The following is a 60961-nucleotide window of genomic DNA, read 5'->3' on the forward strand; positions in this document are numbered from 1 at the left end:
GAAAAGGAAAAGGAAAAGGAAAAGGAAAAGGAAAAGGAAAAGGAAAAGGAAAAGGAAAAGGAAAAAGAGGTGTAAGTGCAGCTTACAAAGGAGAAGAAATGTCTCTACTTCAAATTCTCTCATGTTAAATAACCTTGAATTCCCTGAACAGAAAAAAAATAATTGCCCCCAGTGCTATGGAAATAGCTGATCCCAGCTTTGGGCTCCAAAGTGGCTGTACCATCAAGCAATGAGTTGCAGAGGCCACACTCCAGTGAGTTGCAGAGGCCACACTCCAGTGAGTTGCAGAGGCCACACTCTTTGCCCCAGTACTGCCACAAATGTTGGGAGTGTCTGCACAAGTTGTGAAATGGGGGTTTGCAGCATTGGTGCTCCTAACCTAGGCTGCACAGGATCACATAATGTTAGGGGGTGGAAGGGACCTCTGGAGATCACAGTATCACAGTATAACTTAGGTTGGAAAGGACCTCGAGGATCATCAAGTCCAACCTGTCACCACAGACCCCATGACTAGACCATGGCACCAAGGGCCATGTCCAATCCCCTCTTGAACACCTCCAGGGATGGTGACTCCACCACCTCCCTGGGCAGCACATTCCAATGGCTAATGACTCTCTCGGTGAAGAACTTTCTCCTCACCTCCAGCCTAAACTTCCCCTGGTGCAGCTTGAGATTGTGTCCTCTTGTTCTGGTGCTGGTTGCCTGAGAGAAGAGACCAACCCCTTCCTGGCCACAACCACCCCTCAGGTAGTTGTAGACAGCAATGAGGTCTCCCCTGAGCCTCCTCTTCTCCAGGCTAAACAATCCCAGCTCCCTCAGCCTCTCCTCATAGGGCTTGTGTTCAAGGCCTCTCACCAGCCTTGTTGCCCTTCTCTGGACATGTTCAAGTGTCTCAATGTCCTTCTTAAACTGAGGGGCCCAGAACTGGACACAGGACTCAAGGTGTGGCCTAACCAAAGCAGAGTACAGGGGCACAATGACTTCCCTGCTCCTGCTGGCCACACCATTCCTAATGCAGGCCAGGATGCCATTGGCCCTCTTGGCCACCTGGGCACACTGCAAGTCCAACTCCCCTGCCAGAGCAGGAGCATAAAATCCAGCACAGGTCACACAGGAGCACATCCAGATGGGGCTTGAAAGTCTCCAGAGAAGGAGACTCCACAACCTCTCTGGGCAGCCTGTTCCAGTGCTCTGTGACCCTCACAGTAAGGTTCTTCCTCATGCTGAGGTGGAACCTCCTGCGCTGTAGTTTACATCAGTTACCCCTTGTCCTATCCCAGGTTGCAACTGAGCAGAGCCTGTCCCCTTCCTCTTGACCCCCAGCCCTCAGATATTAATAAACATTGATTAAACCCCAACTCAGTCTTCTCCAAACTAACCACCCCCAGGTCTCTCAGCCTCTCCTCACCAGGCAGTGCTCCAATCCCTTCAGCATCCTGGTAGTGCTCTGTTGGACTCTCTCCAGCAGATCCCTGTCCCTCCTGAACTGGGAAGCCCAAAACGCGATGCAATACTCCAGGTCTCACTAGGGCAGAGTAGAGGGGGAGGAGCACCTAACCTACGGTGAGCCATCTTCTCACTGGATAAGGAATTCGCTGGATGGTCACATCCAGAGGGTGCTGCTCAATGGCTGTTGTACAGCTACATCACGTCCAAAGGAAGAATCTATGAGCAATCTACGGTGCATGAACCCTGAGAACCCTGAGAGCCCTGAGTCGACTAAGAATCCCTGTTTCCCTTTTTCTTCGCTTCGTCTGCGAAGAGACAAACTGTTTTCCATTTTTCTTGTTTCCTGATTTTCTTGGACTTCTGAACCATCTACATCTGAGTATAGCTGGAATGGACTATGAACTTTACTCATGAACTGTAAATATTGTTTTGGATTGGATGGACAGTGTGAACAGCCAATGAAAATGTTTAGAAGGGGTGGACTGTGGCAGTTCGAGGCTGTGCCTTTGAGAAAGGGACAGTGCTGGGACACTCTGGCTGAATGCTTTGTAAACAAAGACAGGTCTAAACAAATTTCATTGGTAGATTGGTAAAACACAGCTTTAAGTTTTAGTGCAGCTGGAATTTTTCTCAGTTCCTTACCTTCTCCCTTTCCAGCCTGTCTGCTTCTGGGCAACTGGACAGAGTTCTGACCTTGGATAACAGATAAGCATTAATTTGCATGAGGCCTGCTAAGACCTTTCTCCCTTAACAACTGCCTTTTCTCTCTCTAACCCTTTTTGGGGAAAAAGGGAGGGGGGGGGGGAGAAAGGGGTACAGGGGGAGGGGGAACCCTCCTCTGTCCGGAGGAGGGAATTTCATTCCTGTATTTTTCTTTGCTGTATATTTCTGTATATATATTGTAAATACTGTATATATTGTGTATATAAATAACCTGCATTTTCACATTGCTTGTAAATATAACATCCCTTTTGCTTTTCTGACTGAGTTAGCTGTGGTTTTTTTCCTCTTTGTGGGGGAGGGAGAGCTAGGCCTGCTTTCTCAACCCGCTGCAAGTCCAGATGGAGAGCAGTGCCAAGTGGCGTCCCTCAGGGGTCTGTGCTGGGACCTGTGCTGGTTAATATTTGTATCAATGATATAGACAGCAGGATCCAGGCACCATCAGCCCCACCAACGTGAGTGGGGCTGTGGATACTAGAGGGACAGGATGGCATCCAGAGGGACCTGGACAGGCTGGAGAGGTGAAGCCCAGGTGAACCTCAGGAGGATCCACAAGAGCAAGTGCAGGGCTCTGCCTCTGGGCTGGAACAATCCTCACTATCAATACAGACTGGGGGAGGAGGGGATGGAAAGAAGCCCTGAGGAAGAAGACTTGGGGGTGCTGGTGGGGGAGAAGCTGGACAGGAGCAGGCAGTGTGAGCTTGCAGCACAGAAGGCCAAGGGCAGCCTGGGCTGCATCCAAAGCAGCACTGGCAGTAGAGCCAGAGAGGTGATTCTGCCACTTTGCTCTGCTCTGGGGAGACCTCACCTGGAGTGCTGTGTGCAGCTCTGGAGCCCTCAGCACAGGAAGGACCTGGGGCTGCTGGAGCAGGTCCAGAGGAGGGCCAGGAAAATGCTCAGGGGGTTGGAGCAGCTCTGAGGTCAGGCTGAGGGAGCTGGGGGTGTTCAGCCTGGAGAAGAGAAGGTTCCAGGGATACCTAATAGCATCCTGCCAGTACCTGAAGGGGGTTACAAGAAGGCTTCAGAGAGACTCTTTGCAAAGGCCTGCAGGGACAGGACAAGAGGCAATGGCTTCAAACTAGAGCAGAGCAGATTTGGATTGGATATGAGGAACAAGTTCTTTACCATGAGGGTGTTGGAACACTGGAACAGGTTGCCCAGGGAGGTGGTTGGGGCTCCATCCCTGGAGATATTCAAGGTGAGGTTGGACAGGGCTCTGGGCAACCTAATCTAGATGAGGATGTCCCTGCAGACTGCAGGGGGTAGGACTGAATGACCTATGTATGTTCCTTCCAAATCAGACCCATCTATGATTTTATGACTCTCTAGGATCAGGAAGGAGATTGGATTTTAAGGGAGATCTCATTGCTCTCCACAACAACCTGAAAGGAACTTATAGTAAGGCGGGTGTTGCCCTGTTCTTCCAAGTGACAGGATGAGAGGAAACAGCCTCAAGTTGTGCCAGGGGAGGTTTAGGTTTGATATTAGGAAAATTTTCTGTCCTGGAAGAGTGGTCAGACATTGTAACAGGCTGCCCAGGGAGGCCATTGAATCACCATCCCTGGTGGTATCCAAAAAACATGGCATTGCAGAACATGTTTTAATGGCCATGATGGTGTTGGGTTGATGGTTTGACCTAATGTTCCTAGAGGCCTTTTCCAACCTTAGTGATTCTATGCTTCTAGGGGTTTATGGTGATTGTCCTACAGGTGAATAGAAAATCTATGGGATGCTCATTGGGATTGGGCCCTCTGCTCTTCCCTTCCCTGCTCTTCAGTCAAATTTGATTGTAACACTGTGTAAAAACTTTGCCACATTGGCTGAATGTTTTGTTCTTTCCTGAGGATGTCCAGACGAAAAAGTCCCAGGGGCATGTTGATGCATGCCTGAGGTGCAGAAATTCTTTTGGAGGAAAGGCTTTGAAAGGCTTTGTCTTACAAACATCCCCTTCCTAAGCAAACTCTTTGAAGGGCAAACTGGTAAATGCCTGTGAGATAGCAAGGCAGTGTGACAGTGAGGTCTGGGGAGGGGTAGAGTGTAAAGCATGACTTGGCTGAAAACCAAGCTGTGGGATAGGGTCTTGGGCCACATAAGGTGGATCCAGCTCCAGGTATAGGGGTCAGTCAGTGCAATGTCCATGCTGGTGCTCAGATGTTTGCAGGTATCTCAGGGTGGGCTCTGCTGATCTCTTCAGGGGAGGGAAGCCTTGCTCCTTACTCACTCAGCCCTTGCTGGCTCTGGACATGGTGATGGATGTCTTTGCACTCTGGCAAAATATGAGCTAGCACCCCTGGACTGTGCAGATGGCCTTGCCCAGAGTGGCTTTATAAATCTGTAAGACAGAGTCCTGTTAATCATCCTGTTACGAAGCTTACAATCCATGGTTGTCATCTGTGCTATGAGAGGTAGAGTCATAGAATGGTCAGGATTGGAAGGGACCGCAAGGATCATCCAGTTCCAAGCCCCCTGCCAGGGGCAGGGATACCTCACACTACATCAGGTTGCCCAGATCCACATCCAGCCTGGCCTTAAAAGCCTCCAGGCATGAGGCTTCCACCACCTCCCTGGGCAACCTGTGCCAGTCTCTCACCACCCTCATAGGGAAGAACTTCTTCCTAACAGCCAGTCTCAATCTCCCCACTTCTAGTGTTGCTCCATTCCCCCCCAGTCCAATCACTCCCTGACACCCTAAAAAGTCCCTCCTCAGCTTTCCTGCAGCCCCCCTTCAGACACTGGAAGGCCACAATATTATCAATCCATCATATTAGTGGGCTCAGGAGGAGAAACTGGGGAGAAAAGCAGTTTTTTAGATGCTGTGGCTACACAACATGCAGACAGAGGTGAACAACTCTGGCAATTGTAAATTATCAGTGTTAAGGACTTGTGTCAGCCCTGGGAACAAAAATCCTCTGACAACTTAGAATCATAGAATGGTCTGAGTTGGAAGGGACCTCCAAATGTCCCTTCCTCCCCTCTGCACTCAGCAGGGACATCCTCAACTAGATCAGGTTGCTCAGAGCCCTGTCCAGCCTCACCTTGAATATCTCCAGGGATGGGGCCCCAACCACCTCCCTGGGCAACCTGTTCCAGTGTTCCAAAACCCTCATGGTAAAGAACCTAGCATCCAGTCTAAGTCTGCACTTTAGTTTGAAGCCATTGCCCCTTGTCCTATCATTGCAAGCCTTTGTCTCTCTCCACCTTTCCTGTAGCCCCCTTCAGGTACTGGCAGGCTGCTATTAGATCTCCCTGAAGCCTTCTCCTCTCCAGTCTGAACACCCCCAGCTCCCTCAGCCTGGCCTCAGAGCAGAGGGGATCCAACCCCCTGAGCATCTTTCATGTCCTTCCTGTATTGAGGGATCCAGACTGGTACAGTACACCAGAGCAAGGCAAAGTGGTAGAATCACCTCTCTGGTGATTCTCTATTCTGCTCTCAACACATCTTTTGATGCAGCCCAGGCTGCCATTTGCCTTCTGGGCTTCAAGCTCACACTGTCTCCTCTTGTCCACCAGCACCCCTAGGTCCTTTTCCTCAGGGCTGCTTACCATTCCCTCCTCCCCAGTCTGTATTGATAGTGAGGATTGTTCCAGCCCAGGGGCAGAACCCTGCACTTGCTCTTGTTGAACCTCCAGAGGTTCACCTGGGCCCCACCTCTCCAGCCTGTCCAGGTCCCTGTGGACTTAGAAATCCATAAAGAGGTGGTTAACCACAGGCAGGCCAATGACTCTACATGTTTAAGACAGAGAAGGACAATTACAAAGAGAGATAATCCCAACTGGATTATGAGTCCAGCACACCTGACACAGGTGGTTCCATGCACCTGGCCCTGGCTGAAGACACTGAACAGTGAAGGAATTTGCTGCTGCTAAATAACCTTAAGGAGACAAAGCCACAGAGCTGGGCACAAACAGCTGCATTAAAGTGATGCAGAAACATCTTATGAGGAGCAGCTGGAGGAGAAGAGGTTGAAGGGAGACCTCCTGGCTCTCTACAGCTCTGTGAAACAAGGTTGAAGTGAGGTGGATGTTTTTCTCTTCTCCCAAACCAGGTGGTAGGATGAGAAGAAATAGCCTCAAGCTGCATCAGGGGAGGTTTAGATTAAACATTAGGAACAATTTGTTTCCTAAAAGAGGGGTCAGGGATTGGATTAGGAGGCCCAGGGAGGTGGTGGAGTCTCCATCCCTGGAGGTGTTCAAGAAATGTGTAGACATGACACTTTGGGACATGGTTTAGTGGCCATGGTGGTGTTGGGTTGCCAGCTGAACTTGATGATCTAAGAAGTCTTTTTCTACCTTAAAGTTTCTATGATTGTGTACCCTGCCCCACACCTTGCAAACTTTCCTCATGTCCCTTAATAGCAGCAGAAAGAGAAAAATCATAGAATGCATTGGCTTGGAAGGGACCTTTAGAGGTCTTCTGGTTCAACCCTACTGAAGAGGGGGTGCAAAATGAATGTGTCTTCAAAAGCTTTATTCATAGAATCATGGAATGATAATAATCAGAGAATCATAAAATGAAGTAATCATGAAAGTTTGAATAGCTCTCTAAGATCAGCAGCAGCAGCACTCTGAAAATCATAGTACCAGGTGACAAAAGGAGAGGAAATGGCCTCAAATTGTGCTAGGGGAGGTTTAGGTTGGACAAGCAGAAAAATGTCTTTGCTGTCAGAGTGGTCAGAGGTTGGAACAGGCTGCCTAGGGAGCTGGTGGGGTCACCAGCCCTGGAGGTGTTACAAAAATGTGTGGCTGTGACATTTTGGGACATGGTTTAGTGGCCTTTAGTGGTCTTAGGTTGATGGTTGGACTTCATGACCTTGGAGGTCTTTTCCAACCAGAGTAACCCTATGATTCTATGACTCATAGAATGATTTGGGGTGGAAGGGACCTTTTCATTGAAACCCCAAATTGCAGTTGATTAAAAATAATAAATAAAATAGTAGTGACAGCTTAAGGGTTTGTTGCTGCTTTACTATGAGCTCTGCTGCTTTACTGTGAGCTCTGTTGCTTTACTGTGAGCTCTGCTGCTAGCAACTCCCAAGGGAACTGGGGCTGTTCAGTCTAGAGAAGAAAAGGCTCCAAGGAGACCTTCTTGTGGCCTTCCAGTATCTGAAGGGGACCTACAGGAAAGCTGGGGAGGGACTTTTTACGGTGTCAGGGAGTGATAGGACTGGGGGGAATGGAGCAACCCTAGAAGTGGGGAGATTGAGACTGGCTGTTAGGAAGTTCTTGCCCATGAGGGTGGTGAGAGACTGGCACAGGTTGCCCAGGGAGGTGGTGGAAGCCTCACGCCTGGAGGTTTTTAAGGCCAGGCTGGATGTGGCTGTGAGCAACCTGCTCTGGTGTGAGGTGTCCCTGCCCATGGCAGGGGGCTTGGAACTGGATGATCCTTGAGGTCCCTTCCATCCCTAACAATTCTATGATTCTAAACTCACAGGTAAAAGAGCTTCAAACCATTGTGAACTACTCTTGGCTGCAGATAGCTGGAAGTCTGCCTCCTATCCATGTCACCTGTACACAAGCTTTGCTTTTTCTAGCTCAGGTGAAGTAGGGTATTTGAAAAAGATGTTCTTGTTCCAGACTAATCATGCCAGACACATGGGTATTGGAAATCTTCTCTGAGCACACCTTTCCTTCTAACTGCATCCAGTTCTGGAGCCCCTATTACAGGAAGGATCTGGAGGTGCTGGAACAGGTCCAGAGAAGGGCCATGAGGATGAGCAGAGGGCTAGAGCTCCTCTCCTGTAAGCACAGACTGAGAGAGTTGGGGTTGTTCAGTCTGGAGAAGAGAAAGCTCCAAGGAAACCTTATTGTGGCCTTCCAGTATCTGAAGGGGATCTAAAAGAAAACTGGAGAGGCACTTTTGAGGGTGTCAGGGAGTGATAGAACTGGGGGGATTGGATCCCAGCTGGAGGAGGGGAGATTGAGATTGGATGTCAGAAAGACGTTCTTGCCCATGAGAGTGGTAAGACACTGGAACAGGCTGCCCAGGGAGGTGGTGGAAGCCTCATCCCTGGAGGTTTTTAGGGTCAGGCTGGACGTGGCTGTGAGGAACCTGATGTAGTGTGAGGTGTCCCTGCTCATGGCAGGGGGGTTGGAACTGGATGATCCTTGAGGTCCCTTCCAAATTTGACAATTCTGTGATTTCCACTGAGCACTGTGGGGCACATCTTCCTGCTGGGAAAATAGATCCTCAGAAAGATTCCTGATCTTGGGAGCTGCTAATATTTGGAGCTGCTTTCTGATATTCAGTGAGCTGGACAGGGGGTAAAAAGAAGTTTTAGGACAAGTAATGATGAAACAAGTGAGATGGTGTTGGGTGGCAGCCAGTTCCCTGCTGCTGCTCAAATCACGTGAAGGTAGAGGCTGTCCCAGGGCTCGGACATGGCCTCATGGAGCTATGCTTGGTTTTTCCTTCCTCCCAAGAAAGGTAGTGTCACAATTTGTACCTCCAAGACATGTGTCTAGGCTGGAGAGATGAATGAGTGCAAGCTGGTGTACAGGAGGTTCCACAGGAACATAAGGAAAAACTTTTTCACTGTGAGGGTGCCAGAGCCCTGGAACAGGCTGCCCAGAGAGCTTGCGGAGTCTCTCTCTCTCTGGAGACATTTAAAACCCTCCTGGATGTGTTCCTGTGTGACCTGCCTTATGTGGTCCTGCTCTGGCATGGGGTTTGAACTGGATGACCCCTAACAGTCTGTGATTCTGTGACTGTGATTCTGTGCTTCTGTAACTCCATGACTGTGACTCTGCCCTGCAAGTTGTAATACTCTAGTAAGCACTGAGAGGTTTTCATATTTAGCTTATTATAATTAATTTTCTTAATGCATCCCTCCAAGCTGGGAGCCCACTGAAGCAGACAGAGCAAAAGGCTGATTAGGATTCAAGAAATTTGCACCCAAATGTGTGGTGAAGTATAAATATAGCTGAAGGGGATCTACAAGAAGGCTTCAGAGGGACTGTTTAGAAAGGTCTGGAATGATAGGACAAAGGACAGTGGTATTGCTGGAGGTGTTCAGGAGGAGACTCGACAGGGTGCTTGGTTGCATGGTTTAGTTGGTTGGGTGGTGTTGGATGATAGGTTGGACATGATGATCTTGAAAGTCTCTTCCAACCTGCTCTATTCTATTCTATTCTATTCTATTCTATTCTATTCTATTCTATTCTATTCTATTCTATTCTGAGCAGAGTAAAGCAGAGCAGATTTAGATTGGATGTAAGGAACAAGTTCTTTACTATGAGGGTGGTGGAACACTGGAACAGGGTGCCCAGGGAGGTGGTTGAGGCCCCATCCCTGGAGATATTCAAGGTGAGGCTGGACAGGGCTCTGGGCAACCTGACCTAGTGGAGGAAGTCCCTGCTGAGTGCAGCAGGGTTGGACTGGGTGACCTTTGGATGTCCCTTCCAACCCAGACCATTCTATGATTTTATATATAAGTATGTCTGTATACACGTATCTATAATCAGGTGTATTGACCTGGTTATGGGTCAAAGAAAGATGATGGATCTGAAAAGATGATGGTCCATCACATCAACATTTTTCTATCAATCTATCTCACAATTTAATAGAGAATGGTTGGAGTTGGAAGGTACCTCCAAACATCATCCAGTCCAACCCCCTTGCTAAAGCAGAGGCACCCACAGAAGCCTGCCCAGGATCACAATGGCCAGGTGGGTTTGGAAAGTCTCCACGGAATGAGACTCCACAACCTCTCTGGGCAGCCTGCTCCAGGGCTCTGGCACCTTTACAGCAAGGAAGTTTCTCCTCAGGTTCAGATAGAATCCCCTGGGTTTCAGTTTGTGTCCACTGCCCCTTGCCCTGCTGCTGAGCACCACTGAACAGAGACTGGTCCCATCCTCTTGACAATCACTCTTGAGCTCTTGCTGAGCACTGCTCAGATCCCCTCTAGGCTGCGGTTCTCCAGGCACAACAGCCCCAGAGCTCTCAACCTTTGCTCCTCACAGAGACTCTCCACTGCTCTCACCATCTTCACAGCCTTCGCTGGACTCTCTCCAGTAGTTCCTTGTCTCTCTTGGACTGGGAAGCTCAGAACTCAGTTCTCATCATGTCACAACCTGGCAGGATAATTTTCTGCAGGTTCCTATCCCAGTCATGATGAATGGGAAGGGCTACCCTAGTCCTTACTTCACTCGCAGAGATATCAGCGGGGAACAGGAATAGGCAGGAGACCATTCCCATTTCACTCATCTCTATTGTTGCTATGATTTATTTCTGTTCTGGGCTCCCTTTTGGAGGTCTTATCCAAGAGCTGTTGGGTAAGACCCTTTCTTCAGACAGCCTCTTGCAATTTTCCATTTTAATCTATATTTAAACAAGCAAGAGTTGGAAGAAGGCCCTTTGACCAGCTGGGACATGGTGCCAGCTTGACTCAAAAAGATGGGGATGGGAATGCCTCAGGGGAGTGAGAAGAAAAATAAATCACTCTTTCACCTCTGAATCTCAGATTTAAAGCTTACCACAGCAGAAAACATGAGGGGTTTTGCAAAACATGCCGGTAGGCGCAGCTCTCTGGGCCAAGAAGTGGATGTTGCAGCAGCATCTCCAGGAGCAACAGGGAAAATCTGGTGGCTCAGCAATCACAGAATCATAGAATTGTCAGGGTTGGAAGGGACCTTAAGGATCATCCAGTTCCACCTCCCCTGCCATGGGCAGGGAATCCTCGCACTAGAGCAGGTTGCTCACAGCCACATCCAGCCTGGCCTTAAAAACCTCCAGGCATGAGGCTTCCACCACCTCCCTGGGCAACCTGTGTCAGTGTCTCACCACCCTCCTGGGGAAGAACTTCTTCCTAACATCCAACCTCAATCTCCCCATTTCTAGTTTTGCTCCATCCCCCCCAGTCCTATCACTCCCTGGCACCCTCAAAAGTCCCTCCCCAGCTTTCTTGTAGCCCCCTTCAGATACTGGAAGGCCACAGTTAGGTCTCCTTGGAGCCTTCTCTTCTTCAGACTGAATAGCCACTAACTGAAGAGCCAATGCTCCCACCCTAAAAAACAGGTGAAGGTTAAAGGGCTTTTGAGCTGTTTTGGAAGTGTCCTCTGCATGTGGAGAGCTCGAGATGCTCACTGTTTTGAATGAGATTTTCCTCAAGAGATCTCTTTTTCTTTTCTCCAAATGGCAGAAGATGAAATTGAGATTAGGAAAGGGGTCGAGGTCTGATTTTGTGACTCTGGGACAGACATACCCCTATGGATAAATGTTCTGGTTTAATGTCATGGGAACAAGGACAGACCCATTCATGAGAGCTGGGACAGACTCATCTGTTCCCATCTATAGAAATCTCTTGCCAGCTGCAGCTACATTAAAGTCTTGATGCCAACCTAAATACCACCTGCTTTCTTGTGGATGTCTCAATCAGATCCTTAAGCTTCACACTGAGAGAAGAAAGTGAGGCTTGCTTAGTGAGTTGGGCATACCTGAAGGATGTCTTAATGAAAATGAAACCTAATGTTATCTTATCTACAATTTATATTCATTTTTTGATGCTCTTAGGAACCTAAAGCTAAAAGAGGAAGCTAAAATCAGCCAAGAATGGGGTGGGAGAGCAAGAAGGGGGCAATTACAGGAGGTGAAAAGGGACCATTTCTCAGGGGATATAGTGATAGGATGAGGGATAAAATTTTTAAGCTGACAGTGCATTTAGCTAAGATATTAGGAAGAAATTCTTCACTGTGAGGGTGGTGAAATGCTGGAATAGATTGACAGAAAAGTTGTGGATGTCCCATCCCTGGAAGTGTTCAAATTCAGGTTGGATGAGGCTTTGAGCAACCTGATCTAGAGGAAAGTGTTCCTGCCCACGGCAGAGGGGTCAGAACTAAATGATCTCTAAGGTCCCTTCCAATCCAACCCATTCTACAAGGTTATGATGCCTTAAAATGCACACTGCTAGCAGTGGCTTGGCAGCATTTCCACCCTCCACCCCCTGCGATAAGGAAAGGGAAAACAGGGACGGAAACACCTTGCAGAGAGTTGGGGGTTAACCCTCCCCCCTCTTGCTCCCCGCTCCCAAATCCCCATCCCAGGCAGCAACCTGCAGCACTGAGACCAAGACCCTTCCTCTCTGGGCTGAGGAACCAGAGTCTTGCCGGGACCCGCCCCTCCCCGCCCTCCTCTTCCTCCTCCTCCTCCACGGAGCTATATAGGGATGCACTGCTAGTACTTCTCCCGCTTGCCGGCTGCCCCGGAGCTACGGAGCTGGGTGCCCTTCTCCATCTCATGGCCCTGAGCGGGACCTGACCATCTCCCCCCCCACACACACAATGAAGACCATCATCGCTGCCTACTCCGGGGTGCTGCGAGGTACCAGGGGGGTTATGGAGGATGGGACGCGGGGGGGAGGGGGATGCAGAGATGGGCACTGGGAGGATACCACGACCGGGGGAGCATCATCCAGTTTGTTCAAGGCGCACGGTGGAATGGAAGCAGCAACCAAATGTGATGTTCCCCTTGTTCTTCCTGCCTGCAGGAATGCTTGGTTGGGAAGAGCAGAAGCGGTGTGCAATGGCGGGGAGGCTGGCTGCAGCTTTTCTTAGTGGTGGGGGAGGAGGGCAGGATTACAGCTCCCTGCTCAGGTTTTGCTTGTTTAGGTGAGCTTGAGGAGATCAAGCAGCTTTCCGGGAGCTGTTGCAGAAGGCTCTGGTTTACCGAAGTGAGTTTGCACTTGCTTAAAACCACATTTTATCTTGGGTTTTTTATATGTCTTCCTGCTCGTGGTAGGAGGGAGGAAATTGTAGTAGTTCAGCAACGCTGCGCGGCTGGTAGCCTTATCTGGTGATGCTGAGATCTCCACACCTCCATCAAAATATGGCAGGGGAGGAAAAAAAAACCACCCCAGCATTGGTGTTTCTTGTTGCTTTATAACGGCGGGCTGAGGATTTGGTGTGAAAGCAAGCTTTGGGGTTGGGAAGCACAGCTGAGTTTGCTTCCCCAACCCTCCACGGTGGTTAAAGTCACTTCCTCGCTGAGAGGAGCAGGTTGGGTGGCGGTGGCTGACACCCACAGTGGGCAGAGCTGCTGCAGGCTGCAACTTACAGGCTGAAAACTCTGTGGGGAAACGAGATGGGGAAAGCCGAAAGTGCAGGCTCCCTTGGGTGCTTGTAAAAGCAGCTCTAGGGAGCTCACAGGGATAAATTCAACAGGTCTAAATATTTTGCTTGGTAGATCCTCCTGGAAGGATGCTTGTCGAGGTTTGCAAACAGTGAGGGCTTGGCAGGAAAATGCCCTTGAGCAACAATTTGCCCTATACCTCCTGAAGGGTCCTCGAGAGGTTGCTCCTTGTTACAAAAGGGGTTTTTGTTGCCCTGCAAAAGCAAACTGCTGATTGCTCCTGGGCTGAAGAGCCCTGTGAAATATTTGTTGATTAAGCAAATCACTATCAGGGTTAAGAGGACCTGAACCTGGCGAATTAACCCCTAAACTCTTGCTTCTTTCTACCCAGTCCTGCATGCAGAGCTGCTGGTGCTCATCTGACACCTGCTGAGAGCAGAGATGGATCTGTAGGATCACTTGTGACCAAGTGAGATCATCTGCATGGTGCTTCCCATGCCCAGACCTGGTTCTTAAAGCAACTTAGCTTTGCTTACACAACAAGCAGAGGACACGTTTGAGCTGAGGGAGGTCACTTGAGTTAATAGCATGTGAGCTGCTGAACTGAGAGTTAACTGCAAGCCAATAAATCATTCAGGAGACCTACAAAATATGTAGGGCTGGCCCAAGGCCTCAGTGGCCACCTTGTTGGCACTGCCATGTCAGTGATGGATCTAGGACATGTGCATAATGCAGACTGGAGTGTGGTTTGGGGACAGTGATTGGCTTCATCTCCAGCTAATCCTGCTTAGGGATGGAAAGCTGTCTTAACTCTCCTTGGGCCAGTCTTCCTCTGAGGCACCTCGTGGGGGTCCTGCAGTGATATTTGTGCTTCCTTACTCATTTCTTCATCTGCTTCTGCCTGGGGAGATGTTGCCTTGGTGACTGCAGCATACACCAACGCAACCCCTTGCCAGATCTGTTGCCTGCCATGGGCAAACATGACACAGGACCAGCTTCAAAGCCTTCTGGTTGAAAGCAAAAATGTCCAGATGCCTGCCAGAGGAGCTCAGGCTGAGCTTTGGGAATGATGACGTGGGACCCTGCAGATCAAAGATGGGCAGAGATGATGTGGGGCAGTGGTTCACACGTGGGGCTTCATCTGCTGCTTGATTGTGTCAGGGTTGCTCTCACATGAAGCATCTTTTCTACTCTTGGAATCATAGAATTGTTGGGGTTGGAAGTGTGAGAAGCTGCAATATTTGGCTTATCAAGGGGGAATTGCTGGGGACTGTGAGGCTTGATCCTTGGGCTGATTGGCTGGTCATAGTTTGTGTTGTGTGGGGTTCAATCCTTGTGTATTGGGAGGGAAGGGTGAGGCGCCGACATGTCTGAAGACTGGCCAGGTCAAAAGTGCAGGCTTTGTCCCAGCCCTGATGGAGAATGGTGGGAACCTACTGGGGAAAGGTATGAATAGGTCTGTTTGACGTCTGTAAAATTTCCACTCCTGTTGTTATCATAGTATCAGTCAGGGTTGGAAGGGACCACAAGGATCATCTAGTTCCACACCCCTGCCATGGGCAGGGACACCCCACACTAGATCAGCCTGGCCAGAGCCTCATCCAGCCTGAGCTTAAACACCTTCAGGGATGGGGCCCCGACCACCTCCCTGGACAACCCATTCCAGGGCTTCACCACTCTCATGGTGAAGAACTTCCTCCTCACATCCAGCCTGAATCTCCCCACCTCCAGCTTCATTCCATTCCCCCTAGTCCTATCACTACCTGAGATCCTGAGAAGTCCTTCCCCAGCCTTCCTGTAGGCCCCCTTCAGATACTGGAAGGCCACAATTAGGTCACCTCGGAGCCTTCTCTTCTGCAGACTGAACAGCCCCAACTCCTTCAGTCTGTCCTCATAGGAGAGGTGCTCCAGCCCTCCGATCATCCTTGTGGCCCTTCTCTGGACACCTTCCAGCACCTCCACATCCCTCTTGTAATAGGGGCTCCAGAACTGGAGGCAGTACTCCAGGTGGGGTCTCACCAGGGCTGATTAGAGGGGGAGGATCACCTCCCTCGACCTGCTGGCCACACTTCTCCTGATGCAGCCCAGGATCTGATTGGCTTTGCGGGCTGCAAGTGCACACTGAGAGCTCATGTTGAGCCTCTCCTCCACCAGCACCCCCAAGTCTCTCTCCTCAGGGCTGCTTTGCAGCCAGTTACTGCCCAGCCTGTATTTGTGCCTGGGATTGCCTCGACCCAGATGCAGGACCCTGAACTTGCTCTTGTTGAACCTCATGAGGTTGGCTTGTGCCCACCTCTCCAGCCTGCCAAGGTTATGGTGTGCCTCTAGCAAACCTGCTATGCACCCAGCACTGTTTTGCTTTTATTTTATGATAAACTGCTTGTATTTAGAATTTAGCAGTGAGCTTGTTTCTCATAGAAGGGACCTCAAGGCTCATCCAGTTCCAATCCCCCTTCTGTGGGCAGGGACACCTCACACTGGCCTTAACCTCCAGGGATGTGGCTTCTGCCATGGCTCTTCTTTCATCTGACAGAAGTTTGGGGTGAGGGAGATTTTTGCTCAACTTTTCCCTTGGAGTTAGTCATGTGCTTCACCTGAGGGTTGGCAGACCAAAATTCTGCCTCGTGGGGGACCTGAGGGGCTCCTGTTGTAGGAGTACAGCACCACTGCTAGCTGTGTTATGGTGTCAGCAGGTCAAGGGAGGTGATTCTACTCCCCCTTATTCCACTGTGGGGAGACCTCATGTGGAGTAGTGTCCAACTCTGGACTCCTCAGCACAAGACCTGTTGGAGAAGATCTAGAGGAGGAGAGAAGAATGATCAGAGGGCTGGAACCCCTCTGCTACAAGGACAGGCTGAGACTGCTGAGGTTGTTCAGCTGGGAGAAGGCTTCAGGGAGACCTTTCTTGTGGCATTTCAGTACTTAAATGGGGCCTATAAGAAAGCTGGGGACAGACATTTTACCAGGATTGTGGCAGGACAAGGGGTGATGGCTTGAAACCAAAAGAGGGGAGATTTGGACCAGATAAAAGGAAGAAATGTTTTGCTGTGAGGGTGGTGAAACACTGGCCCAAGTTGGCCAGAGAGGTGGTAGCTGCCTCATCCCTGGAAACATCACAGGTGAGGTAAGGAGAGACCCTAAGCAAACTGATCTGGTGGAAGATGTCCTTGCTCACTGCAGAGAGATTGGACTAGATAACCTTTGATGGTCCCTTCCATGTCCTGACTCTGTCACAGTATATCAGAGGTTGGAAGGGACCACAAGAGATCATCAGGTCCAACCCCCTGCCAAAGCAGGATCACTTAGGGTAGTCTGCACAGGAAGGCATCCAGATGGGTTTTGAAAGTCTCCAGAGAAGGAGACTCCACAACCTCTCTGGGCAGCCTGCTCCAGGGCTCTGGCACACTCACTATAAAGAAGTTTCTCCTCCTGTTGAGGTGAAACCTTCGATGTTCAAGTTTGAACCTGTTGTTCCTTGGCTTACTACTGTGCATCACCAAAAAGAGCTCGGCCCCCTCCACTTGACACCCACCCTGCAACAGAACTGCTTGGGGGCCAGAGGTCTGGACTTGTGCTCCTGAGTAAGTCCTTTGTTCAGAGCTCCTACATCCCTTCCTGGTTGGATGATTCCCTTTGTCTTGATCAGAGAGTCATAGAATAGTTTTGGTTGGAAAAGACCTCTGAAATCATGGTGACCAATCCTCAATCTGACACCACCCGGGCCACTAAACCATGTCCCAAAGTGGACATGCTTGTCTAGAGCTATTAGGCACTGCTGAGTTAAGTCTCAAAACTGTTGGCTGGTCTCCTGCAGCTGGGTCTACCCTCATGGTGACATCACTTTAATCTGCATACAGCTCTGAGTATTGAGAAGACCAAGTTCAGTGCTGCAGGTGACTGCAGATCTAACACGAGAGAAATGCCAAAACACATTTATTTTGCCCTGCAGAATGCCAGCTGCTGTCACAAGGGGCTGAAAAGTGTTGTTGTCACATGTCCCTGTGAACTCCCTTGTTGACCTCCAGTCAGAGTCATTCTTTACTGCAGATGATATGGGATTATGGAGCAGCCTCCTGGGGCAGGAGCAACCTGGTAATTAATTGTCCAGGGCAGGAGGACTACACCCCACAGTGGTGATTTGTTGGTTTCTGACTAATTATTCCCTGTCTACTACCACTAACAACAAAACTGGAAGTGGAGCCAGCTTGTGCACTGCAGCTGGAGCAGCTGAGGGAACCCAAGACACAGAAGAACTTGTGTTGCTCAAGGGGTTTGGCAGACATCACATCTGATGTAGCAGCTTGCCTTGTAGGCAACTGCTTCTGCATGGCTCCTCAGGAGTACCCTGGACTGATCAGGTGATCTAACTTGGCCTTGGTGAGCCTCCACTGCCAGGCTCTTTGCTAATTCTGTAACTCAAAATGTCAACCAATGAATGGTAGGGGTTGGAAGGGACCTTTGGACATCAGCCAGTCCAACCCCCCTGCTAAAGCAGGGTCACCCATAGCAGGTTGCCCAGGATTACAATGTCCAGGTGGGTTTGGAATCTCTCCATAGAAGGAGAATCCAGAACCTCTCTGGGCAGCCTGCTCCAGGGCTCTGAACACCCTCAGAGCATAAAAGCTTTTCCTCATCTTCAGCTGAAACCTGCTGTGTGTGAGATTGTGCCTGTTGCCCCTTGTGCTGTTGCTGGACATCACTGGAAAGAGTCTGGCCCCATCCTCCTGACAGTCATCTTCTTGATATTGATCAGATCCCTTCTTGGGATTGTCTTCTCCAGGCTCAACAGCCCCAGGGCTCTCAGCCTTTCTTCCTCATGGAGAGATGCTCCAGGTCCCTTAGCATCTTCCTAGCTTCTGTTGAACTCTGCCTAGAAGTGGACCTAGGGCTCCAGCTGTGACCTCACTAGTGCCACTTTGAATATTCACAGGATGTTAGGAGTTGAAAGGGACCTCTGGAAATTGAGTCCAACCCCCCTGCCAGAGCAGGACCATAGAATCTAGTGCAGGCCACACAAACTCATCCAGATAGGGCCTGAAAGGCTCCAGAGAAGGAGACTCCACAACCTTTCTGGGCAGCCTGCTCCAGTGCTCTGTGACCCTCCCAGTGAAGAAGTTCCTCCTCAAGCTGGGGTGGAACTTCCTGTGCTGGAGTTGATATCCACTGTCCCTTGTCCCATCCCAGGGTGCAACTGAGCCAAGCCTGTTCCCTCCTTCCTGACCTCCAGTCCTCAGATTTATAGACATCTATTAAACCCCCTCTCAGTCTTATCTCCAGATTAAACACCCCCAGGTCTCCCAGGGCAGTGCTCCAGTCCCTTAACCATCCTTGTAGCCCTCCCTCAGACTCTCTTGAGTTTCCAAACCTTAATGCTTTGGAGGCTCTAACTTCATTTTCCTCTCCAAGCTGCATGAAGCAGTATAATTCTTGGCCAAGAATCAACATGCTAATTGTCTTGAAAAGCTAGCAGATGAAGTTTGACTTTGACAAGCTTTTAGGGTGGCTTTTTTTTACCTCTCTAATGTTTGTACTTCCTCTTGGCTAATTTATTTGGCTGGTTCCTAATTGAGTGCTGTTGATGAGGTTCTCTGGTGTCCAGGTGTGAAATCCTGTTTAATTCCAGTCCTAGGACCTTTGGTGCTGCACCCCTGCTTAGATAAATGATGAGGTTTGAGGATTTCATCTGAAATAAACTGTGTGGAAGTACACCAGATGCTGCCCCTAGCTGAGTCTGTTGCAGTCATGAGTCAGATGCTTGGTTAAACCATTCATTTACTTCAAGATCTGCTTGGTATCATCACAGTCTCACAGTATATTGGAGGTTGGAAGGGACCTCAAGACATGGAGTCCAACTCCCCTTCCAGAGCAGGATCACCCAGGGTATTCTGCTTCTCCTCATGTTGAGCTGAAATCTTCTATGTTCAAGTTTGTATCCATTGCTCCTTGGCTTATATCTGTGCACCACGGAAAAGAGCTTGGCCCCCTCCACTTGACACCCACCCGTCAGAGATTGGTAGTCATTGGTCTTTCTCCATGGAGCTGCTACTGCATGTGATTGCTGGAATTAGATAAGAGAAGTGTAGTAAGCCACTCAACAGTTGGAGGTTGGCTAGCAAATGAAGCTTCCTTGAAAGGCTGCAGGTAGTTGCTGTCACTGTGCAGCAGTGAGATCTCCTGGGGAAGTCACTACCCTGGGCACCTTGCAAGCTGTATCCTTGAGAGTTGCGTGCTTAGTGCAGGCAGTATCCCATCAGTAGTCTTGTGGCATGAGGTGCAGTGGGACTTGAGGGGCTCAGCATCTTCTCTGACACTGCTGCTAAGATCTCATCCATGTAGACATATACTGTGTCCAGTTCTGGAGCCCATATTACAAGGATCTGGAGGTGCTGGAAGATGTCCAGAGAAGGGCCATGAGGATGAGCAGAGGGCTGGAGCTGCTCTGCTATGGAGACAGACTGAGAGAGTTGGGGGTGCTCAGTCTGGAGAAGAGAAGGCTCGCAGGAGACCTTCTTGTGGCCTTCCAGTGAAGGCCACCTAGCCTCTCAAGCAGGCTACAAGGAAGCTGGGGAGGGACTTCTTAGGGTGTCAGGGAGTGATAGGACTGGGGGGGATGAAGCAAAACTAGGAGTGGGTAGATTGAGATTGGATGTTAGGAAGAAGTTCTTCTCCATGAGGGTGGTGAGACCCTGGCACAGGTTGCCCAGGGAGGTGGTGGAAGCCTCATGTTTGGAGGTTTTGAAGGCCAGGCTGGATGTGGCTGTGAGCAACCTGATGTAGTGTGAGGTGTCCCTGCCTATGGCAGAGGGGTCAGAACTGGCTGAGCCTTGAGGTCCCTTCCAACCCTGACAATTCTATGATTCTATGACACTGGTTGCTAAGGCTGTGGCTCCACACGTTTGGGGTGGTTAGCTCTGGAACAGGTGCCCTGGAAAACAGAGCAAATGGACAACACTATAGTTGGCCAGCACAGGATAAGGAACTGCCTTCTACAGTTTGTGTTTCTCCAGGATTCAGAGTACTTCCTTAGCAAAAGACTGATACAAATGGATACCAAAGGCTGGGCTATGCAGAATTCAGACAAGATGATCCAGGGCATCTTTTTTAAGTGTAAGTTTGCAGCTGCCACCAAGTTAGGTGGCATTGTTGATCTGCTTGAGGGTACAGAGGCTTCACAGAAGGGTTTGAACAGGCTGGATCAAGGCCAGTTGTATGAGATTCAGCATGGCCGAGTGCTGAGACCTGTGCTTGGGACACAACAGCCCCCTGCAATGCTCCAGGCTTGAAGAGTGGCTGGAAAACTGCCTGGTGGAAAAGGACCTGGTGGAGGTTGGTCAGCATCTGGCTGAAGATGAGTCTATGTGTGCCCAGGTGGCCAAGAAGGCCACAGTATCCTAACCTGTATCAGCAGCAGTGTGGCCAGCAGGACAGGGAAGTGATTGCTCCTGTGTATTGAGTCACAACTTGAATCATGGGTTTAGTTTTGGGGCCTCTCAGTCCAAGAAGGGCATTGAGGAGCTGGAATATGAGCAGAGAAGGGCAACAAACCTGGTGAGCAGCTTAGAGCTGGGGAGTCTTGTGGGAGGTTAACAGCTGGACTTGATTTTAAAGGTCTCTTCCAACCAAACTGATTCTATGACTCTATGCACAGCATTCTTTATCTCAAAATTAATGAGAGGTTTGTCTAATGAGAGTTATTAAACTTGGTTATTAGGCTAATGAACTCCCTGAAAGCTGAGTTGTTGCCTTTCCTGTGCTTAGTCATAGAATTGTTAGGGGTGGAAGGAACCTCAAGGATCATTCAGTTCCAATCCCCCTACCATGGGGGACCTCACACTAGAGCAGGTTGCTCACAGCCACCTCCAGCCTGGCCTTAAAAACCAGGGATGAGGCTTCCACCACCTCCCTGGGCAACCTGTGCCAGTGTCTCCATTGGGTTTTAAATCTCTGAATGATGCTTTGGTGTGGGCCCACAGGTGAGCTGTTAAAGGGAAGAGTTTTCTTTGGAGAACTGAACTCAAGTATCAGTGTTGGGCTATTGTGCCATGGTCATTTCCCAAAGCCACATTTTTGTTGACTTGCCAAAGCTGTTCTTCTTTGTCACCAGTAACCAGCCTGTTTATCCACAACATTACAGGCACCAGGACAGGTTAGAGGCTGCCCTACTGGAAAGTAGCTCCACAAAGACCCTGGACTGCTGGTGGGCAGCAAGTTCTGCAGGGGACAGCAATGTGCCCTTGTGGCCAAGAGAGCCAATGGCATCCTGGGGTGCAGCAAGAGAAGTGTGGCCAGCAGGGACAGGGAGGTTCTTCTGCCCCTCTGCTCTGCCCTGCTGAGACCACAGCTGCAATCCTCTGTCCAGTTCTGGGCTCCCCAGTGCAAGAGAGACAGAGACCTGCTGGAGAGAGTCCAAGGGAGAGCCAGGAGGATGCTTAGGGGACTTGAGCATCTGCCCTGTGAAGAGAGACTGAGAGCCCTGGGGCTGTTTAGTGTGGAGAAGAGAAGGCTGAGAGAGGATCTGATCAATGTCTCTCAATCTCTGAGGGGTGGCTGTCAAGTGGAGGGGGCCAAGCTCTTTTGGGTGCTGCACAGCAATAAGCCAAGGAGCAATGGATACAAACTTGAACACAAAGTTTCATCTCAACAGGAAGAGAAACTTCTTTCAAATGAGGGTGCCAGAGGCCTGGAGCAGGCTGCCCATGGAGGTTGTGGAGTGTCCTTCTGTCACCGGTTGGGGCTGTCCCCTTAAGAAAGGGAATATGGTGGACGGAAGTTGATAAACGAAAAGAACTATCTAAACTAATTTCATTGGTGAAGTGGGAGGAAGCACCTTCTGAACTGGGAGTGCAGGAGGAGTATCCTGAGCACTCCAGCACTTCTATCTTCAGTCTTGCTTCCGCTTGTCCTTCAGGCAGCATCTTGCAGCTCCTGGGCTTTCTGCCAAGGCTTCGGCCTTGAAACCGATAAGATATAAGGCCTGTAGTAACTGCTTTCCAATTAACACAAAACTGCCTCTTTTTTTTTCCCTCTTTCTCTCTCTTTTCTAACCACTCTGGGGAATAGGGGGAGAGAGGGGGAGAGCGGAGGTGGGGAACCCCCTCAGCAAGGGGGGGGGGGAACTCTCATTTCTGTGCTACTCTATTGTATATCTTTGTATATATTGTAAATATTGTAAATTTGTATATATTCCCCTGCATATCCTACATTGCTTTGTAAATATACAGCTCCACTGCTTTGCTAATTCAGCTGTGAGTTTTTTTTTCCCTTTCCCTTTACCTTACAAGGGGGAAGGGAGGAGGCTTCTTGGCCTTACCCTTCCAACCCCACGACACCTTCTCTGGAGACTTTCCAAACCCACCTGGATGCCTTCCTGTGCAGACTACCCTGGGTGATGCTGCTCTGGCAGGGGGGTTGGATTCCATCTCTTGAGGTCCCTTCCAACCCCTAATGTATTGTGACACTCTGTGATACTGTGATCTTCCCCAAAATGCCAGCTAAGGAAGGAAGGCAGGCTTGCATGGAGGTTTGAATCCACAAGGTGTTAAGTCTGATATGAACAGCAAGCTCAGGAGTGGCTGCAAATGTCTGTCTCAGCCCTAAAGCCTATCATTGCACAGCCTAGGTCCATCTGGAGTCTGCAGGTGGTTGATGTTAAGGTAGACCATGCCCAGGCAGATACTCTAGCCAGGTGCCATTTCTGCCCATTCCCATAGTCTTTTTCCATTGCCACTGGGTTTATATTATGTCCTTAACAGGGATTTAAATGTTCATCTTGCTTAGCCCACACCAACTACTGGCTTTTGTGGTGTAGAGGAATCTTGAGCTGTGTGAAGGATGTTTTTCCTTTCAGCAAATACCTGACCCCAGGCCACCACTTGTCCAAGGGCAGGTGCTGAGCTGCCTGCTCAGAGCTGTCTGCTAAACCTCTGCCCTCTTCCTGTCTGCCAGAGCAAAACCTTGCCACAAAAAGCTTAATGTGGTTCAGGAAGCAGTCTGACAGGTTGACTCCTGCCACCCAATACCACTCTATTTCCAGGGCTAGCAATGCCTACAATCTGTTAAAGCATCTAGAAAATGTTGAAGCACAGATCTTCATTTGGAGGGGCAGACAGTTGTCTTCAGGGGAAGGGGATAAGGCTTTAGCTGATCCAAGCATGGAGGGTTGGGTTCATTCCCCCAGACATGTTTGGGTAGTGAAGTGCAGTTGCTGAAGGGATTAAATTACATGGGGCTGGGCTGTCATGGATTGCAAATCCTCTGTCACAAATCATCCTGCTTGCCAAATTTGAGATATGGTTTTGCTGGCTGGACTGCTCAGTGGGTAAAGAATTGGCATCCAGAGGGTGGTGCTTAATGGCTTGAAGTCCAGATGGAGGCAGTGCCAAGTGGTGTCCCTCAGGGATCTGTGCTGGGACCTGTGCTGGTTAATATTTGTATCAGTGCTATAGACAGCAGGATCCAGGCACCATCAGCAGTGTGCAGATGGCACCAAGCTGAGTGGGGCTGTGGATCCACCAGAGGGACAGGATGGCATCCAGAGGGGCCTGGACAGGCTGGAGAGGTGAAGCCCAGGTGAACCTCATGAGGTTGAACAAGAGCAAGTGCAGGGCTCTGCCCCTGGGCTGGAACAATCCTCACTATCAATACAGACTGGGGGAGGAGGGGATGGAAAGAAGCCCTGAGGAAAAGGCCTTAGGGGTGCTGGTGGGGGAGAAGCTGGACAGGAGCAGGCAGTGTGAGCTTGCAGCACAGAAGGCCAAGGGCAGCCTGGGCAGCAGCCAAAGCAGCACTGGCAGCAGAGCCAGAGAGGTGATTCTGCCACTTTGCTCTGCTCTGGGGAGACCTCACCTGGAGTGCTGTGTGCAGGTCTGGAGCCCTCAGCACAGGAAGGACCTGGGGCTGCTGGAGCAGGTCCAGAGGAGGGCCGGGAAAATGACTGGGGGTTGGAATCTGCTCTGAGGCCAGGCTAGGAATGTTCAGCCTGGAGAAGAGAAGGCCCCAGGGAGACCTAATAGCAGCCTGATGGTACCTGAAGAGGGCTACAGGAAGGCTGCAGAGAGACTGTTTGCAGAGGCCTGCAGTGACAAGATGAGAGGCAATGGCTTCAAAACAGAGAAGGGCAAATTTATCAGGAAGAAGTTCTGCCCCATAAGGGTGGTGGAACACTGGAACAGGTTGCCCAGGGAGGTGGTTGGGGCCCCATCCCTAGAGATATTGAAGGTGAGGCTGGACAGGGCTCTGGGCAACCTGATCTAGTTGAGGATGTCCCTGATGATTGCAGAGGGGTAGGACTGGATGAGCTCTGGAGGTGCCTTCCGGCCTGGGCCATTCTAGGGCTTTTGGGTTGTTTTTGAGGATGTGGAGGTGTGGCCACCACTCCACAACTGCTGAGAGCTTCCTTTAAACTGGCATCTAGAGTGAGGTCTGTCTGTGGGCAATCTTGTTCCTCAGGTTTTGGGGCCAGCAAGTTCCCACAGCTGCAGAGGAGGCTAGCTTGAGGCTGTGCCTCCTGAGCAAGAGCCACAGATTTCCCTTACCCTTTGGCAGGGAAAATGTGGCTTTGTGAAACATGGGATGGAGTTTAGCACTCGGCCCAGGTTTGGGGATTGACTGCCAGGTGTGACTCAGCAGCATGGGATTTCTGAGTCTTCCTGCTTAGGTATTCCAGGGTTGCCAATCAGTGTGTGGTGACAGCTCAGCTCGAGATGTTCTCCTGGCTCATCTTGGAAATGGGAGAGATAATTACCTGCTGAATGGACTCTTAATACTGTTCTGTGTTATCTTGTGAGGAGCTGCTTTCAACCCAGACTGCATTAGTGCTGTAGGCTTCAGCTTGTTGGCAGTTGCAATGACATGGAATCCCAGCATCTTTTAGGCTGGAGAAAGACCCCTAAGATCAAATCCAACCATTCATCCAGCATTTCCAGGTCACTGCTAAACCATGTCCCTCAGCACCACATCTCCAGGGCTTTTCAGTCCCAACAGGAGTGGTGACTCCACCACTACCCTGGGCAGCCTGTTCCAGAGTTTGGCAACTCTTTTGGGGAAGAAATGGTTCCTAATATCCAACCTAAACCTTCCCTGGTACAACTTGAGGTCACTTCCTCTTGTTGAAATCACTTGTTCCTTGGGAGGAGAGATCAGCCCCCACCTTGCTCCAACCTCCGTTCAGGGAGTTGTAGAGAGCCAGAATGTCTCCCCTCAGCCTCCTTTTCTCCAGATCAAACAACCCCAGGTCCCTCAGCTGCTCCTCACAAGCCCTAGTCTCCAGACTGTTCACCAGCTGCTTTGTCCTTCTCTGGACTTCTTCCAGCCCCTCAATGTATTTCTTGTAGTGAGGATCCCAAAACTGAAGCCAGTACTCAAGGTGTGGCCTCATCAGTGCTGAGAACAGAGGGACAACCACTACCCTAGTCCTGCTGGCCCCACTAGTGCTGATTTAAGCCAGGATACTGTTGGATGCCTTGGCCACCTGGGCACACTGCTGGCTCATTCAAGTGACCTGTTCTTAACCAAAGCTTAGCCTGGTTGAGGTAGTTAATGCATAACCCATTGCCAGGGTTATTCACTCAGTGTAGGCTAATCAGAGTCAAGGGTCTGAACTGTGTGAACTGAACAAGAGGGAATGGCCTCAAGATGCAACTGGGTAGGTTTAGACTGGACAGTGGGAAACACTTTTTCCCCAGCAAGAGTGGTCAGGCACTGGAATGTGCTGGGCAGGGAGGTGGTTGAGTCTCTGAGCCTGAATGTGTTTCAAGATGGTTTGGATGTGGTGCTTGGGGCTATGGTTTAGGGGTGACCCTTGTAGAGTAGGGTTCTGGGTTGGCCTTGGTGATCCTGAGGGCCTCTTCCAATCTGAATGTTTCTGTGATTCTGTGTGAGCTGGTTCTAGATTCAGGTTGCAGTTTGTGGTTTGGCTCTCTATTGATAATCTTCTACTAGGAAAAAAGCCCAGGAAGACACCTAGCTGTTATGTAGGGTCCATGTGCAAACTTCACTTTAAATGTCATTTAAGAGGGGCTGTAAAACTACCACAGCAGTTCTGTGGGTGCAACTACTGTGTGTTTAGTCCTATTGCCAAGACAACCAACATGGACAACAGAGATGCTTCACTTATTTACAAAATGCATTGGTGACTATTTCTTTGTAGAAACTAACAGAGCTTCTGATACCTGAATGTCATAGAATCACAGAATGGTTTGGGTTGGAAGGGACCTTAAAGCTCATCCAGTTCCAATCCCCATGCCACAGGCAGGGCCACCTCCTGCTAGCCTGGGTTGCTCAAGGCTTCATCCAACCTGGCCTTGAACACTTCCAGGGAGGAGGCATCCACAATTTCCCTGGGCAGCCTGTTCCAGTATCTCCCCAGCCTCACTGGCAAGAATTTTTTCCTAATCTCCAGTCTCAATTTCCCCTTTTCCAGATTCAATCCATTGCCCCTTGTCCTACCACCACAACCCATTGTCAAAAGTCCCTCCCCAGCCTTCCTGTAGCCCCCTTCAGGTACTGAAAAGCTTCTCTGAGGTCTCCCTGGAACCTTCTGTTCTCCAGCCTGAGCAGCCCAAATTCTCTCAGCCTGTCTTCACAGTGAAGGTGCTCCAGGCTGCTGATCATCACGTCCAGAGAAGATCTTTGCAGTCACATTTGACTAAGGGCATCACCAACAGAGATACGGAAGTCATCCCACACTGCACTAACCAAGGCCACACCTGGAATGTTGTGTGAAGTTTTTGTCCTTGCTAGGGTTGGAAGGGACCAGTAGGGTTGCGAGGGGTCCAGTTCCAACCCCCCTGCCATGAGCAGAGACACCTCACACTACATCAGGTTTCTCACAGCCACGTCCAGCCTGGCCTTCAAAACCTCCAGGGATGAGGCTTCCACCACCTCCCTGGGCAACCTGTGCCAGTGTCTCACCACTTCTAGTTTTGTTGCATCCCCCCAAGTCCTATCACTCCCTGACACCCTAAAAACTCCCTCCCCAGCTTTCCTGTAGCCCCCTGCAGATACCAGAAGGCCACAATAAGGTCTCCTAGGAGTCTTCTCTTGTCCAGGTTGAACAACCCTGACTCCCTCAGCTTGTCCTCACAGAGATGCTTCAGCCCTCTGCTCATCCTCATGGTCCAGAAAAGGTCCATCCAAGGGCTGGGAAGCTGCCATGAGGAAAGGCTGAGAGAAATGGGTTTGTTTAGCCTTGAGGAAAGAAAGCTCAGGAAAGACCTTCTCACCATGTTTGGGTATTTAAAGGGTGGCTATAAAGAAAATTAAGACTGCCTTGTGATGAAAAATCAGATGGAAAAGATGAGGGGTGATGAGTACTGGTGACTCCTGGGGAGAGCCTGGTTGGACACAAGAGAAAATGGCACAAGGACAAGCAGCCAGGAAAGTGGTGGAATCCCCAGTACTGGACACTTAAGAATCAGCTGGGCAGGGTGCCGGATCATTTTGTCTGATGCTTTGCTAAGAAAGGTTGATCCTTGAGGTTCCATTTGAACTCTTATTCTATGAGGTTCCTTCCAGCTTAGTATTCAGTGGTTCTGGACATGAGCAGAAAGTGTGAGCTTGCAGCCCAGAAGGCAAATCACATTCTGGGCTGCATCCCAAGCATCATTGCCAGCAGATCCTGAGAGGTGATCCTGCCACTTTGCTCTGCTCTGGTGAGACCTCACCTGGGTACTGCATCCAGCTCTGGAGCCCTCAATATGCAAAGGACATGGACATGATGGAGAGGGTCCAGAGGAGGGCCGAAAAATTATCAGAAGCTTGGAGCACATCTGCTATGAGGACAGGCTGAGGGATCTGGTGGTGGAAGGGGGGTTGCACAGTCTGGGTAAGGCTCCAGGGAGACCTAATAGCAGCCTTCCAGTACCTGAAGAGGGCTACAAGAAGGATGGAAAGACACTGTCTGAAAAGGCCTGCAGTGATAGGATGAGAAGCAATGGCTTCAAACTATTTATTTAGAATAAACCATTTATTTATTTAGAATAAACCAAACCAGGTTGGAAGAGACCTTCAAGATCATCGTGTCCAACCCATCAACCAATCCAACCCACCCAAACATCTAACCCATGGCACCAAGCACCCCATCAAGTCTCCTCCTGAACACCTCCAATGATGGTGACTCCACCACCTCCCTAGGCAGCCCATTCCATAGCGCAATCACTCTTTCTGTATAGAACTTCTTCCTAACATCCAACCTGAACCTCCCCTGGCACAGCCTGAGACTGTGTCCTCTTGTTCTGGTACTGGCTGCCTGGGAGAAGAGACCAACCTCTGCCTGTCTACAACCTCCCTTCAGGTAGTTGTAGGGAGTGATAAGGTCACCTCTGAGTCTCCTCTTTTCCAGGCTGAGCAATCCCAGCTCCCTCAGTCTTTCCTCACAGGGCTGTGTTCCAAACCCCTCACCAACATTGTTGCCCTTCTCTGGACTCGTTCCAGCAAGCCAACCTCCTTCCTAAGCTGAGAGACCCAGAACTGGACACGGGACTCAAGGTGCAGCCTAACCAGTGCAGTGTACAGGGGCAGAATGACCTCCCTGCTCCTGCTGGCCACACTGTTCCTGATGCAGCCCAGGATGCCATTGGCCCTCTTGGCTGCCTGGGCACCCTGCAGGCTCATGCTCAGCCTACCATTGACCAGCACCCCCAGGTCCCTCCCTGCCTGGCTGCTCTCCAGCCACTGACCCCAGCCTGTAGCTCTGCATGGGGTTGTTGTGGCCAATGTGCAGAACCTGGCACTTGGATGTGTTAAACTAGAGAAGGGCAGACTGAGATTTGATATTAGGAAGAAGTTCTTTACTGTAAGGGCAGTGGAACACTGTAAGAGATTGCCCAGGGAGAGGGTTGAGGCCCCATCCCTGGAGATATTCAAGGTGAGGCTGGACAGGGCTCTGGGCAACCTGATCTAGTTGAGGATGTCCCTGCTGACTGCAAAGGGGGTCAGACTGGATGACTTTTGTGGTCTCTTCTGGCCTGGACCATTCTATGATGCATGCTATGATTCTAGCAGTCTAAATGTGAGCATCTGCTATGGCATCCCCACCAGTACACTCAGGTCTTGCCAGCAACAGCAAGGATGAAACCCATTCCATATGATAGCTGCTTAGCAACATCTGCTCCCTTCTAGCAACAGGCTGATCCTCAAACAGGAAAACAAACCTGTGAACACTTCATGGGTGGACAGCAGCTTGATCTGCCTTTCAGCCAGGTTTTGTGGTGCTTGTAAAAGAAGGAAAACCCACCTGTAAGTGCTGCTTTGGGGGGAAAATTCCAACCTGTAAGCTAAGCCTGTTCAGCCAACACTTCAGTGGGTGGTTCTTCATATAGAAGTCAAGTCTTTCACTTCAGTTTTTTTTTTACTTGATTTTTCTACCCACTTGGAGGGCTTAGGCTTCTAAAAGAGTGACTTTCAATTCCTTCATCCCATGTTTCCTGCTTTTGAAGAGCTGTGATGATTTTCCTAACCCCCACTGGAGCGGTAGATCCCTGGAGCTGTGGGTTGAGGTGTTGCACAACCAGCCTTTGAGCTGTGCTGTGTAAGCTCTGGAGCGCAGAGCTTGCCTTGAACAGGCATGTAGGAGTTGTGCAACAGAGCTGGTGGAGGGTAGCTGAGCAACAGCTCGGACCCACAACCTGGTGTGTTCTTGCCTGTGGTTTTGAGCTGCCTGATCTTTATCCTACGGTGAACTTGTGGATTTCCCTCGTATCTAACACCACTCCCAGGACCTGGCAGCTTAAAGCAGCATGTTAGGACCATGTGTTAATATCTTCTGCACTTCCATAGAATCAGAGATGTCAGGGTTGGAAAGGACCTCAAGGACCATCCAATTCTAACCCCCCTGCCATGGGCAGGGACACCTCACACTACAGCAGGTTGCTCACAGCCACATCCAGCCTGGCCTTAAAAACCTCCAGGCATGAGGCTTCCACCACCTCCCTGGGTAACCTGTGCCAGTGTCTCACCACCCTCCTGGGGAAGAACTTCCTAACATCCAATCTGAATCTACCCATTTCTAGTTTTACTTCATTGCCCCCTAGTCCTACCACTCCCTGACACCCTGAAAAGTCCCTCCCCAGCTTTCCTGTAGCCCTCTTCAGATACTGGAAGGCCACAATTAGGTCTCCTCAGAGCCTTCTCTTCTCCAGACTGAACAACCCCACCTCTGTCTCTATAGCAGAGCAGCTCCAGCCCTCTGCTCATCCTTGTTGCCCTTCTCTGGACACCTTCCAGCACCTCCAGATCCTTCTTGTAATAGAGGCTCCAGAACTGGACACAGTGCTCCAGGTTGGATCTCACCAGAGTAGAGGGGGAAAATTACCTCTCTCAATCTGCTGGCCACAATTCTCTTGCTGCAGCCCAGGCTGTGGTTGGCTTTCTGGGCTTCAAGTGCACACTAGTGGCTCATGCTGAGCTATGGTCAAGTAAATAGAAGCATGTTTGGGTGGGAGCTGATGCTGCCTATTAATCCTCTCCAGTATCCCCCAACCAGCTGCATGTTGGCAGATAGCAGCCCTTCCCCTTACAGGATGCTTTAAGTCCATGGGAAGTCTCAGCCTTTGACAAGTCTTTCTCCAAAAGCAAACTGCATGGAGATTTGGGTTAAAACCTCCTATTTGAAAGGAAAATGCTGTTCTGTTGTTGCTCAGTGTGTGAAAGTATCCTTAACTTGGATTTCTTTTTCTCTTTCTAGGCACAGGATCAAACATCCTTTCTGCTCTGCAGGATTTGTTCTGGCTGTCTAAATCCAAAGTAGAGAAACAACTCCAGATCATCTCTGTGCTGCAATGGGTCCTCACTTTCCTTGTCATGGGTGAGTAGAGGCTTCTGGCCTGCAGTGAAGCTTTTCTGCCTAAAAACTGGAGGAAAAAATACTAACTTTTATGTAAGCATTAATTATTGAAAGTGCACTGCAGCAGGGCAGCTCCTGGGGGTGTGGATGATGTAAAGCACAATCAGAATGCATCTGGTTGGAAGGGACCTTCAAAGGTCATCTTCTACATCACCCCTGCAGTCAGCAGAGGCATCTCCAACTGCATCAGATTGCTCAGGGCCCCATCCAGTCTGACCTTGAATGCCTCCTGGGATGGAGCCAGCCAAGAGGGCCAATGGCATCCTGGCCTGCATCAGGAACAGTGTGGCCAGCAGGAGCAGGGAGGTCATTCTGCCCCTGTACTCTGCACTGGTTAGGCCACACCTTGAGTCCTGTGTCCAGTTCTGGGCCCCTCAGTTTAGGAAGGAGGTTGAGATGCTGGAAGGTGTCCAGAGAAGGGCAGCAAGGCTGGGAGGGGTTTAGAGCACAGCCCTGTGAGGAGAGGCTGAGGGAGCTGGGGGTGCTTAGCCAGGAGAGGAGGAGGCTCAGGGGTGACCTTGTTGTTCTTTACAACTACCTGAAGGGAGGTTGTAGGCAGGTGGGGGCTGGTCTCTTCTCCCAGGCAGCCAGTACCAGAACAAGAGGACACAGTCTCAGGCTGCACCAGGGGAGGTTTAGGTTGGAGGTTAGGAAGAAGTTCTTCCCAGAAAGAGTGATTGCCCATTGGAATGGGCTGCCTGGGGAGGTGGTGGAGTCGTCATCACTGGAGGTGTTCAGGAGGAGACTTAATGGGGTGCGTGGTTTACTTGATTAGATGGTGTTGATTGATGGGTTGGATGTGATGCTCTTGAAGGTCTCTTCCAACCTGGTTTATTCTATTCTATCCCTGTGAATCCTTTTCCAGTATTTCACTGCCCTCATTGTGAAGAACTTCCTGCTGATGTCCAACCTAAATGTACCCTGCTCCAGTTTCAAACCATTGCCCCTCATTCTGTCTCTCCAAGCCCTTCTAAACAGTTAATTTCCAACCTTCCTGTAGGTCCCCATCAGATATTGAAACGCAGCTCTGAGGTCTCCCTGGAGCCCACTTTGCCTGTCTGGGTTCCTCTGGATGTCATAACTGCACATGTTGATATGATTAGCAATAAATGGCTGTACCTGGCACTAGAGAACTACAGAAGCTATGGAAACTCCTACAGGTCATAGTATCATTAAGATTGGAAGAGGCCTCTTAAGACCAACTGTCAACCCAACACTGCCATGTCCAATAAGCCTATAGGTGGTTGGGGGGTTTTAACACCTTCAGGGGTGGTGACTCTATCTCCCTGGGCAGCCTGTTCCAATCCCTGACCACTCTTGCAGCAAAGAAATTTTTCCTACACTTAAATCTAAACCTCCTCTGCCACAAGTTCAGGCCATTTCCTCTCCTATCACTTGAGACTAGGGAGAAGAGACCAATCCCCACCTGGTTCCAAGCTCCTTTCAGGGAGCTGTAGAGAGCAATGAGGCCTCCTTTCACCCTCCTCTTCTCCAGACTAAACCACCCCAGCTAGTTCCCAAAGAAACATCTTCTTAGAAGCAGCTGGCAACTAATGCAACTGTTTGCAACAGAACTTAATTTTGACTTGGTCTCTTTCCAAGAGATGGGCAAGATGTTGCTCTTGCTGAAAGTGTTGCCAAGCCTGGAACAGGCTGCCCAGAACAAGTGGTGGAATCCCCTTCCCTGGAGGGATTGAAAAGCCATGGAGATACGGTGCTGAGGGACATGGTAGATTCAGATTGGATGTGAGGGAGTAGCTCTTCCCCATGAGGGTGGTGAGACACTGGCACAAGTTGCCCAGGGAGGTGGTGGAAGCCTCATCCCTGGAGGTTTTTAATGCCAGGCTGGATGTGGCTCTGAGCAACCTGATCTAGCATGAGGTGTCCCTGCCCATGACAGGGGGATTGGTACTGGATGATCCTTGAGGTGCCTTCCAACCCTATGCTTCTATAGGTCAGTGGTGACCTGGCAGTGCCTGGTCAATGGTTGGGCTTGGTGATCTTAAAAGTATTTTCCAACCAAAATGGTTCTCTGAGGTGTGTGTTTTATCCCAGTAAAGTAGAACAGAGTCTTTGTCTCTGGTTACTTCTATGTGAAGCCTCAGGCTGCTCTGCTCTGTGGTGTTGCTGATAATTAAGATGCTTATTGCAGGCAATCAAAGAAGCCTTGCTGCTCCCTTCCCAGTTTAGTTGGTGCTAAAATAGCAACGTTTGTGGGTGGGATCTGTGGGACCCTGGTAGGTGTAGACCTGGCATGGAAGAAACCTCCTTGGTGTGGGCCACAAAGAAATCTTGATGCTTGCCTAGTGTTACTCATGCCTGGTGAAGCAGGCTGCCCTGTCTGGAGGTATTAGAGAAGAGAGACCTGGGGAGTCTATGAGGGGGAGGTTGAGGGACTTCAAAGCAGGTAGCAGTCTCAGCCCTACATAAGGGATTTTTAGCTAAATCCGATTTGTTTGAGGATTAATGACATCAGATTGAGCCTAAGACTGCAGCACAGAAGGGTCAAAAGGCAAGGGGCTCCTTATGCAACTGTAAAATGCAGACCAAAACCTGACCCAACCACGTTTTCTTCTTTTGTGGTCCTCTCCAGGTATTGCTTGCACTTTAATCCTGATGTACATACTGTGCACAGACTGCTGGGCCATTGCTGCTCTGTATTTAGCCTGGCTGGTATTTGACTGGAACACACCAAAGAAAGGTAAATATTGCAGAACAGATCCTTGCTGTTCAGCTGTCCCTATCCTCTTGTTTGGACAAAGAAGCATTTCCTCCTTAGGGTGACTTCCCTCTGTAGTGGGGCTTGGCTGAATTGAGAGGTGGTTCTGCTGCTTTACTCTGCTCTGGTGAGACCTCACTGCAGTGCTGTGTCCAGCTCTGGAGTCATCAACACAGGAAGGACATGGACCTGATGGAATTGGGTCCAGAGGAAAGCCATGAAAATGATCAGGGAGTTGGAGCACCTCTCCTAGGTGGACGGGCTAAAGGAGCTGGGGGTGCTCAATAGAAAGAAGAGAAGGCTCTGGGGAGACCAATAGCACCCTTCTAGTATCTGAAGGGGACCTACAAAAGGGATGGAGGACAGGCTCTACAAGGCTCTGGAAAACCTGATCTAGTGAAGAATGTCCCTGATAACTGTGGGGGGTTGGGCTTTGGAGTTCTCTTCCAACCCAGATGATTCTCTGAATCACTAACCAGCAGCACTATTTGAAGAGCCCTCAGCAGAAGTGGGGACTGCAGGTTTTATTGACTCTGAGGGTGCTACAAGATGCCATTCACTAATCCCAGGTAACCACTGGCTTTTAACACCCTTTATAAGGCTGAGAGTCTTCCTGTAGGTCAGAAAGATCTACATAAAGATTGAAGATCTTGCAAGCCTCTCTAGCTCTTGCAAGGTTCAGGTTATGGTGTGACTACTAAGACATGGTTTCCCTAAGGTGACACTGGTAGGATCTATGAGGGAGAGTCCAAGGGAGGGCTACAAGGATGCTGAAGGGACTGGAACACTGCCTGGTGAAAAGAGGCTGAGAGACCTGGGGGTGGTTAGTCTGGAGAAGAGAAGACTGAGAGGGGATCTAGTAAATGTTTACAAATATCTGAGGGCTGGGGGTCAGGAGGGAGGGAACAGGCTCTGCTCAGCTGTGCCCTGGGATAGGACAAGAGGCAATGGATGTAAGCTGCAGCACAGGAGGTTTCACCTCAACATGAGGAGGAACTTCTTCACTGGGAGGGTGACAGAGCCCTGGAGCAGGCTGCCCAGAGAGGTTGTGTAGTCTCCTTCTCTGGAGACCTTCAAGCCCCATCTGGATGTGTTCCTGTGTGACCTTTGCTAGATTCTATGGCCCTGCTCTAGCAGGGGGGTTGGGCTCAATCTCTGGAGGTCTCTTCCAACCCCTAACATCCTGTGATCTTGTAAGGTGTCAGTATTGCTGCACATAAAGCAGAAGGCTTCATTTCAGACAACACCCTGTAGAAACCACAGCATCACAGAAACATTCAGGTTGGAAAAGACCCTCCATGTGAAAAGAGCTTTAAAGACATATTTATTTGTATTTTTCTCTTCAGGTGGAAGAAGATCCCAGTGGGTGAGAAACTGGGCTATTTGGAGGTACTTCAGGGATTATTTTCCAATAAGAGTAAGTAACAGCTGAACTCTGTGCTTGATATGATGGAGCAGGTCCAGAGGAGGGCCAAAAAAATGATCAAGGGGTTGGAGCAGCTCTGCTCTGAGGCCAGGCTGAGGGAGCTGGGGATGTTCAGCCTGGAGAAGAGAAGGCTCCAGGGAGACCTAATAGCAGCCTGCCAGTACCTGAAGTGGGCTACAAGAAAGAGAGAGACTGTTTGCAAAGGCCTGCAGGGACAGGATGAGAGACAATGGATTCAGACTAGAGCAGAGCAGATTTAGATTGGATGTGAGGAACAAGTTCTTTACCATGAAGGTGGTGGAGCACTGGAATAGGTTGCCCAGGGAGGTGGTTGAGGCTCCATCCCTGGAGATATTCAGGGTGAGGCTGGACAGGGCTCTGGGCAACCTGATCTAGTTGAGGATGTCCCTGCTGAGTGCAGAGGGGGTTGGACTGGATGACCTTTGGAGGTCCCTTCCTACCCAGACCGTTCTATGATTCTGTGCACTGAGACTTAGCTAGTGTAGCAACAAATTCTGTGGAGATGAGGTACTTACACTAGTCCTGTTAACAGGACGTGGTTTACTTGTTATTGCCATACTACTGCTTGGAACAACTGTTCTTGTGAAGTCAAATGCATCATGGATTTGATGATCTTTGAGGTATCTTCCAACCTTGGTGATACTGTGAGTAGTGGCACCATGGAACCAAAGAGTAGTTTTGTTTGGAAGAGACCTCCAAGATCAAGTCTAACCAATCACTCAACCCTGTCTAATCAACCAGACTTTGGCACTAAGTGCTTCATCCAAGCTCTTCTTAAACACCTCCAGGGACGTTGACCCTACTGCCTCCCTGGGCAGCACATTTCCATGGCCAACCTCTCTTTCTGAGAGGAACTGTTTTCTAAGATTAAGCCTAAACTTCCCCCTGTGCAGCTTGAGACTGTGTCCTCTTGTTCTGGTGCTGCTTATGTGGGAGAAGAGACCAACTCCCACCTGGCTACAACCTCCCTTCGGTAGTTGGAGACAGCAATAAGGTCTCCCCTGAGCCTCCTGTTCCCCAGCAGCAAGGCTCCCTGCTCACCTCTCCAACTTCTGTGCTGCAGTAGTCCTGTGGTGTTCCTTCTTCTACCCCTGTTCTCCTCTTGCAAATCTAGCTCAGTTTTGCTGCTTTCCAGTTACACCTAGGCAAAACCGGCTGTGAACCAGGTGCACCAAAAATCCTTGCACTTCAGAGGGAGCAGTGAAACCAGCTCTGGGGTCTAGCTGCTTTTGAGAAAGGGGACTTTCCAGCCATGGGAATAGCTCTAGTTCTCAAACTTGTTCAACTTCTGCTTGTCCATATCCTGCTAGTTTAGATGGGTTGCTGACAGGGGCCAGGGCTGTCAGTCTGCTCTGGGGACTGCAGAATTAGCTGAAGGACTTGGAAGGCAACAGGGGCCAAATTCAGCTTAGGAGGGAACCTGATCCTCTTTGGAAGGGCACACAGCTGAAAGGACTATTATGCAAAGCTGTTGGCAAGTTTCACTCAGCCTGAGCAAAAGGGAGGAACCTTGTCATGCATTTTTGAGCTACCTGTCCTTAAGGCAGTCCAGCTTCTGAAAGCATTGGGAGAGCCAGTTCCAGCAGGAAGCCAAAGTGCCTCCCAAAAGTCCTCCTTTTGCCAAGTCATTTAAAGTCTCAGGGTGCCTCTGGGGAACAAACCTCTTGCCACACTCTTGCTGCTTTGAAGAGGCAATTCTTTGGCAAGTACAGGTGTACATGGAAAAATACACCCCAGCTGCACAGCCTGGCTAGCCTAGGTCTCAGCTAATGGAGAACAGAGTGCTCCAGTGCTGAAGATGGAATTCAAATGAATTTTCTGGTACAAAGTCCTCAGTACTGCAATAAACTCCCCTTTCCTGGTAATGCTAAAATGGGTTTGCTCCTCCTGGAGACTTGACTCAAGAGGGTCACCAGCAATAGCTGCTCTCCTTATTTCACCACTTCTTTGTGTTTAGAATCTCTCTCATGGAGAGTCATGAGGATACTTAAGGGACTTGAGCATCTGCCCTGTGAAGAGAGACTGAGAGCCCTGGGGCTGTTTAGTGTGGAGAAGAGAAGGCTGAGAAGGGATCTGATCAAGGTCTCTCAATCTCTGAGGGGTGGGTGTCAAGTGGAGGGGGCCAAGCTCTTTTGGGTGCTGCACAGCAATAAGCCAAGGAGCAATGGATACAAACTTGAACATAGAAGGTTTCAGCTCAACAGGAGGAGAAATTCTTGACAGAGCCCTGGAGCAGGCTGCCCAGAGAGGTTGTGGAGTGTCCTTCTCTGGAGGCTTTCCAAACCCACCTGGATGCCTTCCTGTGCAGACTACCCTGAATGATCCTGCTCTGGCAGGGAGGTTGGACTCAATCTCTGGAGGTCCCTTCCAACTTTTACTGTTCTATGATTCTGTGATGACTGTGGAATGTGTTGGGTTGGAAAGCACCTCTGAAGGTCATCTTGTCCAGCCACCCCCACAGTGAGCAGGGGCATCCTCTGCTAGATAAGGTTGATCATGGGATGGCTAAATTAGTCTGTCTGCATGGAAACCTGCTCTGCACCAGCCATGTGGGTCAGATCCACTGCAGATAGTAGAAGGTGGACAAACAGTTGGGTTGTTCAAGTAGGTTTAGAGATCAGATGGAGTAGATAAGCTGAACTTCTCTGATGCTTTTGGACAAACACTAGGTCATGAGGTCCATTTGTGAGAAATCCTTTATCACTTGGGATAGAGTTGTGGAAGGTTTCTGGCTCGCACAGGTAAATGGTATCAGAGGGCTGACAGCTGTGGGGTAACTCCTGAACCTGCCAGGGAGCAAGAGCCAGTTGGTTGCATGGTGGTTAAAAGCTGCTGCAGGGTTGTGATGTGCTAGAGGTGTCTGTCTGTAAACAAGGGACTTTATCCACAACTCCCTGAAAGGAGGTTGTAGTGAGGTGAGGTTGGTCTCTCCTCTCTAGTGCCAGGTGATAGGACAAGAGGAATTGGCCTGAAATTGTGTTAGGGGAGGTTTAGCTTGGAAATTGGGTAAAATTTCTTTGCTGAAAAAAATGGTCAGGGATTGGAACAGGCTGCCCAGGGAGATGGTGGAGTCTCCATCCCTGGAAGTCTTCAAAAATCTTGTGGACATGGCACTTTGGGACATGGTTTAATGTCCAAAATGGTCCTAGGTTGAGAGTTCAACAGAGCTATGAGGGATCAGAGCATCTCTCTTATGAGGAAAGACTGAGACACCTGAGGCTGTTTAGTCTGGAGAAGGCTGAGAGGGGATCTGATCAGTGTCTAGAAATACCTGCAGGGTGGCTGTCAGGAGGATGGAGGCAGGCACTTTTCAGTGATCCCCAGCTGATACAACAAGGAACAATGGAAAGAAACTCAACCGCAGGAAATTCCATCTCAACATGAGAAAAAACTTCTTTCCTGTGAGGCTGTTGGAGCCCTGGTGCAGGCTGCTCAGAGAGCCTGTGGAATCTCCTTCTCTAGAAACCTTCAAAACCTAGCTGGATGCATTCCTGTGACCTGTGCCAAGTGGTCCTGCTTTGCAAGTCACCCAGAGCAGGTTGCCCAGGATCACAATGTCCAGATGGGTTTGGAATCTCTCCAGAGAAGGAGACTCCACAGCCTCCCTGGGCAGTCTGGTCCAGTGCTCTGGCACCCATGAAGTCAAGAAGTTTAACATTATGTTCAACTGAAACCTCCTGTGTTCTAGTTAGTGCCCATTGCCCCTTGCCCTGTTGCTTAGCCACCTCTGAAATAAAATCACAAACATTCAGGTTGGAAAAGACCCTCAGGATCACCAAGGCCAACCCAGAACCCTGCTCTACAAGGCTCACCCCTAAACCATAGCCCCAAGCACCACATCCAAACCACGGTGAAACACATCCAGGCTCAGGGACTCAACCACCTCCCTGCCCAGCACATTCCAGTGCCTGACCACTCTTGCCATGAAAAAAGGTTTCCTAGTGTCTGGTCTAAACCTACCCAGGCACAGCTTGAGGCCATTCCCTCTTCTTCTGTCACTAATTACCTGGGAGAAGAGACCAGCAGCAGCCTCTCCACAACCTCCTTTCAGGTAGTTGTAGACAGCAATGAGGTCTCCCCTCAGCCTCCTCTTCTCCAAACTAACCATCCCCAGCTCCTTCAGTTGCTCTCCATCACATTTACTCTCCAGGCCCTTCACAGCTTCCTTGCCCTCCTCTGCCCTGGCTCCAGCACCTCCACATCTCTCCTGCATTGAGGTGCCCAAAGCTGGACACAGCACTGGAGGTGTGGCCTGACCAGAGCTGAGTCCCAGGGGACAATCCCCTCCCTGCTCCTGCTGGACACAGCATTGCTGATGCCAGCCAGGAGGCCTTTGGCTTTCTTGGCCACCTGGGCACACTGCTGGCTCCTCTTCAGCTGCTTGTCCATTAGCACCCCCAGGTCCCTTTCTGCTGGGCAGCTTTCCAGCCACACTGCCCCAAGCTTGAGTGTGGCTTCATCCCCTTGACAGCTCTACCTGGAGATACCAGGTCATGTTTGGTAAGACACTGGATTTAAGAACCAGCCTGAATCTGGGTCAGTTCCTTGGGATGAGCACAGGCTGCCCATGTTCACTGGAACTTTGTGCAGGTGCTCTGACACTAAGAAGCTATTTTAGGAAACTAGAAGCTTATGTTTGTCCACTGCTTAGTGGCTGGCCTTACAAATAGTGTTTTAAGCTAAGCAGTGCCTGAAGCTTCCAGTGGGCTAAATCCTGGTGCTCAATTCTCAGATAAAGCCCAAGCAGAGGTGAGTACAGTGCTGTGTGCCTGCCTGCATTCAGTGCCACTGCTACAGAGGCAAACAAGGTCCTAGGAGCCTCTCAGTCACTTCCTGCTGATCTGAGGATGTCATGAGGGAGTGTCACAATCTAGAGTTCTTCACCTTGTCAGGCTGTGCTGCCATCCAACAAGAGCTGGACAGGCTGAGAGCTGGGTGCAGGCAAACCTCATGGAGTTCAATAAGGACAAGTGCAGGGTCCTGCACCTGGGGAGGAGTAACAGCAGGCACCAGGACAGGTTAGAGGCTGCCCTGCTGGAGAGCAGCTCCATGGAGAAAGACCTTGGAGTGCTGGTGGGCAAGCAAGTGCTGCAGGGGACAGCAATGTGCCCTGGTGGCCAAGAGAGCCAATGGGATCCTGGGGTGCAGCAAGAGAAGTGTGACCAGCAGGGCCAGGGAGATTCTTCTGCCCCTCTGCTCTGCCCTGCTGAGACCACAGCTGCAATCCTCTGTCCAGTTCTGGGCTCCCCAGTTCAAGAGAGACAGAGACCTGCTGGAGAGAGTCCAAGGGAGAGCCAGGAGGATGCTTAGGGGACTTGAGCATCTGCCCTGTGAAGAGAGACTGAGAGCCCTGGGGCTGTTTAGTGTGGAGAAGAGAAGGCTGAGAGGGGATCTGATCAATGTCTCTCAATCTCTGAGGGGTGGCTGTCAAGTGGAGGGGGCTAAGCTCTTTTGGGTGCTGCACAGCAATAAGCCAAGGAGCAATGGATGCAAACTGGTACACAGAAGGTTTCAGCTCAACATGAGGACAAACTTCTTCACAGTGACGGCACCAGAGCCCTGGAGCCATCCAGAGTGTTTTATTATCTGAAGGTGACTGCCCCAGAGAGGTTGTGGAGTCTCCTTCTCTGGATGCATTCCTGTGTGGACTACCCTGGGTGACCCTGCTTTGGTATCAGGGTTGGACTCAAGCTCTGGAGGTCCCTTCCAACTTTTAATGTACTGTGAGTCTGTGGTTTAGGTAAATAAGCCCCTGAGCATGTGAGCACCTCTGCTTATCTCTGTAGGCAATAGCACTTGAGATAAGGAGTGAAGGCCTTTGGATCACCTTTCAGATCTGTCCTGTGAGACCACCTTGGTCTGCTCCTGTCATGGGACACTCAGTAGCGTGCCAGAGCAGGGACTGTTGCAAGACTGTGACTCTTACAGCATCTGTCTTGCACTCTGTGACTTGCCGGCCTGCCTGGCAAAGCTTCTCCTTTGTTGTGTTAGATGATTTACAGGATGGAAATGGAGGCCTCTGTCTTTCTTTGCTTCCTTTTGCACCGAGGGAGGCTTAAGTTGGGTACTGGGGAAAATTTCTTCCCCCAAAGGGTTGTCAAGCCCTGGAACAGGCTACCTGGGCAAGTGATGGATTCCCCATCCCTGGAGGGACTTGAAAGCTTTGTAGATGTGGTGCTGAGGGATGTGGTTTGTGGTAAACTGGCAGTGCTGGGTTAATGGTTGGACTTGATCTTATTAAAGGCCTCTTGCAGCCAAAATGATTCTATGATTGTGTAGTGCTAATACTAAGAGCCTGGAGGCGTCTTCAGGTCCTAGCCTGCCTTGCTGCAAAGGTGAGATAACTCCTTCCATTGTGCTGCTGAGTGGGATGTAGCTAATTGCAGTCATTCAGTTGTTTCGAAGTCTTCGTGCTCCCTGATGCTGCTTGGATCCTGCAGGATGAGCTCAGATCTTCTGCTTTCTACTTGCTTCTATGGCCACTGCTGCTCATCTTGCAGGCAGCTGAGCGAGACTAGACTATCAGAATCAGAGTCATTTTGACTGGAAAAGACCTTTAGAATCACCAAGTCAAACATTAACTCAGTACTGCCAGGTCACCACTGAACCATGTCCCTCGGCACCAGGTCTCTGCAGCTTTCAGTCCTTCTGAGGATGAGGAGTCCATCACTGCCCTGGGCAGAATGCTCCAGGGCTTCACAACCTTTTCAGGGAAGAAACTTTTCCCAATGTCCAAACCAAGCCTCTCCTGTTGCAGCCTGAGGCTGTTTCTCCTCATGCTCTTATTTGTTCCTGGGGAGACAGGACCAACTCCCCCCTCACTCCAGCCTGAGGCAACTATGGAGAGCAATGAAGTCTCCTCTCAGCCTCGTTTTCTCCAGACTACACAACTCCAGTTCCCTCAGCTGCTCCTCCTGTGATTGGTGCTCTACACATTTCACCTATTCACTTTCATCCTGCTCTTTGCTGGCTTCTGGCATTAAGCATCAGTGTCTCTGCAGTCCTTTTTCTCCATGCTTAAATGTTCTGCTGATGCTGTTCCTTCAAACAAATTTGGCAATCCTCTTCTCTGGGTGTATCTGGCACTCAGCTACTAACAGTGATTTTATATACACATTACTTTTTTTTACCATCATTGCACAACTTTATTGCTCCTGCAGGCAGGTTTGAGTCTATGTAAAGTAATCCCCTCTTCTGGAGCAGATGGCTGGACCTTTGCTCCCAGTGAAACAGGTTTGTTCCCAGGTAGCAGCTTTGAATAGGTCGTGTTAGTGCAGGGGGGTGAAGGTCCAGCTTCCATCCCAGCACTGATCATCCATCTGGGATGCAGCAGGGACATACTGCTCTGTCTCATAACAGAATGTTAGAGGTTGGAAGAGACCCCCAGTTATTGAGTCCAACCTCCCCTGCCAGAGCAGGATCACTCAGGGTAGTCTGTACAGGAAGGCATCCAGGTGGGTTTGGAAAGTTTCCAGAGAAGGAGACTCCACAACCTCTCTGGGCAGCCTGCTCCAGGGCTTTGTAAAGAGGTTTCTCCTCCTGTTGAGCTGAAACCTTCTATGTTCAAGTTTGTATCCATTGCTCCTTGGCTTATTGCTGTGCAGCACCCAAAAGAGCTTGGCCCCCTCCACTTGACACCCACCCCTCAGAGATTGGTACACAGTGATCAGATCCCCTCTCAGCCTTCTCTTCTCCACACTAAACAGCCCCAGGCCTCTCAGTCTCCCTTCACAGGGCAGATGCTCAAGTCCCCTAAGCATCCTCCTGGCTCTCCCTTGGACTCTCTCCAGCAGGTCTCTCTCTTGCACTGGGGAACCCAGAACTGGACAGAGGATTGCAGCTGTGGTCTCAGCAGGGCAGAGCAGAGGGGCAGAAGAACCTTCCTGGCCCTGCTGGCCACACTTCTCTTGATGTAGAAGAAAATCACAGAATCTCCCCTAACCATCCTTGTGGACTCTCTCCAGCAGCTCTCAGTCTCTTGAATTAGGGAGCCAAATTCAGTGCTCATGGGAGCACTGAGTCTTCAGGCCATTGAGAGCTGGAGAAGATTTTGAAGGCAAAAGGAAAAAAAACTATTGGATATTCAGAACAGAGTAGCAGAAATGTCCATGACAGCTGCAGCAAGTCCTTAGGGCAACCTAATAAGCTAGCCCAGGAATTCAGGGGTTGCTTGTCAAGGTGACAAAGGAAAGTTTCAATCTTAGGACTAAAAGTGAAGTGATGAAGATGAGGGTGGTGGGTATCACTAACTCTGTGCCTCCATAACAGGAGTTCTTGGAAAGCAAAGACAAAGAGAACAGGCTGCAGCTTGGCTGAGGCTTGTACAAGGCCTGCAATCTATGGGCTGTCCTGGGAGCTGGGTCTCTTTGCACATGGTGGAAGGACTGGAGCAGGGTGTTTGCCATGGCTTGCAGCAGGACAGCGTGTCATCTGTGTGAGGGCAGATGTGTGGCTCTGCCAAGCTTGGCTCACAAATGCTTCTTGTTCCAGAATGACAAGGACAACCCCTCTGGTTCTGCCATCAGCTGTGCTTGCTGCAGGGGAAGGATGAGGGTTGGAGCTTGGAAACCACCACTTTGCTCTGAGAAGAGCTCTAAAGGAGCTGTGTCTGCCACTAGCTACAGAATCACAGAATCAACTAGGCTGGAAACAGACCTCTATGGTTGTCAAGTCTAACCTATTACCTAATACCTCCTGACAACTAAACCATGGCTCCCAGTGCCACATCCAATCCCCTCTTGAACACCTCCAGTGATGGTGACTCCACCACCCCCCAGGGCAGCACATCCCAATGGCCAACTACTCTTTCTAGGAAGAATTTCTTCCTAACCTCCAGCCTAAACCTACCTGGTGCAGCCTGAGACTGTGTCCTCTTGCTCTGTTTCTGGTTGCCTGGGAGAAGAGACCAACCTCTGCCTGACTACAACCTCCCTTCAGGTAGTTGTAAAGGGCAATAAGGTCACCCCTGAGCCTTCTCTTCTCCAGGCTAAGCTATTCCAGCTCTCTCAGCCTTGGTCCAGCCAAGATGCGTGTCTGTAGCTACCTGGCTTTGAATCTTTCCTAGAACTGAGCAAGAGATCACAGATGGAGGGGTTGCTTTCCATATCATTGCTCCACCCACCCCTGCCCCCCTGCCTGGTTTTCAGGCACCATTTTCTCAAGTTTTATGAGGAGCAGCTGAGGGAACTGGAATTGTTTAGCCTGGAGAAGAAGGGGCTGAGGGGAGACCTTCTGGCTCTCTACAACTAGCTGGAAGAAGTTTGGAGTGAGGTGGGGCTTGAAATCTTGTCATTACTAACAGGAAATGACCTCAGGTTGCACCAGGGAAGGTTTAGTCTGGCCATTAGGAAGAAATCCTTTGCTGCAAGAGCAGTCAGGGGTTGGAACAGGCTGCTCAGGGAGGTGGTGGAGTCACAATCCCTGGAGGTGTTCAAAAAAATGTGTGGATGTGGCACTAGGGGGCATGGCGGTGTTGGGTTGATGGCTGAGGGTGGTGAGACACTGGCACAGGTTGCCCAGGGAGGTGGTGGAAGCCTCACGCCTGGAGGTTTTTAAGGCCAGGCTGGATGTGGCTGTGAGCAACCTGCTCTGGTGTGAGGTGTCCCTGCCCATGGCAGGGAGGTTGGAAGTGGATTCTCTTTGAGGTCCCTTCCAACCCTGATGATTCTATGGTTGGTCTCAATGACCTCAGATGTCTTTTCCAACCTTTATGATTCCATCCTGCAGTCTGTAAGCCATAACTGCTCAAGGGAGAGCCGTCCCCCTTTGGAGAGTGAAATCAAAGCCATCATCTAATTGGGCACAGGAAAGAGGAGAAAGGATGACTTGGTGTGACACATACCCTGCAGAGCTGCTACAACCACCTTGCACATGCTTCCTGGAGCCTGACTTGTCCTCAGAGCCAAAGGAAAGTGTAAAGAGGGGCAGTCAACTTGCTTAACCCTCCGCTGTGTCACGCCTGGGTGCCAGCTGCTGTCTGAAATAGCTCAAGTGCCATAGCCTCAGCTAGGGACAGCAGTTGGGGGTGGAGGGAGGAGGGGCATGGGGAGGAGGGAATCAAATTTCTGGCCAGGCTCTTCAATGTGCTGCAATGACACTTTCAGCTCCCCTTGTAGCATGAGTCAACAGAAAGGGACTTACTGGCTGCTAAATCTCTGCTTGGCTGAGGCAGTGGGGTGGGTAAGGTGGATGTGATGTCTTGGCAAGCTGTGCTTTTACCTCTGGGAGCTGACTCTGAGAGACCTCTGCAGGGGTGCAGTTGTTTAGTACCTCGTGCTTGAAGGTGCAGCTGGGGCTTGTGTGGGTCCTGCCCAAGTCTATTGAGATGTTGCAGTCAGGAAAACAATGTGAGAAATATTCAGAGAGTCGTTTTGGTTGGGAAAGAGCTTTAAGAGTCATTGAGTTCAACTGTTGATCCCTGCTTGGAGAGAGCCACAGAATGCAGTGTTTGGAAGGGACCTCTAGAGATCATTTGGTCCCAACCCCCTGCTTCTCCTTGGCCACACCTTGAGTACTGTGTCCAGTAATCCTCAATTTAAGAAGGACATTGGGACACTTGAATATGTCCAGAGAAGAGCAATGAGGCTGGGGAGAGGTCCCTGTGATGAGAGGCTGAGGGAGCTGGGGTTGTTTAGCCTGGAGAAGAGGAGGCTCAGGGGAGAACTTCTTGCTTTCTGCAACTACCTGCAGGGAGGTTGTAGCCAGCTGGGGGTTGGTCTCTTCTCCCAGGCAACCAGCACCAGAACAAGAGGACACAGTCTTAGGCTGCACCAGGGGAGGTGTAGGCTTAAGGTGAGGAGAAAGTTCTTCTCAGAAAGAGTAACTTGACCATTGGGATGTGCTGCCCGGGGAGGTGGAGTCACTGTCCCTGGAGGTGTTCAAAAAAGGATTGGATGTGGTACTTGGAGGCATGGTTTAGTTGTCAGGAGGGGTTAGGTATTAGGTGAGACTTGATGATCTCTGAGGTCTTTTCTAACCTGGTCGATTCTATGTAGGGTGATGCAGCAGCTCTCTTGTGCAGCTACACAGCTCAGACCACTTGTGGTCCAATCAGAACCACAGAAACATTCAGGTTGGAAAAGACCCTCAGGATCACCAAGTCCAACCCAGATCCCTACTCTACAAGGGTCACCCCTAAACCAGAGCCCCAAGCACCACATCCAAAACACCTTGAAACACATCCAGGCTTGGGGACTCAACCACCTTCCTGGGCCATTCCAATGTCTGACTGATGAAAAGGATGTTCCTGAGCAGCAGCACCTCCTGATCCTGTGAACTAGGAGCCTGCAAAGGGGCCAATCCCTTCTTGTCCCACTCAAAGTCAGAAGTTTTCCACTCCAATCAGGGAAAGCTGCTTTGGTGTATGGTAGGAGGCTTAAGGCGAATCTTAATGATTACAAACTGCATCTTCCTGTCTCATCTGCTCTAGCTGATCCTACTCTGAGTCCAACTCTCCTGACAATCTTCAGATGTCCCTTCCAGCCTCTACCATGCTGTGACACCTCTGCAACTGGCAACATCAAAAAAGCTTCTGGCCAGGTAGCAAGGGCCAGTAGCAGGTACTGACCTGGTGGTACCAGGGCCTGGTGTTAAGGTTTAAGGCTAGACAAGTGACAGAGGCTCTCTAAACCCTCTCCCTTCCTAAAGGGAAGAGAAAAGGATTAAGAGAGGAAATGATGGGTTGGAAATGAAAGTTAGACCAGCTTTAATGGAAATAACAAGAATAAAGTGAAATAAAAAGATACTAACCCAGTATTAAACCCATCCCCTGGTGGCAATGATGTCATTGTCACCACTGATTTTGACTGGACTCAGTGGCAGATGGGAGATGGATTCAGGAGCACAGGGATCAGAACTGAAGGTGGAAGGGACAGAGTCCTGCTTGGACATTGAGGAAGAGACCTTCTTACCCCTCAGCTGTCCAGTAGGCTGTGGAATCCCTTGTTGGTCACTTCAGGGTCACCTGTCCTTTCCACTCTTCCCCACAGATGCCACCTCTTACTTATTGCACTCCAGTGTGAGGCACAAGATTTAGCAGTGCCCTTGGTCTGCACAGGGGCAAGTCTCAGGCAGAGCCTATCTGCAGCCCAACCCTTGGCAGTAACTCTTCTCATCAGCTTTCTCACTGCTAGAAGCAGTTACTGCCTGTGCAAACATGCCCTGGGCTTCAGAAAGTGTCCTCACTGAGCAGATATTAGGCTGAGAAGCCAAATCCCTGACCAGAACTGGTTCTGTTCTAACTCAAACCAGGATGCATGGTTAGTGCTCTGCCCAGCCAAGATAGCTTTGGAGTGCCCATGCTGTGCAAACAGATGAGTAAGTGGTCAGGAATATAGCTCAACACTAAACCACTGTGATCATGGAGTGTGTGTCCTGCAGAAACTGGAGCACTGCTGTGGATGGCTTGGGGTGCTCTGTTGCTCAAGAGCAGAAGCCCTTGAAAGGAGGGCTGGTTTCCAGTGGTAAGCCACTCTTATGTACATTTTTCCCTCTTGAAATGTGGCCAGCAGGCAAATGAAGTGGTTTGGTGTCTTTTTCAGGTATTAAGCAAACTTACTTCTGTTATGGGGCCCTGATTGTGGGGTGGGTTTTAAATGTTTTTTTACTCCCTCATCCTGGGACCTGAGCCACTAATGTGCTGAGAGAGACTGCCTGAGAGGAGGCGTAGCTGTGGCTACAGGGCCACGAAGAATGTGGTTGGTTTGGACAAGAGCTGTGCAAGAATACCTTTGGGAAGAGTAGGGAAACAAAGGGCCCAGGGTACTGCAGCCCAAACCCTGTTCCTGCTTGGCTGGCACTCATCTTGTAGCTAAAGCCAGCCTGTTTATTCTGGTTCCTCTTCTGGCAGAACTGAAGTCTACATGAATCACAGAATGGTCTGGGTTTGAAGGGACCTCCAAAGGTCATCCAGTCCAGCCCTTTCTGCAGTCAGCAGGGACATCCTCAACCAAATCAAGTTGCCCAGAGCTCTGAAATCCAGGGTAGTGCACAGCCAAAACCTGGGGGCTGTTCCCCTTGGTGGGATGAGCACACAAGCTGAGGACTTCAACATTTTTCTTCTTACCTGTAAGTGTTTGTCTTCATCTGAGCTCACTCTTTTCTTTCCTAGCTGGTTAAAACCCACAACCTACTCACAACCAGGAATTACATCTTTGGCTACCATCCGCATGGCATCATGGGCTTGGGTGCCTTTTGCAACTTCAGCACAGAGGCCACAGGTGTCAGCCAGAAATTCCCTGGAATCCGACCATACCTTGCTACCTTGGCTGGAAACTTTAGGATGCCCATTTTGAGGGACTACTTAATGTCTGGTGGTAAGTGCAAGAGCTCTTTGTTCCTTCTCATGCCCTTGCCCCTGAGCTGTCCTCCTCTCAGGTGAAAAGCTGTGGTAGAAGCTCCTGTAACCACTTGTCTCTGGTAGCATCACACAAACATTGCTTTCATACAGCTGTCAAGAGGAAGGAAGCTGTGAAGGAATGTGCCTAGCTTGGGTTGTGGGGACTGCTGCTCCTCTGCATTTGTCCTTAACTCAAGGTTACCCTTGTCCAAAGGCATAGTAAACAGATGTGGTGTCTTGGTGAGACCCCACCTGTAGTACTGTGTCTAGCTATGGAGTCCTCAAAGCAGGAAAGACATGGACATGGAGTGACACAAAAGTGATCATGGGGGTGAAGCACCTCTGCTGTGAGGATAGGCTGAGAGAGATGGGGTGGTTCAGCCTGGAGAAGAGAAGGCTCCAGGGAGACCTTCTGGTGACTTTCCAGTGCTAAAAGGGGGCCAGATGATGACAGACTGTTTTAGCAGGGCCTGTTGTGACAGGACAAGGGATGATGGCTTGAAACACAAAGAGGAGAGATTCTTCCCTGTCTCTTACCTGAAATTTTTATTTTTCACACTGAGGGTGGTGAAACACTGGTCCAGGTTGCCCAGAGAGGTGGTAGATTCCCCATCCCTGGAACCATTGCAGGCCAGGCTGGATGGGACTCTGAGCAACCTGCTCTAGATGATGTCCCTGTGCTGTCCCTGGAGGTTAGACTGGATGACCTTAATCTCTCTTGCAACCCAAACCATTCTATGATCTGTAGTTGTGGGTGTAGGAGATGGAGACAGGGAAGTAAGATGTCCTACTTAGCACTAGGAGGTCCTGGTGGAGAAAGAAGTTACACTGATTGAAAACACCAACTGTTCATAAGCCTTTGAAAAGTGAATGCTAGAGCTGCCCCTGGCCTCACTGCCACAGGAGTTGCTGTGCACTGATGGTGATTACACATGCACTCTTCACCCAGCCTCAGTATTAGATATCTGCCAGGAGTAGGCTCTAAGGGATTGCATGGTTTCAGCTCTTCAGAAGAGCCTCCTGTTAGAGAAGATGGCTGACAGGGAACAGACACTGATAAGTGTGCTGAAGGGCTTTAGTATCATGGAAACATTCAGGTTGGAAAGGACCCTCAGGATCACCAAGGCCAACCCAGACCACTATTCTACAAGGCTCACCTCTAAACCATAGCCCCAAGCACCACATCCAAACCACCTTTAGACACATCCAGGCTTGGGGACTCAACCACCTCCCTGCCCAGCACATTCCAGTGCCAGACCACTCTTGCCATGAAAAACATTTTCCTGCTGTCCAGTCTAAACCTACCCAGAAACAGCTTGAGGCCATTCCCTCATGTTCTGTCACTAATGACCTGTGAGAAGAGACCAGCACCAACCTCTCCACAACCTCCTTTCAGGTAACTGTAGACAACAATGAGGTCTCCCCTCAGCCTTCTCTTTTTCCTATGGATTCTAGTGGTGAGGGCTGGTAGGTTCTGGCTGGGCAGAGGAAGCAGTGCTGACCACCTCAAGGAAATGATCTTTTTGCATGGCCTGAACTTCCTTTTCAGAGTGAGGATTCCTGTTGGTTTGGAAAAGATGAGGAATTTAATGTTTTAAGATCACAAACGGGACCAGTCCAGTGTCCTGTTTGCTCTTTGTGGAACAAGTACCTTAGTGTAGTATATTGGCTGGATCTTGACTCATGGCTGGGGAGGAGACTAGAGTTAGCTGCACTTGGCTCTCACCTGCTAGGATTAACAGTTTTCAACATTGCTGCCCTAAATTTGGTGAGGGAGAATGCCACCAACCAAATCTGGTGAGGAAAAAGTGCTTGTCCTGCCTAGGAAGGGCAGTAGAATAGAATAAACCAGTTTGGATTGGTTGATGGGTTGGATGCGATGATCTTGAAGGTCTCTTCCAACACGGTTTGGTTTATTCTAGGTTTATTCTGGTTTATTCAATCCAACCCACCTAAACAACTAACCCATGGCACCAAGCACCCCATCAAGTCCCCTCCTGAACACCTCCAATGATGGTGACTCCACCACCTCCCCAGGCAGCCCATTCCAATGGGCAATCACTCTCTGTGTGTAGAACTTCTTCCTGACATCCAGCCTAAACCTCCCCTGGCACAGCTTGAGACTGTGTCCTCTTGTTCTGGTGCTGGCTGCCTGGGAGAAGAGACCAAACTCTTCCTGCCTACAACCTCCCTTCAGGTAGTTGTAGAGAGTAATAAGGTCACCCCTGAGCCTCCTCTTCTCCAGGCTAAGCAACCCCAGCTCCCTCAGTCTCTCCTCACAGGGCTGTGTTCCAAGCCCCTCACCAACTTTGTTGCCCTTCTCTGGACACCTTCCAGCAAGTCAACCTCCTTCCTAAACTGAGGGGCCCAGAACTGGACACAGTACTCGAGGTGTGGCCTAACCAGTGCAGTGTACAGGGGCAGAATGACCTCCCTGCTCCTGCTGGCCACACTGTTCTTGATGCAGGCCAGGATGCCATTGGCCCTCTTGGCTACCTGGGCACACTGCTGGCTCATGTTCAGTATCTTGAGCCCGCTTCCATCCTCTGGCACCAGAGGATGTTTGTGTATAGCACAAAATTCCCAGTGCAGGATGAGAATTTCAGCAGGTTAACCGCTAGTCTGTCCTGGTGTAGGATGAGATTCCCAGTGCAGGGTGAGAAGGTGAGATCATTCACAGTTTGCATCAGGTTGGGACTCTCAAAGGTCATCTTGTCAAACACATCTTCTGTGAACATGGGCATCTCCGACTAGATCAGACTGCCCAGGACCACAGAATCTAATCTTGAATGTCCCCAGGGATGTGGCCTCAACCACATCTCTGGGCAACCTGTTCCAGTATTTCTCCACTCTCATAGTAAAGAATTTCCTCCTTCTGTCAAACCTAAATTCTGTTCTATTCTATATCTGCTCTGCTTTAGTTTCTAACCATTTACCTTTGTCTTCTCACCACAGGCTCTTCTAAACAGTCCCTCCCCACTTTTCCTTTAGCCCCATTCAGGTATTGGAAGGCTGCTCTAAGATCTCCCTGGAGCCTTCTGCACAGAATCAACCATGTTGGAAAAGACCTCAGAGATCATCAAGTCCAACCTATTACCTAATACCTCCTGACAACTAAACCATGGCACCAAGTGCCACATCCAATCCTTTTTTTAACACCTCCAGGGATGGTGACTCCACCACCTCTCTGGGCAGCACGTCCCAATAGCAAATTACTCTTTCTGGGAAGAACTTTCTCCTCACTTCAAACCTAAACTTTCCCTGGTGCAGCTTGAGACTGTGTTCTCTTGTTCTGGTGCTGGTTGCCTGGGAGAAGAGACCAGCCCCCATCTGGCTACAACCTCCCTTCAGGTAGTTGTAGAGAGCAAAAAGGTCTCCCCTGAGCCTCCTCTTCTCCAGGCTAAACAATCCCAGCTCCCTTAGCTGGTCCAGGCTGAACAGCCCCAGTTCTTTTACCCTGTCTTCACAGCAGAGGTGCTCCAGCTGTCTTTCCAGTTTATCATGTTTTAGGAACTTAGTTCATGTGTTGCTTAAGTTTCCACATAGCTCAGCCTTTTTATATTTAAAAACATTCACTCTGCTCAAGATTCCTGATGGACACATCTTGGGGCCAACCACAGCTGCTTCCCTCTTTTTGTTCACTTTATAGGGCAAAGGTGAGAATAGACCTTAGTGATGAAATTGCTGACAGGGTGGGCTTGGGTAGTCCTGCCCCTGGGGAGGAATAACCCCTGCACCAGTACAGGTTAGGGGTTAACCTGCTGGGAAGCAGCTCCATGGCAAAGGGACTTGGAAGTCCTGATTGAGAAGATCAATGTGAGTCAGCAATGTGCTTTTGTGGCCAAGAAGGTCAATGGTCTCCTGGAGTGTTAGGACTGCCTTAAGTGAGGCTCTGTCTGGAGGACTGAGTCCAGTTCTAGGCTCCCACATTCAAGAGGGACAGGGAACTACTGGAGTCCAGCAGAGGCTACAAAGATGCTGAGGGGATAGGAGCATATCTCTCTATGAGGAGGAAAGGCTGAGAGCCTTGGGGTTATCCAGCCTGGAGAAGAGCAGACTGGAGGGGATCTTATCAATGATGATCAATATCTAAAGGGTAGGGGTCAAGAGGATGGGGCCAGCCTCTTTTCAGTGGTGCCCAGTAACAGGACAAGTGGCAGTGGGCACAAACTGGAACACAAGAGGTTACACCTAAACATGAGAAGAAACTTCTTTGTGAGGGTACCAGAGCAGTGGAGCAGGCTGCTGAGAGAGGTTGTGGAGTCTCCATCTATGGAGAGACTCCAAACCTGCCTGGATGTGATCCTGGGTAACCCTGCTTTAACAGTGGTTTGGATTTGACCTCCAGATACCCCTTCCAACCTCCCCCATGCTGAGATTCTGTGATTCCCTGAGCATCACAGTTAAATCAGAGGGGAATTCTGCATCCTCTGTACTGAAGATTTGAGCAAGACTACACATGTGAGCTCTTAGGCTATGTTAACTTTCTGAAAGCCATCATCTGTCTTCACTTTCCTATACTAGACCTTAAGGGGGTGGAGTCACTACAAAGGTTTTAACATCCCTTGGAAAGTGCTGGTAGTTCCCTCAATCCTTTTATGTGGGGATGAATCACTTTGAGTGAAAGATTATCAAATATCACAGCTTTGATACCCATACTGAGCTGATTTCCAGCAAACTGTTGCATTTCATGGTATTGGGTATTAGGAAATAACAATTTGGCCCTGAAGTGGTAGTGAAGGCCTGCTAAAAACTTCCTAGGGATGTGGAGTCACCATCTGTGAAGAGATTTAAAGACTGTGCAGATGTGGTGCTGAGGGCTATGGTTTAGTGTTGATCTGGTAGTGCTGGGTTAATGGTTTTTTCCAACCAAATTGATTAGATGATTCTATTTTATGGCCTACTAGAAATTAGAGCTATACCATGGATCCTTGAAGGCATGAGGAGATGGCCAGAAAATACTGTATAGTGGGGAAATGTGCTGAGGGGCAGCTCAGCAGTTGCCACTTGTCTGCATGCCTCATGGGTTTTTTTTCTGGAGGAAGGATTTCCATGCTCAGTGCTATGAGCAGCTCTAATCTCCTTCCACTAACAAGTGTGAAATGGCTGAGCAGGAAACTGTGCTGCTTTGTTAGCCAGGGCTGTGTACGAGTGAGCCTTGGTGGGGAGAGGAGGAGAAGCATGAAGGCTGCAGCACCTCTGCTGTGAGGACCAGCTGAGGGGGACTGGGGGTGTTCAGCCTGGAGAAGAGAAGGCTCTGGGGAGTCCTTAGAGCTGCTTACCAGTACCTGAAGGGGGGTTACATGAAGGATGGAGAGAGACTGTGTAGACTTGAAATCAACTTTTATCCACTAGTTACTTGCCTTTTTTACTAGTTTTACTTCCTACAGGAAGGCTGCAGAGAGACTTTTTACTAAGGGTGTCTAGAGACAGTACAAGGAGGGATGGTTTGAAGCTGAGGGAGAGCAGGGTTAGAATGGAGCTGAGGCAGAAGTTTTTCAGTTTGAGGATGAGGAGACTCTGGAATAGGCTGCGGATGCCTCCTCCCTTGGGATGTTCAAGGCCAGGCTGGATGAGACTTTGAGCAGCTGAGTCTAGTTGAGAGGTGTCTCTGGGCATGGTGGTGAGGTTGGGGTGGATGATCTGAGGTCCCTTCCAACCTGAGCCATTCTGTCATTCTGCTGTCCTATAGAGCAGCAAGCATGGCCTGAGCCTTTCAAAGGAAACATGGACAGAAAGATGGAACTATGCTGGAATGACTAATGTATATGTCTCAGAATCATTACTGAGGTTGGACTAGCCCTCTGAGATCGAGTCCAGCCTACGACCTTAAACCACCGCCACATTGACCATGTCACTAAGTGCCACATCCAATCTCGCCTTAAACACCCCCAGGGATGGCCACTCCACCACCTCCCTAGGCAGTCATTCCAGTGTCTAATCACCCTTTCTGTGAGGAAATGCTCCCCAACATCCAACCTAACCCTCCCCTGGTGCAGCTTCAGGCCATACCCTCTCATTTTGTCACAAGTTGCCTGGGAGGAGAGCCCAACCACCACCTTGTTTCCTTTCAGGTAGTTACAGAGTGTGAAAAGGTCCCTCTCAAGTCTCCTCTTCTCCAGGCTGAACAGCCACAGCTCAGTCAGCCTCTCCTCAAAAGGCTTTCCCACCAGTCCCTTCACCAATCTCCTCTGGACACACTCCAGCCCCTCAGTATCCTTCTTGAAGTGAGCGGCCCAGAGCTTCACACAATACTCAAAGTGGGGCCTCACCAGTGCCATGTACAGGGGTAGAATTACATCCCTAGTCCTGCTGGGACTAATCCTGGCCACACTATTCCTGACACAAGCCAAGATGCCCTTGGCCTTGCATGCCACCTGGGCATCCATGTGGATTGTCTCAAGTGAGGTCTACTCTTCTGTGGTCTGGAGCTGATTAAGTGATGACCTTCATGCCCAGATACCCATGGAGCTTTGCAAACTTATCCTGTGTGATTCCACAAGATCCATTCATCATTTAGCTCTTGGGTCAAGTGATCACTGTGGTGAGATGTGCAGAATAAACTTCTAAAATTAAATGGCCTCATAGTGCCCTTCCTGGTGCAGTGACCTTAGCGTTCAACCCAGCTCAGACATGTTCTGTGGATGGGAACACACATGATGGCAGTTCATTTCTCCTTGGCTTACCCTGGCCAAAGATGTGAAGCATAAACAAGCTCTGACAATAAGTTTCAGGAGCAGAGAATCAAGGTTCATGGCATTTTTAGAATCACAGAATTGTCAGGGTTGGAAGGGAACCAAAGGATCATCCAGTTCCAACCCCCTTACCATGGGCAGGGACACCTCACACTAGATCGAGTTGCTCAGAGCCACATCCAGCCTGGCCTTAAAACCCTCCACAGATGAGGCTTCTACTACCTCCCTGGACAACCTGAGCAGTGGAGTAGAAATTTTCTACACTGAGGATTGTGGAATGCTAACATGGGTTGACCAGAGATGTAGTAGATGTTCCATGTCTGGAAACATTCCAGGTCATGTTGTCTAGGGGTCTCTGCACCCTGATCTAGTTGCAGATGCCCCTGCTCACTGCATGGATGTTGGACTAGATAATACAAAAGGCTTCAGCAAGGATCTCCTTCTGTGCTTGGTGATGCCAAAGGAGATTGGTTTAAGACCTCAGTAAATCATAGAATTGGTAGGGTTGGAAGGTACCTCAAGGATCATCCAGTTCCAACCCCCCTGCCATGGCAGGGACACCTCACACTACATCAGGTTGCCCAGATCCACTTCCAACCTGGCCTTCAAAACCTCCAGGCATGAGGCTTCCACCACCTCTTTGGGCAACCTGTGCCAGTGTCTCACCACCCTTCATGCTGAAGAACTTCTTCCTAACATCCAATCTCAATCTCCCCATTTCTAGTTTTGTTCCATCCCCCCCAGTCCTATCACTCCCTGACACCCTCAAAAGTCCCTCCCCAGGCCTGAAGCTCATTTATCATTGGGAAGGAAGAGTCATAGAACAGTTTGGGTTGGGATGGACCTTTGAGAGCTTAAGGGCAAAATTTTGAGAGCTAGATTTTTATGACCAAGTCTAGTGCTGTCCAGCTTTGTTTAGTTGAGGAACATGATGCCTGATAATAAACCCAACCTTCTAGGAGCTGAAGGAAGTTGGACAACTCAATTTTGCAACCAAAGCACAAACTTTTCCCCACCAATATCTTGCAGGAGGTTTTCCTGATGCCCACAGGATGGTCTTAATCTCATATCTTGACCCTTATCTGCCTCTTGGATCTGCAGGTATATGTCCTGTGAACCGTGACAGCATAGATTACATCTTGTCCAAGAATGGCAGTGGCAATGCCATCATCATCGTGGTTGGAGGAGCAGCGGAGTCCCTGAACTGCACCCCAGGGAAGAATTCTGTGACGCTGAAGAACAGGAAGGGATTTGTCAAACTGGCCCTAAGGCATGGGTAAGAGACAATGCCCCAGCACCACTGCTGGCATGTGGAACCTCAGGAGGTTCAACAAGTGCAAGGTCCTGTATCTGGGTTGGGGCAATCCCAAGCACCGACATAAGCTGGGCAGGGACTGGCTGGAGAGCAGCCCTGAAGAGAAGGACTTAGGGGTGCTGGGGGAGGAGAAGCTCAACAGGAGCCAGCAGGGAGCACTTGCAGCCCAGAAAGACAAGCAGAGCCTGGGCTGCAGGAAGAGAAGCGTAGCCAGCAGGTTGAGAGAGATGATTCTTCCCCTCTGCTCTGGTGAGACCCCAGCTGGAGCACTGTGTGCAGTTCTGGAGCCTCTATTACAGGAAGGATCTCTAGGTGCTGGAATGTGCCCAGAGAAAGGCCATGAGGATGAGCAGAGGGCTGAAGCTGCTCTGCTGTGAGGACAGACTGAGAGAGTTGGGGTTGTGCAGTCTGGAGATGAGAAGGCTCTGAGGAGACCTTCTTGTGACCTTCCAGTATCTGAAGTGGGCTACAAGAAAGCTGGGGAGGGACTTTCTAGGGTGTCAGGGAATGATAGGACTGGGAGGAATGGAACAAAAAGTTAAATGGGTAGATTCAGATTGGATGTTAGGAAGAAGTTCTTCCCCAGGAGGGTGGTGAGACACTGGCACAGGTTGCCCAGGGAGGTGGTGGAAGCCTCATCTCTGGGTGTTTTGAAGGCCAGGCTGGATGTGGCTGTGAGCAACCTGCTGTGGTGTGAGGTGTCCCTGCCCATGGCAGGGGGCTTCAGCCCCTATCAAATTGGGGTTGGAGCTCGATGATCCTTAAGGTCCCTTGCAAGCCTAACAGTTCTATGATTCTATGAAGGTCTCTCATCCCCTCAAGCAGCTGTTGGATGGCTTCTCCTTTGTGCACTCTTGCTGTGTTGTGGGGAGGTATGGCCAGAACATCAGACATGTGAGTGTCACCTCTGGCTTCTCTTCCTGAGTAGGGCACAGAGATAGGAAGACGCTTAGGATGCCAGGAGGATTCCAGGATAAAGAAGCAATGTATCAGGAACCTGCATGGGAGAAGCACGGAATCATGGAATAGTCTGGGCTGGAAGGGACCTCCAAAGGTCATCCAGCCCAACCCCTTCTGCACTCAGCAGGAACATCCTCAACTACATCAGGTTGCCCAGAGCCCTGTCCAGCCTCACCTTGAAAATCTCCAGGGATGGGGCCTCAACCACCTCCCTGGGCAACCTGTTCCAGCATTCTACCACATGTCAGTACCTTGTGCTGCCAACAAATGTCTGGGCAGTAGAATCTGAATAATCACGCTCAGAGTACACAGCAGGGAGTGTGGTGCTGTAGGGCTGGTTGGAGTCCTAACATTTTTCCTCCTTTCTAGTGCGGACTTGGTTCCTGTCTACTCCTTTGGGGAGAATGAAGTGTACAAGCAGGTGATCTTTGAGGAGGGCTCCTGGGGAAGATGGGTGCAGAAGAAGTTCCAGAAGCACATTGGCTTTGCTCCATGTATCTTTCATGGCCGTGGCCTCTTCTCTTCCAACACCTGGGGGTTGTTACCTTATTCCAAGCCCATCACTACTGTTGGTAAGTTCTTGCTATAAACGTGCTGCATGTGTTCCTCTAGGTAGTAGAATACTTGAGTTTATGCCATACCCTTACTCTTGACTATAAAACTGTGTTTTTTCCTTCTATTTAAAACCTTCCAGCACAGCTCATCATGAGCTAGAAAAGTTTCCATAGGCTACAAGCCTCTCATCGTGCTCTACTGCCAGCCAGCTCTCCCAAGTGAGCTCTATAGAGTGCTGTAGCTGGAACCTTCTCTGGTCTTTATGTGGCTCAAGTCAAAAGCAGCCTGGCTCTCCACACTCCTAGGACTGGCAGCTTGATGTTGTCTGACAGCTGAGTCTTAAAAGCCTACTCCAAAATTTGCTTTTGAGTCTTCCAACCCAAAGCAGTAAGGCTTTGGGGAATAGAGGGGAAAAGTGCTGCCTTGCTTTTGTGTGTGTAGGGAAGTATACTAGAGCTGCAGCTATTACTCTTGGTTCCTCTTGTATTGTCTTAATACTTACCCACATTTAAAGGGCAGATCTCAAGAGGACGGGGCCAGGTTCATTTCAGTGGTGCTCAGTGACTGGATGAGAGGCCCAAACTGGAATCCAGGAAGTTCCACCTAAACACAAGGGAAAATCTTTCCTGTGAGGGTGCCACAGGCTGCGTGGAGAGGTTGTGGAGTCTCCTTCTTAGGAGAGATTCTAAGCCCAGCTGGACATGATCCTGTGAGATCTGCTGTGGGTGATGCTGCTTTAGCAGAAGGGCTGGACTGGATGATCTCCAGAGGTCACTTCCAACCCCTACCATTCTGTGCCTATCATTGAATGAGGAGGGATTTATCACTCTGCTGTAAAGAGAAGCAAATGAGAGTTCCCAAGCACTTTGTACAGCAGAGCACTGTTGGCTTTTATGTGGATAAAACATGTCTGGATATGGCTGCAGATGTGATGAGTGTCTTGCTGGTGGCAAGACAGGGAGGACTTGGGCAAACTTCTGCTTTAAGGCCAAGCTGTGCTATGCCAAGGTGTGCTGAACTGCCATAGCTGTGGCCGTAGAAGACAACTCTCCAGGCTGTGCAGAGCATTCAACCTAACATAGATCTTTCCCTTCTTTTTTTTAATCAGTTGGGGAGCCCATCACCATCCCCAAAATTGATAACCCATCCCAGAAGGAAGTGGACTTCTACCACAGCATGTATGTGGACTCCCTGATCAAACTCTTTGACAAGTACAAGAGCAAATTTGGCCTGCCAGACACTGAAGTCTTGGAAGTCAACTGAAAGGACTGTTTCAGCAGACACCTCCTTCTCTCAGAATCAACACATCATCTCCAGGAGTCCAAACTGTCATTCTGTACTTGAAAGCATGTGTGGGTGTGTGTGTCCTTCAAAGAAAGTGTTTCAAGTATTGCTAGATCACTCAATAAAAAAAACAAAACAAGCAAACAAACAAAAAAAAAGGCTTTACTTTGGATAAATCCCATGACAAATGTCTCTGTATCAGGAGGAAACTAAAACACAAAAGCACAACTCCCCATTGCTGTGAGGATTTGGATAGGGAGAAACGATTGCCTTTGGAGTCTGCTCTGCAGTGCTGCTGCATGACCAGCAATGGACTTAGGAGGCAGTCCTACAGCACAAGGTGTGTTTGGGAAGAGTAGGAGCCAGCTGGTTTGCAGGCCAAGCAGCAGGTTGATGTGAGCAGGACTGCAGTATTGCAGGTGTGGTGCACAAGGGCCACGCACGAGGGCGTTTCTGCTTTGGGAAAGCCTCTTCTGAAAGCACAAGGAGAATGCCAAACTCCCTGCTGTGGGTGATGCAGGAAACCAAAGGATGTATAGGTCTGGTGGGCCTTGATATACATAGTGGTGGTGGATGCTTTGGTGGCTGGAACTTCACCACCTATGTGATGAATGTCAGTTTAGAAACAGGTTTGTCCTGGGCTTGCATGGAGACATCAGGCTGGAGCCGTGAGGCTCCTCCATAGCCACACAACTCCAAAGACTGATGGGATGGTGCAATCCTGCAGACCCTTAGGGTGTAACCTGTAGAGTTAAATGCTTTGGGAGCTATGGATGGAAGTGTTTTGGATCCCATTTGGGGGAAGCTAGGAATCATTTCTGCCCAGAGCTGGCTTTTTAACTATTCCAGTCCAGTGAATGTTGAGGAGTAGCCATCCCACACGTAGGATCTGAAGTGTTTGCAAACTGTTTACGTGGCTGTTAGCACTGCTTGTAGTGAGCTTTTTGCTCTTCATAGTACAAGGTGTTCATGTGCAAACCTGAGAAGTTGCACTACTTGCATGTCTGCCTTTACAATGGTCCAGCTGGGTGTGTTTTGGAGCTCGAAAATGTGCCTTCCTTCCGTGCGAGATGATGGTACTTCACATTCCTGGAGTCTTGCCTCTACAAATGAATGTCCATCTGTCACGTTTGATAGATTCTTGTATTTACCAAGTATCAAATACTCATTTTTGGTTTTTGTACAAATTTCTAGAAATAAATTTGGGCAAAAAGAACCAAAAAAGTGGCCTGCTTTTGGTCTCCTTGGTGTCGCTGGGATTGTGTGGCCTGGCTTACAGACAGGAGGTTGGTGTGAAGGTGTACTGCAATTGAGAGATGGGACAAAGCTTGATGCGAGCAAAGTATCTACTTTATTGTGCAAAGTCTTTTCTTTATCTAGGCTAACATAATCAAAAGCAACTCATGCTTGGTGATTAGATGTGCCCCTGTGACAGTTACAGACTCATGATTGGCTGCTGAGGAAATTCAGTATTCAGTATCACCAAGGTTGGAAGAGATCTCAGAGATCGAGTCCAACCTGTCACCACACACCTCATGACTAGAGTAGGGAGGACACTACTGCCCACTGCAGGCTTG

The 60961-nt window shown here is 49.8% G+C and overlaps 1 protein-coding gene across 1 annotated transcript; it reads left to right on the top strand.

Moving 5' to 3' along the window:
* The first annotated feature begins 12345 nt into the window (after nucleotides 1-12345).
* DGAT2 (diacylglycerol O-acyltransferase 2) lies at nucleotides 12346-60589 on the top strand. The gene is made up of 8 exons (XM_068139307.1): nucleotides 12346-12484; nucleotides 30915-31034; nucleotides 33667-33774; nucleotides 35139-35209; nucleotides 48348-48552; nucleotides 56372-56546; nucleotides 57915-58117; nucleotides 59209-60589. The coding sequence occupies exons 1-8, from the start codon at nucleotides 12445-12447 to the stop codon at nucleotides 59361-59363; spliced, it is 1077 nt and encodes a 358-aa protein (XP_067995408.1). The 5' UTR covers nucleotides 12346-12444; the 3' UTR covers nucleotides 59364-60589.
* Nucleotides 60590-60961: the final 372 nt, after the last annotated feature.

This window comes from Melanerpes formicivorus, unplaced genomic scaffold (assembly GCF_026170545.1).
Source record: "Melanerpes formicivorus ecotype bairdi unplaced genomic scaffold, bMelFor1.0.p_v2 SCAF_1, whole genome shotgun sequence".
Classification (NCBI taxonomy): Eukaryota; Metazoa; Chordata; class Aves; order Piciformes; family Picidae; genus Melanerpes; species Melanerpes formicivorus.

Excerpts from the sequence above, each read along its gene's own strand:
- DGAT2 (XM_068139307.1), top strand. The coding sequence starts at position 12,445 with ATGAAGACCATCATCGCTGCCTACTCCGGGGTGCTGCGAG. Across the intron at positions 33,775-35,138 it reads CTGGAACACACCAAAGAAAG|GTGGAAGAAGATCCCAGTGG; the intron begins GTAAATATTGCA and ends TTTTCTCTTCAG. Across the intron at positions 35,210-48,347 it reads GGGATTATTTTCCAATAAGA|CTGGTTAAAACCCACAACCT; the intron begins GTAAGTAACAGC and ends TTTCTTTCCTAG.